A 72,089-nucleotide genomic window follows, 5' to 3' on the forward strand; every position below is an offset into this window, starting at 1 on the left:
GAATCCACAATAAATAGAGAAGTAGTCAACCACCTCAGCAGAAACAACCTTGCAAGTGACATGCAATATGGTTTCCGCTCTGCTAGATCTACAGCAGATGTGCTAACGGTTATATCTCATAGGATTAGCGAATCTCTCGACAAAGCCTTCATTTCTAGGGCAATTGCTCTCGACATATCAAAGGCCTTCGACAAGGTTTGGCATAAAGGCCTTCTTCACATGATTTCCAGCTACGGTATAACTGGAAATGTTTTCTCTATCATTTCTCTCAGATAGGGTCATAAGAGTAGTTGTTGATGGGCAGAAATCAGAGGCCCACAGTATTAATGCTGGAGTCCCTCAGGGGTCCATACTGGGCCCAACTCTCTTCCTGATCTACATCAATGATCTCCCAAAACACATACTAAAATCTTTCGTTGACATCTATGCTGATGACACGACCATCTATGGCAACACATCAAAGGCTGTAAATGATGATGTTCTCTCTGATTCTCTCTCCTCTGATCTTGAGCGCGTGGTACAGTGGGGAAAGAGGTGGCTGGTTACCTTTAATGCATCTAAGACCAAGCTCCTATCTTTACATTATAAACGCTCTGATCCCCATCTGGCATCAATTTAAATGGGTGGCTCTCGTCTAAGGGAGACCCCAGGATTTGATAAGCTTCTGGGTTTGACCTTTACACCTGATCTTAAATGGAACACATAAATCAAGTCTGTGGCCAAGGTCACTGGGAAAATGGTGGGATCCTTCTGCCGCTCCAGAAGATATCTCACTACTGATGCAATTCTCTATCTATATAGGAGCCAAGTACGTCCAAAGATGGAGTACTGCTGCCACATCTGGGCGGGGGCTGCAAAAAACAGCCTATCCTGCCTTGACGGAGTACAAAATAGACTCCATGGGTTGGTGGGGGTGCCCTTTACTCTACCCTGCAACCTCATTCCCACAGAAGTGACGTAGCGAGCCTGTCATTGTTCTATCGTTATTTCCATGGCAGGTGCTCGTCTGAGCTCCATCCTAAAAAAACACCCGACTAGCTGAAACCATCGTCAATAATTTTCCCCACTCCCTATCTGTGCCTAAATCAAAATGTTGATTCCATGAACAAAGCTTCTTTCTTAGAACTGCACGCCTGTGGAAATCTGGTCCGCTTTCCTGTTTCCCTCCCGACTTCAACCTGCATGTCTTCAAGTCCAACACAAACAAATTCCTGATGAACCGCCCCCCCCTAAGTAATGACACCTTACCAATTCTCCAATTATATTGCTACACTATCTATTTGATTACGGTACACACAATAACCCTTATCCCTGAGTGGCCATTGGGCCTTGATAAGTGGTGAACTCCATGTAAAAAAAAATCTAGGGAATCATATCTAGAGATTGCGTTACTTAAGTACACAAACATGTCCATAAAATCTTGCCTTTTTTACTTCACATAGATATTTTGTTCGATGTATAGAGACCTACGTAGGTGCAAGGTAAACATTACTTTTGTCTTCTTAATGCTTATAGTTAAGCCATAGGCGTTAAATACTGCTGAAAATAATATCGTTGTGAATGGGGACAAAATCGGCATCAGTATAAAGTAGCTGTAAAATGTTTTTGATTTCTAATGGGGGTATATATTTAATTGCCGCCCACATCGGCAAAATGTGGCACAAGGCCTGGAAAGTGGGATACCCGCAGGCTCCCCTAAAGGAGGGGAACTCCTGCAATTTTAAAAATTGCCTGAGTAACCGCGTCGGCATTCCCCGGTCGGGGCGCCTCAGGCAGCAAGCAATAAACTTGCCCCACCGGAAAGCCCGGTGGCAAGGCCTGGAAGGGTGGACCTCCTAGGTATTACCCAGGCGGTGTACCTCAGTCCAACAGGTGCTGGTCGGGTTCCCGGCCCCTCACCTGTTGGGCTGAGTATCAAGTGACGAATCCTTGACTTGTACTAACCTGTTTCCCTGCAGCCGAAGCCGCTAGGAGATTCGCCAATCATTTTTATAACCAACGGCTGTGCTAAACAACCAATGAAAACGTCCCAAAATTATTATAAAAATTGTTGAATTTTGGATTCCATCAGTTCGCTGTTTACTGCGTCACGGGCCGCATTTATTTCTTGGCCGCCATCTTGGTTACTGATCTGAACTACGCCGCCATCTTTGTTCAACACAATATCTCAGAACTTCACAGGTTAACTACACCACGGACCGCATTTGATTCTTGGCCGCCATCTTGGTTACTGATCTGAACTACGCCGCCATCTTTGTTCAACACAATATCTCAGAACTTAACAGGTTAACTACACCACGGACCGCATTTGATTCTTGGCCGCCATCTTGGTTACTGATCTGAACTACGCCGCCATCTTTGTTCAACACAATATCTCAGAACTTAACAGGTACACTACGCCACTGACCGCATTTAATTCTTGGCTGCCATCTTGGTTACTGATCTGAACTACGCCGCCATCTTTGTTCAACACAATATCTCAGAACTTAACAGGTTAACTACGCCACGGACTGCATTTGATTCTTGGCCGCATTTTTGGTTACTGATCTGAACTACGCCGCCATCTTTGTTCAACACAATATCTCAGAACTTAACAGGTTAACTACGCCACGGACCGCATTTGATTCTTGGCCGCCATCTTGGTTACTGATCTGAACTACGCCGCCATCTTTGTTCAACACAATATCTCAGAACTTAACAGGTTAACTACGCCATGGACCGCATTTGATTCTTGGCCGCCATCTTGGTTACTGATCTGCACTACGCCGCCATCTTTGTTCAACACAATATCTCAGAACTTAACAGGTTAACTACGCTACGGACCACATTTGATTCTTGGTCACCATCTTGCTTACTGATCTGAACTACGCCGCCATCTTTGTTCAACACAATATCTCAGAACTTAACAGGTTAACTACGCTACGGACCGCATTTGATTCTTGGTCGCCATCTTGCTTACTGATCTGAACTACGCCGCCATCTTTGTTCAACACAATATCTCAGAACTTAACAGGTTAACTACGCTACGGACCGCATTTGATTCTTGGTCGCCATCTTGCTTACTGATCTGAACTACGCCGCCATCTTTGTTCAACACAATATCTCAGAACTTAACAGGTTAACTACGCTACGGACCGCATTTGATTCTTGGTCACCATCTTGCTTACTGATTTGAACTACGCCGCCATCTTTGTTCAACACAATGTCTCAGAACTTAAATGTATGTCATAAACATTTGCGACTTAAATTTAAATCCTTTTTGATCAACATGTGGAATGCATTGGTTACATTCCTGCATCTGTGTTTGAGCAACCCAAAGGGAATAAAGACTGGTGCCCTTCTTGCGTTCTAATTTTTCAATGGCTTGGAATACCTGATCACCTGAAGGTAACTCATCCATGTGATGAAGAATATAGAGTTAAGATAGACTGCTGATGACGGTTTTATCAACAACTGATGAGTTTAAAACAAATCCTCCTATTGTTGCCTCCAGGATTCTCTGATTATATCCGAATCTTTGATGAGAGTTAACTTTTCTTCTGAAGAGCTTAAGTACAAAAAGAGCAGAGTTTGGTTCAAACACCCAAGAAAGCTACTAAGGCTTTTGTGTCTTTAACTTCTGCAAATACACTGTCATTCTTTATTCCCCGAAGCCCCCATCTGTAGAACCCTATTCTGTTACATACAGTTTCTTTCAGCGACTCTGTGGTTTTTGAGCTTGTCAATCGAAAGTGTTTCATTGAGAACCTGTCTAGTCTCCCAGAGAGTCTTTATATCTAAATTATTGCGATCTAACCGGTTCCTGTGTACATACTTCTCCAGAGGATCTCTACTCCAGAACTGTATGCGTTATCTTGAAACGTTTCCAAAATATCATCAAACTCAATCGTGCTTTATTCTTCATTCAAAGCCATGAAAATTGCAACATCTTTCAGTTTCGCGACATTATTACATTGATACTTTACCTTTGCCATTCAAACTTTGGCGGACTGATGTCCATGTGACTTTATGCTTACACTTTTGACGCAAGAACCTATTAAAGAAAAGAAAATTAAATTCTGAACAGATATACAACAGGTGTAAACACGTACTGTTAACCTTGTCGATGTCATGCGTTGAAATCACTAGAAACAATGATACTTTGAATAGTCTCATAGAAAGAAAATGATGCGGATTCCGTGGTTGGTGCAGGTAGAAAAAAAAACAAGCATCGGCCACATGCTAGAGGAACTCTGAGCTTCATAGATGTGTTACATACATAGTTGTTATATCAATTAATACTCCTTGTAACTCCTTCATAAGCAGCGCCATTCATCGTTCTGGCGCGAAACTTTTTTCAAAATCACAAAGAATTCTGACATTCCAACAGCATTTGTTCAGTTTCATACTACTCTCGCTAAATGTCCTGCTATAGTGAATAGCCGTTTGTTGCAGAAAACTAAGGAGGCAATGTTTTCAAGCACCTCTCCATATGTAACCCCAAACGTGTGGCTCCCTCGTCAGATCGCCGACTCCCAACATCGTGTACTGTGGATTTTTCGTTCATGGCCGGATCGTTATTTTCTCGCTGGCGACTGTCGGTCGGGGACACACGTGTGGTTTCACAAAAGTACAAATATGAACAAAGAAAGGAAAAACACAAACGCCAATGTTCACATATAAATTGACTGTTGGACTTGTAAGTGAGTGTGTGTCTTCTCTACGTCCTATTGATGTTACATTCGTCTATCTCTGTTTCACAGTATACTCTAAAATTGTCCACGACTCTATTTCAGTCAACTCTATAACTGTTCAACTGTAGTCGTTATCAACTCCCATCCGTCATCTAACGCATCTAGATGTCAACTGACTGTCTCCTCTGTCTTGGTCTCCCAGGTCGCCCACCCCACCCTGGATACCGGAAGCTGCCCTTCCCTGTTTTATCAGTAGGTTTATATTGTTAGTGTTTGCTACTTCCTATCTATTGTTGATTGTAGGATATTTCCGATTTCTTTGTTTATTCAAAGCAATTCCCTCTTCCTTTGTCTATTTCCCCCTCTCAGCTCAAATCCACCTCAGGGCCACTTTATAGTATTACACATAGATTGTTGCAGAGGAATTAATAGAATGGTTAGAATTCAAAATGTTGGATGTTATTTCATATACATATACAGCACATTGAATTCGATGACTATCAATCTTTCCGTGGAAGTCTTAAAATAATGATAAAAATTTGATGAATACATGATTTTGTTTTGTCTGTCTGTCTCTCTCTCTCTCTCTTTCTATCTCTCTTTCTCTCTATATATACATATAAAGAGAGAGAGAGAGCGCGAGAGTGATAGAGAGAGAGAGAAACCTCCCCGACGTAACTACCCCCGACAAACCCGACAAGCTACTAAGTCTCATCCCTTTACAGTAGATATCCCTAGGTGCAAGAAAGCCTTTTACTCCAATAGTTTCTTCCCCAGAACTGCGGATCTTTGGAACTCCCTTCCGGGATTCTGCTTTCCCAACTGTACTAACATGCAGAGGTTCAAGTGTAATATGAATAGACATTTTGCTACTCATCTCCCTTCATTATACCCCTGCAATCCATGTTCCCGATAGTAGCCCCCTACTTCAAAGTGGCACTGTGCCTTATTTGGGGTGAAAATTAAATTTAAAAAAAATATAATTCTATTGTTTTAAAAGATTCGAAGCTTGGATTTTTGCACGGTGTAGCCGACGACATATCGACCCGTTGCGTTAATGTTTCCATGTGCCTATCGTTTGATATCTTTTATTCCCCTGGGGAGCTGGTTGCGTTCCCAGGACGTTCTCCAACCAAACAACTCTCCCCGGGAAACAGTCTCATAATGTCTTTCCCAACGATTCTTGAACTAAGAACCAAGCGTAGTCTCCCCTTATATTTTTGCGTATTATTTCCTTAATTTCAGCTTCTTTTATTTTATCTAATTCCACAATTTTATCCTTCTTTTACCATGTCATCATTCAAAGGTTTTATTCATTAACTTTTCCACAATTTCTTCATGCCAAATTCCATATCTTTGTCATTAGTTAACATTTGAAGAGCCCTCTCAAGTTTATTTAGCTGGTCTTTGTTATTTCTATACAAATTAAAGTTAAGAAAAGAATTATTTACTTGCTACTTGTTTCCCCTGCTATCAGATTGGCGACTCTCTTTTGAACCTTGTCTAGGAGCGGGAGGCTAGTGGCAGATGCATCAGCCCAAATATGATAACAATACTCCTTACATGGGCGAATGGTGGCCTTATAGAGGTATAGGATACTTTTGGGCGTTAGTAACTTTCTAGCACGGTAGAGAGAACCCACCTTCTTCGCAGCGGTTCTGGCAATACTCTCAATGTAATTGTTCCAACTCATGTTTCCTGTGAACATTAGTCCGAAGAGTTTAAAGATGTACTTTCAGATAAAGAGTCACTGGCCATTGCTATTGGTGGTAGGGAAGGTTTCTTGAAGGAAACAAGTTTAGTCTTTGCAGCATTGAAGGTGACCATCCATTTTTGTCCTCATTCCACTATTGATCGGAGGTCATCCTCTAGTGTTTCTCTCATTTCTTTAGATAGGTTTTCATTTGTTTTCCTGTCGTGTCTGTTATAGAGCGTGGTGTCGTCAGCATATATACCCATCTCACAGACAATTTTATCAAGGAGGTCATTTATGAATATTAGGATAGACTCCTGGGGCACTCCCGCATTTATATCATATTATTTAAAACACTGCTCACCCATGCTATATTCAAATAAACTAGCGATAAAAAACCTGGCAAAGTAAATTCCAGAATATACCACAAACCGGGAATTATTTTCTCCTACATTAGAAGCTAGGACTTTATCTACACAAAAAAGTAAATAAAATTAACATATTTACACACATGAACGTAACGACTATTCTTCTATAAATACAGATAGGCACATGTGGACAAAATAACCCGAAATAGAAACTTTCTTCCACCTCTAAAAATACATGGCCAAATTCTCATTCGGCCAAGCAAAACGGACGCCGAATCACTGTGCCTAAAATGAACGTTAAGTACTAATCTTTTAAAAATTCATTTTAACTCCTAACAAACGTATTTCATGTTGCTTCGTTATAATTTTTTCTATTGTTTTATTCATGTATATTTATTTGTGTGTTTATTTTTCTTGTCTTGCAAACTTCCTTAGATAAAATTTGTCACCACACCCCCCACCACTCGAAAGGGCAAAACACTGCTCAGCCATGCTATATTCAAGTAAACTAGTGATAAAAAAGCATGGCAAATGAATTCCGGAATATACCATATGGAACCAAGAACCTTAAAGCTGTACGTCTATAAATTTTCTAGCTGCTTCCCCACCCCCTCCCTTTGCCCAATCACTGCGCCCCCCACAAAGAGTAGTGCTAAATAGTCGAGAAGGGTTAAGGAGGATGGAAAGAGAGAACGCTGATCAGACCTCCGTTTGAAAAGTGGGAAGAGAACTGGGACCTAGGGAGGCTTATATCCACTCAAATTCCAGTTGAGACAAATGGCCGTTGCTAGCAAGAAATCAATGGTAAAGAGTTGTTGCGATAACGCAAATTCATTTGAACATATTATCGAAAAAGGTGGAGAGTCCTGGAAATCTGGAGAGACTTGTTGTCATTCAGCGCCCAGGGAACACCACAGTTTTCTCTCAAGGAGAGATCGCCTGTGTTAAAGTGACTTGTGAGCCGATAATAACAATAAGCATATTTGATAAAAAATGCAATGAGAACATGGAGACTTGAACTGAAAGCTGACAGACAATACACAACTTAAAGCATAATACAAAGAGGTATCTTCCAAGGTGATTCACTATCACCATTAGTGTTAATTATACCCATGATTCACCTGTACAATGTACTGAGAAAATGCCAAGCTGGATACAAGATCACTAACACAAAAGAAAGACGAACCACCTAATGTACATGAATGGCCTAACACTGTTTGCAAAAACAAAGAAAGAACTAGAAACGTTAATAAACACGATCATAATCTTTAGCCAGGATATCCGAATGCAATTCCGTACGGAAAATGCGCACTGCTGATTATGAGGAGGAAAAAACTAGAAGCAACAGAAAATATAGTACTGCAGAAATGAGGATATTAGGTGAACATGATAGCTACAAATACCTGGGAGTGCGGAAACAGACGCCATCAAAGCAAATGAAGGAGAACATTTGAAAAAATACCCAGGTAGAACAAGGAAATTCATCGAAACAAAACTATGTAGTAGAAATCTAATTAAAAGAAATAAACACTTGGGCAGTGTCACTAATAAGATACTCTGGACCATTTATAAGCTGGACCAAAGAAGAACTAAGGAATCTCGATCAGAAGATCAGGAAACTAATGCCGATAAATAATACACTACACTCGAAAAATGATACTGACCGACTATATGTGAAAAGGAAAGACGGAGGAAGAGGGTTGGTCTGTAGAGAAGACTGTAAATAACACACACACACACACACTAACACACACACACACGCACACAAAGGAATTAGAAAAATACATAATGCAGAACACCGAAAGAATAATTACTGCAGAAAGAGACACGGAAACAACAAAGAAAATAAAAAAAGAAACGAGGAATAAAACGAGGAAGAGAAACAGGTACTTGGACGATTCATAAGGATTACAAAAGAAGAGACTAACGCTAAGAAATGGCTACAAAAAGGAAAACTAAACATGGAAACTGAATCATTAATAACAGTTGAACAAGATACGCAATTAGAACCAACTAGATCAAAGCAAGGATCGACAAGACACGGGAAAACAGCAAATGCAGACTCTGGGGTCAAAGAGACGAAACAATTAACTATATAATAAGTTGGCACATTAAACTAGCCCGACAAGAATATAAAAATAGACACTATCAAGTGGGGAAGGCAGTACATTGGCAGTTATGTAAACAATTGCATCTTGAACACGCAGACAAATGGTAAAAGCACAAACCAGCGGTTGTACTTGCATATGAAAGTTACAGAATCCGATGTGACATGGATATGCAAATGGATAAACCTGTCTAAGCAAGAAAACCAGATGTTATATTCGTAAAAAAGAAAAGAAAAGTCCTGCCATATTGCAGATTTTACCGTTCTTGTATGGCACAGAGTGAAGATCAAGAGACTGAGCAAATACAGGGAACTGGCTAGAGAGATCAAAGGGATCTGGAAAGTCGCGATAATACCATTAATAGTAAGAGCGCTAAGAACAATACCGAAAACCTTTGAAAAAAGAATGGGAGAGATTGGAATTAGAGGGATGGTATAGAGAATCCAACGAATTTCAATAATGAAAACTGCAGAAATATTAAGGAAAGCCCTTGAATGTAGAAACTAACACCACACATAAACTACACACAAACTGGACACAGAAACGACTACAAATGCAAAAGACAAAGTAACATCACATGGAATCATGAAAACTAAAACTGTATAATAAGATACCGCCCCCTCCTTTTTGCGTGCGTGAGTTTCAGCATAAACAAGCACCACATAATGAGGGTCGAGGATGATGGAAAGATCGAAGATAAAAAGTACTGGCTAGGCCTCCGGTGGCTGAGTGCAAAGAGGACTGGGACTTTGGGAAGGCTGATTGCCACCCAAATTCCGGTGAAAACTAATGATCGCCGCCAACAAGAAATCAATGGTAAGCTGTTATTGCAATAGCGCAAATTCGTTTGCAAAGGTTTTCGAAAGAGGTGGAGAGTACTAAAAGTCTAAGCGGACTTATTGTCACTCAGACTCCAAGGAACACGACAAGTTGTTCTCAAAGAGCAATCTTTGATTATGGCATTTGTGACTAGTCATAGTGAGTAAATAATAATAATAATAATAATAATAATAATAATAATAATAATAAAAAATAATAATAATAATAATAATAATAATAATAATAATAATAATAATAATGTTGTTGTTGTTGTTGATAATGATGATGGTGATAAAAATCCTCGAATAAATCCTTCAAGTATTACGATTTTCAGGCGATGGTGTGTGAACATCCTTAAAATTAATTCTTTTAGAATTTCGAAATGAATTTGTTTCACATGTAAAATGAATGCGTAATGAACTACATTTTTTTATCCATCCGATCGTTTTGGGTCAATTAATAAAATAAATATTCTATCTGAGATTTTTATTGAGATTAGTTTTTCAAACAATTATTTTAAATCTTTTCCTCCTTTCTTTCTTTATTTTTCTGCTGTTCGCATGTAATTGCTTAGAAAGAAGAATCATATTTTAGAAAGAGAGATTTAGGGAAGGGTGTTATTAATTACATGCAATTCTATCTCTAGTTTTCCAATAGAGGTTGAGTTATATACAAGACGTGTTTTTAGCGTAGAATCGCATTCTGAGATTGGAAGAATAATTAAAATTGCTTAATGATTTGACCGTAACCGACCAAGGACAAAACGATAGAGATTCCTGTCAAAACTAATACTACGCTTGAACCTCTATTATTCCTAATATTCATAAATGACCTCCCTGATATATATATATATATATATATATGTATATATATATATATATATATATATATATATATATATATATCCACATATATTTAATTTTTCAACAGGTTGGCGATTGTTTAAATAAGATGAATGCCTAGAGTAAATGTGATATTGTGATGACTGAAATTATTCCAGTATATATTAAGATAATTTAAGGTAAAGAATGACCTCACCTATCTCACAATTTGAGAACCCTATGCCGCCTCATATATTTCGTTAGCAAGTTAATATTCCGCATTTCATCCGCTTTAGGATTCCTCAGGCTTATGCGCGAATTCTGTGGTTGTTTGTCGTTTTTATATGGTCCTCTTCTATTGAGGATTTAGTTAGCCAATCAGCTTTCTAGTATCCACCGCGCCCCTTCCTATCAGCCAATGGGCATGCATTTTATCGGACAAAGGATCCTTATATATTTTATAAAGTACTATATATATATATATATATATATATATATATACCCGACAGGCTGCTAAATCCCACCCCCACACTGTAGAGATCCCTTGATGTAAAAGATCTTTTTACTCCAATAGTTTCTTCCCCAGAACCGCTAGACTCTGGAATTCCATTCCAGGTCCCTGCTTCCCCAACAGAACTGACGTGCAGAAGTTCAAATGTAACGTGAACCGACATCTTGCTGCCCAAATCCCTACATAGTACCCCAGTAGTGTTGCCCGTGATAGTAGCCCCCTACATCAAAGTGGCAATTTGCCTTGTTTGGGGTGAAAATGTAATAAAAAAATATATATATAGTGCAAAACTTTGTTGAAATTCAAATACTTCTTTTTTATAACTTTTGTTTATTTTCTCCTGGATTTTTTCATTACAGCTGTTTCGTTAGTGAGAAGGCACTTTTACGATTTATATGTCCATAAACATATCCTGTCGCAATAAAAATATCTTGTCGCCAGATGATTTTTCCAGTGTATGTTAACAACAAAAAGTTGATTTTTTGCATGATAAACATGGTATTTGGGGAAAAGAAAGTCCTACGCCACACTGCCACGTGTCAGCCATCTTGGATGTTATTCTAAGATAATTTTCTGTTTTAAACCATAATTTCGCATTTTTTTATTTTTTGTTTTAATTTCCCTTTTTTCCTTATTTATTTTTTCCTATTACTTATACTTTTATTTCTAAATTTATGCGTGTTTATTATTATATTCCTTTTTGTTTGGTTTTCGAACTCTTGTTTATTATTTAATTTCTTTGTCTGAATAAGAGGTTACTCTCATGGTATATATTTTTATTTCTAGGGTTACTTCCCTTGCATCATTTTCTTTCCTTATATTATACGTTTAGTTTTTCCCTGACTTTATTTAATTGTTTCTTTCTTTTCCTTTTATTCATTTTTAGTTATATTTATCCATTTTTGATGTTAACATTTTTTGTTAATCGGGTCTAATACGTGAAATTAAGTATAGATTTCTGTGCAACATTCGTGAATTACGTCGTCGTCTGTTAAATAATCTTTCTTTTGATATTAGTATATGATATGATTCTAATATACATATGTTGCATCTTTTTTGATTTGCTTGGGTTATAGCTTTCCGTTTTATCAATTATTGACCACCTTAATTCATATTCAATTTTATTTTTCTTTAATTCCTTAGTCCATACTGCTAAAGTGGTTGAGTTTTTCTCTTTTTTTTGTTATTTTCGTTATTACTATAGGTTCTGTTTCTAGTTTCGTTATTGTAATTGTAATTGTCATTATTGTTATGATCCTCTTTACCGTTATTTTCATTTTTATCCACATTGTTGTTGTTTTCGTTATTTGTGGTGTTATTTTCTTTCTCAGTTTCATTTGTAAACGATGCTAGGTGATTACAATAGCTGTCCTTAAAGCAAGTATCATCATTTGTTACAACTTCACATTTGTATACTATTGGGCATTCAGTAGGGTACCGGCAATTACATTCTTTTAATTTTCATTTTCTGTCCTATCTCTATTTTTTTAAATTCGTTTAATTTTGTGTTGTTGGAGCCAGTTATGGTATTTGTTAATTTAGCCTTCCCACTACCGAAACAGCAGTAATGAAAAAAATCGAGGAGAAAATAAACAAAAGTTATTAAAAAGAAAAAGTATGTCTTTGAATTTCAACAAAGTTTTGCATTATATATGCTCTGTCCCCATTAAATAGATATATTGAGCTTAACTCGAAATTAACGGTGATTAGGTTTTTAACATAACAATCTAGACCCGTTAAACGGAAACGGTATACATTTAAATTAACGATATTTCAAAAATAAACATTTAATATATATATATATATATATATATATATATATATATATATATATATATATATATATAGTAGTTATTTAAATCTAAACATTTTCCATTACACTGTAACTTCTACATGTCAAAGCATTCAGAGAAGAAGGGAATTTCAGAGTGTAACAGTTCGAAGGAATAAACTATATCAGTGAAAGGTTTTCCGGTATCTAGGAATCTTTACTGTGCAGGGTGGGATTTTGCTGCTTATCGGGTTAGTGTGGAGTATGTACGTCGAAGGGGTATAAGTAATGTAAGTTCACCGGAGCACACTCCATTAAAGTATTTGTAACATAGTGTAGGGTGGTGTGGTCGCAGGTATTTACGTCGATTATTATTATTATTATTATTATTATTATTATTATTATTATTATTATTATTATTATTATTGGCACACAAGGGGCTTTCACACATGTTATCAAAGATCTCATTGAGTACAGCCTGTGGTGTTCCCTGGAAGCTGAGTTACAACACGTCTTCCCAGATATAGCAGTATTCTTCACCTCTTTTCGATACCATTTGCAAATAATTGGAATTATCGCAACAGCTGCTTGCTATTGATTTCTCGTTGGCAGTGGTCATTGGTCTTTACTGGAATTTGAGTGGCAGTAAGCTTCCCAAAGTTTTTTTTATTATTACATTTACACCCCAAACAAGGCAAATCGGCACTTTGGTGTAGGGGGCTACTTTCAGGGGCAACAACTACTGGAGTACTATGTAGGGATTTGGGCAGCAAGATGTCGGTTCAAGTTACACTTGAACTTCTACATGTCAGTACTGTTGGGGAAGCAGGGGCGTGAAATAGAATTCCAGAGTCTACTGTTTCTGGGGAAGAAACTACTGGAGTAAAAAGATCTTTTACATCTAGGGATCTCTACAGTGTGAGGTGGGATTTAGTAGCCTGTCGGGTTTGTCAAGGGTGCTCACGTCGTGGGGGCTCAAGTGATTGCAGTTCATCAGAGCATTCACCACTAAAATACTTGTAGAAAAGGCAGAGGGATGCAACATTTCGTCGATGGGACAGAGGCTGAAGCTTAGATGCCAGTTCAGGGCCTATTAGGTTTGCGACTCTCTTTTGAACCTTGTCAAGGAGCGAGAGACTAGTAGCGGATGCACCAGCCCAGATGTGACAGCAATACTCCATAGATGGGCGAATGGATACTTTCGAGTCTTAGAAGTTTTCTAGCAAGGTAGAGAGAGCCCACGTTTCTTGCAGCGGCCCTGGCAATGCCTTCAATGTAATTGTTCCAACTCATGTTTCCTGTGAACGTTAGGCCAAGGAGTTTGAAAGATGTACTCGCAGATAAAGAGTCGTTGGCCATTGCTATAGGTGGTAGAGAGGGTTTCTTGTAATTATTGAATGAAACTAGTTTAGTCTTGGCAGCATTGAACAGGAACTACCACTTTTGCCTCCATTCCACTACATATTGGAGGTTATCCTCTAGTGTTTCTGCCATTTCTTTAGAAATGTGTTCATTCGTCTTCCTGTTGTGCCTGCCATAGAGTGTAGTGTCATCAGCATATATACCCATCTCAGAGGCAATTTTGTCGGGGAGGTCATTTATGAATATCAGGAAAATAGAGGTCCAAGGATAGACCTCTGGGGCACTCCCGCATTTATATCATATTGTTTAGATGTACGACCGTCGAGGACAACCTGGATTTTTCTCTTATCTAAGAAGGATTTTATTATGTTAAGTATTCTACCAGTGATACCGTATGATCTAATTTTCCTGAGGAAACCCTAATGCCATACCCTGTCAAAAGCCTTAGATATATCTAGAGCTATCGCTCTGCCCTCCCCCGCTTTCTCCAGTGAATGGTATATACGTTCAGAGATTACAGTAAGGATGTCTGCTGTGGAACGGGCTTGTCTAAATCCATATTGTTGGTCAGTCAGAAGTTTAGCATCTGTAAGGTGATGGACTAGAGCATGGTTAATTAAGGTCTCAAATATTTTGGCGAAAAGTGGGAGTAGGCTAATGGGGCGATAATTTAATGGGTCAGTTCTTTCGCCAGAATTCTTGAATATTGGTACTACAAAAGCAGTTTTCCAACAGCCCGGAAAGCAAGATTCGTTAAGGCATTTGTTGTAGAGTTTGGAGAGAACTGGAGCTACTTCGGCTGAGCACTTTTTTAATAGCACAGCTGGGATGAGATCGCGTCCACATGCTTTTGAAGTGTCAAGGTTTTTTATGATAGCATGCACCAGAGCAGGGGTGATTTTCAGATCTTCTAGCGTAGCATCTGTCCGCATAGGAAAGTCAGGGTGGTTGAAAGGGTCCAGTGTGGAGTTGGAGGCAAACTGACTGGCAAGCATGTTAGCCTTCTCGGTTGCTGAGGAAACAACCTCGTGACTGTTGGTTAGTGGGGGAATTGTTGATTGCCCATTATTTACTACACTGTTGTAGATTTTCCAGAAGTTTCGAGTTCCTAGTTTTTGTGCTCCGATGCGCTTTTTAGTGATTTCCGAAAATTCTCTCTTAGTTGTCGCTATTTCTTTCTTAACGTTATTTCTAGCTTCTATATACTTCAGTCTGTTTGAACTGGACTTATGTCGGGAATATGCGCTTCGATTGCAGTTTTGAACCAGTCAGTGGTCTCGACACTGATTAGTTCCCTGATGGCTTCCCAGTCAGCCTTTTTATAATATCTCGTTGTTTTAAGCACTGGCTTTTCAGTTTTGGCTCTAGAGTTTAGGGCGATTTCAACCATTATCACTGCATGATCAGCGTTCCCGAGTGGGCTGTGGGCCTTCGTTATGCAGTCATCGGGAGCTGTGGTCAAAAACAGATCTAGAAGTCCCAGTTCTCTTCGCACATACAGTGAAGGTCTGGTCAGTGCTCACTCCTCGGTCTTTCCTTTCTCCTTGACTACTTTGCTATTTGGTCTAATTCATTTTGGGGGGTTAGCGGGACACTAATGTGGTAATGAGAGATGGGGGTGGGGTTAGAGAACTTATAGGTATGCAGCTTCAATGTTCTCGGTTTTATGTTGCGCTTCATGTTTTGTCTCTGTAGCAGTTTGTCTGGTCTACGCCTTTGGTTCGTCTGTGTTAGCCTCCACATTCAAGAGTTTTCCTTAATATTTCAGCTGTTTTCATTATTGTTGTTCGTTATATTTTTTCAATCATTCCTCTGATTTCAATTTCTCCCATTCTTTATTTTGGGGGGATTGTTTCTAGTGCTCCTACTATTACAGGTATTATTTGATTTACTTCATGGCTAGCTCTATGAATTTGCTTCGTTTCTCCTTTTCTTTGATATTCACCCTGTGGTAAGCTGGAACAGAAAAAGTCTACGATTTGACAGGATTTTTCTTTCTTATTTCTTCTTGCTTGGATTTATCAGTTTGTATGTCTATTTCCCATAAGATTTTGTGATTCTCGTTTTCAAGTACTGTTGCCGGCTTATGTGTGTATCACTTGTCTGTGCGTTCAAGATGTAGTTGTTTGTATAATTCCTGGTGTACTGCCCTTCCAACTTGGTCATGTCTGTTCTTATGTTCTTTTGGGGCAGTTTGCTACAATCACTTACTATATGGTTTATTGTTTCGTATATTTGTCCACAAAGTCTGCATTTACTGTTTTCTTATGTTTTATTGATATTTGCTTTGATGTGGTTGGTTCTTATCGTGTTATCTTGTGCTGCGGCTATTAGGAATTCAGTTTCTCTGTTTATGTGTCCTTTTCGCATCCATGTCCAAGTGTTTTCGTTAATCTCACATTTTGTCATCCTTATGAATATTCCGTGTAGTTGTTTTTCTTCCCATTTTTCTTTTCTCGTCTCATCCTTTATCTCTGTTTTCAGTTTTGTCGATTTTTTCAGTGTTCCTCGCTGTCAATACTATTAAATAAAAAGTGATTCTTAAATTAATAAAAATATTTCTCATAAGATAGCCAAAAACTCTTTCTCAATAATCGATCCATTCAGTATCTCATCGATAAATTAAAAGTTCATAGAAAAATATTTGTCCACAAAGGTTTCCAGCAACATAAAAAATCGAATGGGTCAAATTCCTTGAGTAGGAATATTTGGATCAAATTCTCAGGAGGTAGACGCATCAGAAAGACTTTAATAAAATCCTATTGCACAAACCTACTACTGTGCGTTTTTTTTTTAAATATTTTTGGTGATATCAAAGTAAATGAACATATCCGTTTTCTTTAGAATTTGTTCAAACGCAAAATTATACAAAAAATGCTGAAGTAAACAAATTGTTAATAATATCCTTACATGACTTTGGGATATTTACATTTAAACCTGATTGATTATTTTAGGAATAATTGAAGAATAATAAGTTTGCGATAAGAAACGCCCCCAAAAAGCGAAAACTTCATATAAACAAATCAGCGCATTTAAAAATGACTCTTTCAATAATGTATCGCAGTGGACTACTTTTATGATGTTGATGTAACATTACTTATTGAAGGAATAATCGGAATCGGTAATTGCATTGGAATCGAGAATTCCAAAGAGAATCTGAAATTGTAAAGCCAATATGGCAATCATTCAATCACTAATAAAGCTGATTTATAACAACAAATTACATGCAAGAAAAAATCAAGTGCATTGTCAGTTTTTAACCAGATTTATATTTAAAAGATATATGCAAACATAGCATTAGTCCAAAGTTGTTTTCTTCGAAGGGTTTCAATAATCCAAAAAACATAGTCTATATTTTTTCTTGATTTATATATATAATTTAGCGAAAAAATAATTCTATTTAAAATATGAATTATTTTTTGAGGGGTCTATCTACTTCTACATGATTGCTTAAATATTTATAGAATTACATCATTTTTTTTTACATGGAGGTCACAACTTATCAAGGCCCGGAAGCCACTAGGGGATAAGGATTATTGCGTGTACAGTAATCAATATGATAATATCGTAGAAATCGTTAGTATTGGAGATTTGATAAAGTGTCTTACTTAAGGAGGCGGTTCATCAGGAATTTGTTTATGTTGGACTTGAAGGCATCCAAGTTGTAGTCATGTGGAAAACAGGCAAACGGAACAGAGTTCCACAGTCGTGCACTTCTAAGAAAGAAGCTTTGCTCATGGAATCTACGATTTAGACACAGATAAAGCGTGGGGGAAATTAATGACAGTGGTTTCAGCTAGACGGGTGTTTTTCGTGAAAGATTGGCGACGGGGGACCAGAGATTGGAGCTCAGACGAACACTTGCCATGGAAATGACGATAAGACAAAGACAACTCGCAACGTCTTTTCTGTGGGAGAGAGGTTGTAGGGAAGTGAAACGGGCATCCCCCACTATGCCACGAAGTATATTTTGTACTCTGTCAAGGCAAGATAGGCTGTTTTTAGTTTTTACCTGGGTTAATTCGGGATAAATACTTTGCAATTTAAATGATTTTATATTCCGATATATTGGAAACGTATTATTTATTTCAAATTGAATATAAAATCATAATCAGCAATATGCATACTCAAAATTTAAACCTCAAAAATAAGTATATTAATTCGTGTGATTAAATTAAGTAATCACACACACACACACACACACACACACACACACATATATATATATATATATATATATATATATATCATCTGACGTGTGGCGCATGTGTGCACCTGTACAGACCATGTTAATCCGATGGAGAGAGTGTGTTTTGTTCAGCACAAGCAATGGCCATTTAAAACAAATCAACGTGCCGGTTGTTCAGTGAACAATTTTCACTCATTTAAGCCTAAGGTTTGGTACATCGATCTGTGCTTTTTTTAACTAATAATAAATCAATAAAACCCTGTGGCGATGATGGGATTGTAACGGGAACAGGTGAAGGATGTCACTGGTAGTTCCTAGCATGAACATTACACATAGGTGGTGAAAGGTAGATGGCCGTTTTTCGCAACACCCGCAAGTAATTGTGTGACTCGTGTCTTACTTTCATAATAAAGCAGTCCTTTATAGGATGGCACTGCTTTCCTCTTCATGGGGAGGGATCTATAAAAGGTGACCTAAAAATTGTTTACTTGCTCATGTCCTCGTCATCAGGTGCAGATGTCTGGGCATCCAATATTTGCACCCAAATCAATAATAGAAACAAAATACATGGAACGAATATGTTCATTGCGACTTGGAATGTAAGAACACTCCAGGATAACAAAAAGAACCCTGAACGAAAAACCGCTATCATAGTATGTGTGTTAAGGCATCATAGAATTTCTGTTGCAGCTCTTTCTGAAACTAGGTTTGCTGATACAGGACAGCTAGAAGAAGTTGAAGGTGGATACACTTTTTATTGGATTGGAAAACCAAGTTCTGTGAAACGTGAATCTGGTGTTGGTTTTGCCATCAGGACTGATATTGCCAAAAATCTTGAGTCCCTGCCCGTTGGTATAAATGACAGACTTATGTCCTTGCGCATTGCAGTAGGAAAGGACAAATATGCCACATTTTTGAGTTGCTATGCACCTACACTTAATTCATCTGATGAGCTAAAGGAGAGGTTTTACTCCTCTTTGCGCGAATAAATCAACAAGATCTGCATACAGGGTAAGCTGTTTGTCTTGGGTGACTTCAATGCTCGTGTGGGTAGTGATACATAAGTTTGGAGAAATGTCATTGGTTCACATGGAATTGGTAAAGTCAACTCAAATGGTGTTCTCTTATTGTCTCTTTTCAGTGAATTCGATCTTTTGCTCACCAATACAGTGTTTCAGCTGCCTAATTGCAAGAAATACAGTTGGAAACATCCCCGGTCTATTCATTATCATCTCATTGATTATTTCATTGTACGTCGTTCTGATAGACAAGATATAAATGTTACGCGCTCTTGCAGCATCGGGAAATGTTGGTCAGACCATAAATTGATCTGCTCCACAGTCAGGATGAAAACCAAGCGCCCTGTTCGAAACCAACGTAATTCTTCCATCAAGAGAATTGATGTAAGCAAGTTGAAAGTTAAGGAGATAATGCACTCATTTCAAAAGGCTACTGATGAAAAGATGTCCTCCGTTGTATGTAGGAATGACATTGAAGCATCTTGGAGAGAGTTTAAAACTGCAGTGTATGACTCTGCTAAAGAGTCATTAGGATATGTTCGAAGGAAAAACCAAGATTGGTTTGATGAAAATGATCCAACTATCGTTCCACTACTCAATAACATGCATCAAACTCATCACGTATGGATTACTGACAAAAATTCTTCAGTGAAACACAAGGCTTTCAGAATGGCCAAACGGTTGGCACAATCTCGGCTCCGGAAAATGAAACAAAACTGGTGGGAGCAGAAAGCTGAGGCCTTACAAGATACGGCGGATGTGATTTTAAATCATTCTACCAAAACCTCAAGGGGATGTTTGGTCCCATTTTTAGGAGGGCATCTCCAATATTTTTTGTCGGATGGCAGTCTCCTCACTGATAAGAAAGAAATTACTAAGCGCTGGACTGAACACTTTTCAAATATTTTAAACAGAGAATCGACAGTGGATCGAGGAGTGATTGATGATATTCCTCAGAGGCCAACCATCGAGGCGCTTTCTGATACTCCATCCATGTCGGAGATTGAATGGGATGTGAAGCAACTTTCAAATGGTAAGGCTCCAGGTGATGGCGGCATACCTGCAGAAATATACAAATGTGGAAGCCAACTGTTAATCAGGAAACTAAGTGCTTGCTGATACTCTTACAATTAGCATAAAAAAGAATGAAATTGTTCACTAGCCAAAACCAAACGCTACGTCCTCTTCACAACCAGTGGTATATGTTGATGGTGAAGCTTTGAAAACAGTATTTTCTTTTACATACCTCGGTTCTGTTGTGTCTGATGATGCTAAATTTGAAAAGGACATCCAATTTAGAATTAGTGAGACATTTAGTAGGTTGCGACACAGACTCTGGAACAGCAACAATGTGTCTCTAAAAGTAAAGGTGGCAGTCTACAAATCTGTTGTTCTTCCTATTCTTCTGTATGGTGCCGAAACATGGACCTTGTACCGCAAGCATATAAATCAGCTTGACACCTTCCATATGAGATGCCTGCGTTTTATTTGCAATGTTGGATGGCGAATAGTGAATTACTGGAGAGATGTGAAATCACTGGTATTGAATCATTTTTGATCAGGATAAAAATGCGGTGGTCGGGTCATCTTGTGAGAATGGATGACTCAAGAGTTCCTAAGCAACTTTTTTATGGGCAAATGACAAATTCTTGCCGTCCAATAGGGCGTCCTCTGCTTCGTTACAAAGATAAACTAAAATACAACCTGAAACGTTGTGGAATTTCTCTGAGTTCCTGGGAGACTGCAGCAGGGGACTGCAGAGAATGGAGGAAGATGTGTTTCCTGGGGACCAAAGAATTTGAACATAACCGCCTTTGTCATAGGGACGCCGTTCGTGCAAATATGAAGGCAAACCACAAGAAAAATCCACCTAAAATGAATATGTATGCCATTGTGGTTTCAGAGCACGCAGCAAAGCAGGGTTCTGTTCACTCGAGATGGCATCTTTGACCGATGAACATATAAAAGTTCACTATCTGCGGAGGAGTGTGCCGGACGTCTACAGGATTGCAATTACGCATGTGGTGTCACAGATCTTAGGCGCTGTTAAAGATTGCATAATAAACCCTCATTCATCGTCTTCGATGAGAGAATCCACCATATATATATATATATATATATATATATATATATATATATATATATATATATACATGTGTGTGTTTAGAAGTGTGTGAGACAATAGAATAAAAAGTGCTCGATACGTTGGTAGAGCTGAATATGTTTTTTAACTTTCACCATCTGAGAGAACAGGCAAGATCTCTCGTCTGCAGAAACAATTGTTATGGACGAAGTCAAGTTTGTGAAGTTATATATATATATATATATATAACTATACATATATATATATATATATATACATATATATATATATATATATATATATATTAGCGAGATAAGACACTGATAGAATTCAGATGAAAAATCCTGATAGATATTACATAAAGTAATATTTTAAAGGAGATCCTAGCAAAAAAGGAGATCCTAAATTGAACCACAAAACTTATATATATATACATATGGATATATATATATAAAATACAATTTAAAATAAGTGTAACTTATGTGTTAGTTAAAAGATCATATATATATATATATATATATATATATATATATATATATATATATATATATATGGATATATATTAAATATATAAAATGAAAGATGAAGAATAAAGTTATATAACATTTGTATATCATCAGTACAATATGAAAAATAAAGAGAAATTTAAGAAAAAATAAACCTCTTCATGCCATGGCATTTCGAAGCTAAATGCCTCTCATCAGAAGCAGATAATGACTATAATTTTATAAGATACAAGTATAGATACAAAAGGCATAATAACATCTTAAATAAGAATGAAGGAATAGGATATGTTCAAAAGTAATTAACAAATAATACAAGTGGGTACAATACAAGTAAATCGTAAAGCTCTATACATATGTAGGTAAGAGTAAAAACTAAAAAACTACAATTAAATTATGACGAAATAATAAAAGATGAAAGCAAAAGATAAGGAAGATAAATCAATGCAAAGTTAATAGAATTAAAAAAAAACATTTCAAATCCGAATTAAAAAAACATTAAGGTGCTCAAAAATGTTAAAAAAAAATATAAAAATAAAATTTTAAATATATGTTTATATACAAATTTAAGCGAAATCTTAAGGTTTAGGAAAACGAAAAATATGGCAACTCTTTACAATTCTAAGTTCAGGAAAAATCAAAATGGAACTTAATATAAGATATACTATATGAGATAGTTAGCAATAGAACTGGAAATCAAATTAAAAAGCAGATTATTTTTTCGTAATTACCCCCTTTTACTTTTCCTCATTGTTCGGATTATATAATACAGTTATTGTTATACTGGCCTTCCTTGAACGGAGGAATTTTTTTTCACACAGTGATCACCACTTATCAAGGCCCGAGAGCCACTCAGGGATAAGGGTTATTGCAAGTACATTACGTTAGTGTGGAGATTTGATGTAGTGTTTACTTAAGGGGGCGGTTCATTAGGAATTTGTTAACGTTGGACTTGAAGACATCCAAGTTGTAGTCCGGTGGGAAGCAGGCAGACGAAACAGAGCTCCACAGGCGTGCAGTTATAAGAAAGAAGCTTTGTTCATGGAATCCACGTTTTGATTTAGGCACAGATATAGAGTGGGGGAAATTTTTCACAGTGGATTCAGCTAGACGGGTGTTTTTCGTGAAAGATTGGCGAGGGGGGACTATAGATCGGAGTTCAGACGAGCACCTTCCATGGAAATAACGATAAAAGAAGGATAGGCTCGCAATGTCTCTTCTGTGGGAGAGAGGTTGCAGGGTAGGGAAAAGGGCATCCCCCACTAAGCCATGAAGTCTATTTTGTACTCTGTAAAGGCAGGATAGGCTGTTTTTAGCAGCTCCTGCCCAGATATGTCAACAGTATTCTCTCCTTGGACATACTTGGCTTTTATATAGATAGAGAATTGCATCAGTAGTGAGATATCTTCTGGAGCGGTAGAAGGATCCCACCATCTTTCCAGCGACCTTGGCAGCAGACTTGATGTACATGTTCCATTTCAGATCACGAGTAAAGGTCAAACCCAGAAGCTTGTCAAAACACGGGGACTCACCCAGACGAGACCCATCCATCACAATTGATGCCAGATGGGGATGAGAGCGTTGATGATGTAAGGATAGGAGTTTGGTTTTGGATGCATTAAAGGTAACCAGCCACATCTTCCCCCACTGAACCACGCGCTCGAGATCAGAGGAGAGAGAATCAGAGAGAACCTTGTCATTTACAGCCTTTGATGTGTTGCCGTAGATGGTCGTGTCATCAGCATAGATGCCAACGAATGATTTAAGTATGTATTTAGCGAGGTCATTGATGTAGATCAGGAAGAGAGTTGGACCCATGATGTACCCCTTAGCGACTCCAGCATTTATATTGCAGGCCTCCGATTTTTGTCCATCTACCACTACTCTTATGAGCCTATCGGAGAGAAATGATTTAGACCGATTAACACTATAAATAGCGCTAGTACTTTCAACACCGGTGAGAGAGATGCGACTGCACTTCAACTGCTAGGTGAGTGCCCAGCAGATATACATGCTTTCCTATCTTTGTACGTTATTGTTAATACACTTGTTCCTTAACCGAAACTCGACTTGATTGTTCTTATCTTCACTGTTGTTCCACGACGCAACAGATTGGCGGCAAGGAATCGAAACGACCGTCACTGCAGTGAATCACCAAAAGTGATTGAAATAAAGATTCGTAAAATCTTTATGGCAGAACACCTTCGTCATTTCAACAGATATTTGGATACGCAAGGATTAACAGCGAATTAATTGCTATAATAGTAATTTGGGGACGGGCTAAAATACTTGCTACGAAAATCTACTGCAAAAAACGCGAATGTTGTCAATTATTTAATAATTGAACACACTTACCAAGTGTTTTATAAAGGGAAAAGGTTCATTTTTTTTCTTCGCCAGAAGCTATTTTTCCTACGGTAAGAGTTTTCTTCTGCAAAGTTAAATGTCCAAAACCAACTAGCAAATACCGTGTAAGCTTATCGTTATTTCGATAGCATCAGGGATTTGAAAAAAGAAACACACTTGACTTTGTCAAGAGAAAAAGAGACAGACCGTGAAAAATAATTATTCGCGTACGTCATTTGTGCTTAGCAAACATGTAAAGAATCCAGTCATTTTTTTACAAAAGGCAAAGAGGGTAAAAAAAACACTAAAAGTTTCCCATACGAATTCGTCGGATATTTAAAGCGACTGATTTTATTTTTGCTACGTAAAAACGCGTGCAAATAAAAAAATGTTAAACAAATGTTATTTCGCTGGGTTGTTTATAGTATGACTAGAAATATAGCGTTCAACTAATTAAGTTACAAAATAACTGCTAAACTATTGTTCTTCAAACAAAAGAATTGGGAAAGAAAACTTGGTTGATTTTTTTTCTAAGGAATATTTTTTAATACAAGCGAAAATTGTAAACTGAATTCGTATGATGGATGCGAAATTCAAAGATTCACTGTTGGAATATTTCCAGTTCCAGGCAGAGCAAAATCTCGCGTTGCAAAAGCAGCAAATTTAACAAGTAGAAAGAGAAGAGAGATTTAAACAAGCATTTGAAGAAAAAATGCATCAACAACAGAAACACTTCGAGGAAATTTTGATGAAAACACAAGAGGAACAAAGAAAAATTCTGGAGGCGACGCAATTACTAAAGCGGACGATAATCATAACGCATTTTCTCAAATAACGGTAGGCCGCTATTAAAAATTTCAATTATAATCCAAAAGGCGATGTCACTTTCGTCCAGTACTATAGACGATATGAGAATATTTTTATATCGGATTGTAGTAGCTGGTCAGACGCGAAAAAAGTTAAGCTTTTGCTAAGGAAATTGGGAACAGCCGAGCATACAAATTTCGTGAATTTTATTATCCCAAAAAAGACCAGTAAGTTGAGCTTCCAAGAAACAGTTACGCTACTTACAGAACTGTTTTCTGCAAAAATGTCTCTTTTCCAAAGGCGATATAAATGTACGAATGTTACTAGAAGAGAGGAAGATGGCTACACTACTTATGCAAGTATAGTGAACATGCATTGCGACGATTTTAAACTGGAGGAATTATCATCAAATAACTTTAAATGTTTAATATTTATGCAAGGGCTGGTCTTAAATAAAGGCACTGAAATCAGGCGTCGTGTTTTAAATAAACTCGAAAACGAACTGAATTTAAAACTCCAACTCAGCGGAAGACTGTGAACGGTTTATAGCGTTGAAACAAGACAGTCGTGACATAGTGAAAAGCGGAGTGTCGCATATTAAAAAGATCCATCAAAAGAAAAATTCGACTTCAAAAAATAACCAGAGAAAGTAACAGGGAAAAGATCCACCTGGACCTTGTTGGAGGTTTGGAAATAAACATTGCTACAATGAGTGTCCCTACACATTCAAACAATGTGACAACTACCACCAGAAAAGGCATAAATCATTGTAGAAAAAATCTGGTAGAAAGACATCCATTAAACTTATGAAAAGTGAACCTGAGAAACAAAATATTCGGAAATATGTACAGGATGTTTAAAACGAAAATAAGGCCACAGCTTGATAGTGGGTCTGACATTTCTATTATTAATGTACACATATGGAAGAGGTTTGGGAGACCCATTATGAGTAGATTACATGAAACGGCGAAAAGCGTCAGTGGCGAAATAATTACCTTCGAAGGAGAATTATTGACGAATATCTTTTTCCAGAACAGGGCCAAAAAGCAAGAATTTTTGTCATATGAAAATACAAACAACCTCTTTGGAACTGATCTGTCCGAAAAGTTTAGACTACGGGATCTGCCTTTAAGCTAATTTTGCCAAAAGGTTGAGGATTCGGATGTGGAGGCAGAACAACTTTAGAGGGAGTTAAAAGAGAATTTCCCAGACGTATTTTCAGGCGGTTTTGGAAGGTGTACAAAAGCGGTAGCAAAATTTGACGTAAAAGTAAATGAACAGCCAGTGTTCAGAAAGAAAAGAAATGTTCCATACGCCGCTATAGAACAGATAGACGATGAATTAGAAAGACTCGAAAACATGGGTGTCATCGGAAAAATTGATCACAGTGAGTGGGCTGCACCAACGGTTTACATAAAAAAGAAGAGTAAGGAGATTCGGGTTGCGCCGACTTCGCGACAGGCTTAAACAGAGCATTACAAGATCACCATTATTCTCTTCCGAGCCCTGAAGAGATATTTGCGAAACTGAATGGAAGGAAATATTTTTCTAAAATCGACCTCAGTGACGCATACTTACAAGTTCCAGTCGATGAGGAGTGTACAAAGCTGCTATGTATTAATATCCATAAGGGATTGTACAAGTTTACCAGACTTCCTTTTGGGGTCAAAATTGCCACTGCGATTTTTCAGCAAATTATGAACATTATGTTAAATGAGTTGCATTTCGCAGTAGGGTACCTGGAATATGTGTTCATGAAAAGCCTTAGCAAAGAACGACACAAAGCTCATGTAAACCAAGTATTCAAAAGGATCCAGGTTATTGATTTAAAGTAAAACAGGAAAAATGTACATTTTTCATGGAGAAAATATTGGGGCAAATCATCGATAAACATGGAAGAAGGCCAGATCCAGATAGATTGAGTGCAATAAAGAATATGCCTGCTCCAGAAAATATTGCGTCTTTACAAAGTTTCTTAGGCAAATTACTACAATGTATTTGTGCCAAATATGCATAAACTAAGGTCGCCTTTAAATGAACTGTTACGGAAAGACCAAAAATAGGGCTGGACGCAAGAGTGTGAAGAAGCATTTCGGGAAATTAAAGAGACTTTAACGTCTGACTTGTTTCTGGCACATTATAATCCCAAGCGTGAAATTATAGTTGCAAGCGATGCCAGCTCCTATGCATAGGAGCATGCATTTTACAAAATGGATGATGGAAAAGTGAAACCCATAGCACATTCATCCCGATCACTTTTGCCAGCCGAAAAGAACTACTCACAAATTGAAAAAGAGGCGCTAAGCATTATATCCGCGGTAAAGAAATTTCATCGTTTCCTGCACGGTAGGCAATTTCTGTTATAAACAAACCACAAACCATTATTAACGATTTTCGGATCGAAAAAGGGATTACCACAAAGATGGGGTACCATACTTCTGAATTACAATTTTCAAATGGAGTATGTTCTATCTAAAAGAGTTGGTAATACAGACGGGTTATCGAGGTGAATACCTAAGAAGACAACCATTGGAGGATATGGTAATAGCAGCTATTCAAGCGGAAGTTGAAGTAAAAAAAAATGCGTTATATGACATAATAAGAGAACTTCGAGTAACGCTTGATGAGATTAAGAGTAAGGCAGAGGTGGACGACTTTATTATACGCACGAAAGAAAGGATCAACAATAACGAACTGGATCAAGAAATTTATTCAATTTGCGATAACGTCCTGTTATATAGCGACATTACAGAAAAAAATGCTCAAGGACTTCCATGTAGGACATCCAGGTATATCAAGAATGAAAAGCCTTATGCGCTCTTCCATTTATTGGCCAAACATGGATAAGAATATAGAAGCAAAAATCAGGGAGTGTAGAGGATGCGCATTATTTTTTTTTAAATTACATTTTCACCCCAAACAAGGCACATTGTCACTTTGGGGTAGGGGGCTACTATCAGGGGAAACAACTACTGGGGTACTATGTAAGGATTTGGGCAGCAAGATGTCGGTTCACGTTGCACTTGAACTTATGCATGTAAGTACAGTTGGGGAATAAGGAACCTGGAATCGAATTCCAAAGTTTAGCGGTTCTGGGGAAGAAACTACTGGAGTAGAAAGATCTTTTACATCTAGGGATCTCTACAGTGTGGAGTGGGATTTTGCAGCCTGTCAGGTTTGTCGAGGGTGTTCACGTCGTGGGGGCACAAGTGCTTGCAGTTCGTTAGAGCATTCACCATTAAAATACTTGTAGAACAGGCAGAGGGGTGCAAGGTTTCGTCGATGGGACAGAGGCTGAAGTCCAGGGCCTATCAGGTTTGCGACTCTCTTTTGAACCTTGTCAAGGAGCGAGATATTAGTAGCCGATACACCCGCCCAAATATGACAGCAATACTCCATACATGGGCGACTGGTGTCCTTATAAAGGTACAGGATACTTTCGGGTGCTAGTAGTTTTCTAATAAGATTCGTTAACGCATTTGTTGTAGAGTTTGCAGAGAACTAGAGCTACTTCGGCTGAGCACTTTTTTAATAGCACAGCTGGGATGAGATCGGGTCCACATGCTTTTGAAGTGTCAAGGTTTTTTATGATAGCATGCACCAGAGCAGGGGTGATTTTCAGATCGTCTAGTGTGGCGTCTGTCCGCATAGGAAATTCAGGTTGGGGGTGATTGGAAGGGTCCAGTGTGGAGTTTGAGGCAAACCAACTGGCAAGCATAATAGCCTTTTCGCTTGCTGAGCAAACAACCTCGTGATTGTTGGTAAGTGGGGGAATTGTTGATTGCCCATTAGCTATGAAAGCTCCTCCGACTCAATTCGGATCGTGGGCAAAACCGGACCGACCTTGGTCTAGGATTCATTTAGATTTTGTAGGGCCGCTACATGGGTTCTACTATCTCATTGTTGTAGATATCCTATCTAAATGGCAGGAAGTATTAAAATGTAAAAATCCTACATCGGACGTAACTATCAACTTCCTGTATGAACTATTCGCTAGGTTTGGAGTAGTAGACTGCATGGTTACAGACAATGAAACGCAATTTACGTCTACCGAATTTAAACATTTTTGCGAGGATCATCTAATCGAGCATATAACCATTCCGCCATACCACCCAAGAATTGAATGTGACCATCCATTTTTGTTCCCATTCCACTACAGATTGGATGTCATTCTCTAGTGTTTCTACCATTTCTTTAGATATGTGTTCATTTGTTTTCCTGTCGTGTCTGTTATAGAGCGTGGTGTCATCAGCATATATACCCATCTCAGAGGCAATTTTGTCGGGGAGGTCATTTATGAATATCAGGAACAGTAGAGGTCCAAGGACAGACCCTTGAGGCCCTCCCGCATTTATATCATATTGTTTAGATGAACGGCCATTGCGTACAACCTGGAATTTTCTCTTATCGAATAAGAAGGATTTAATTATGTTAAGTATTCTTCCAGTGATACCGTATGATCTGAGTTTCCTGCGAAGGCTTTCGTGCCATACTCTGTCAAAAGCCTTAGATATATCTGAAACTACCGCTCTACCCTCCCCTGCTTTGTCAAGTGAATGGTATATACGCTCAGAGATTACAGTTTGAATGTCTGCTATGGAACGGGCTTACCTAAATCCATATTGTTGGTTGGTAAGAAGTTTAGCATCTGTAAGGTGATGGACTAGAGCGTGGTTATCCTAATCAATCCACATAGCAACAGCAAGTCACTTTCCTGAATCACACCTGCATCGTTTAATATTTAGATTTAAGAGAAAGATTTTATCAGCTTATCTGCTAGATATCATGGAACGTAGTATTTATTGTAACCCTTCACCTTTAGATAGTATTTTCCACCTTTCTGATTTACCTAACTTAATGTGAAATATACCGCTTTAAGCATTATTTTAACGTATCAACATTCACTTTTGGTATATAATATTTATAAAACATATCTTTCTCTTTTTTATATCAATTCAGATAATAATATTGTTTTGTTCCAATCTTTCTAAAGGTTTTCATTCTCTCTTGAAAATAACCCATCAACTTTTTCCAGTTTCGACCAATCAAGAGTCTTTTGTGTGCCTGGGTAAATTATCTCCTACAATGCAACAGACGTGTGCAAAGTGCACAATAAGCCCCGAGAGGCTTTTATGAATAAAGGCTCCTCGTGAGAGATTTTAAATAAACAGCGTCGACCTCTTTTCAGTGTGTCACTCCCTCTGTGGAGAGTTCTCCCTCGTGTTCACAAGATTGACGTTTTTATTCAAGTGTCACGGACGTCCACACAAATACGAATGCAATGATTAACACACAAAAGAGGCTGCGGTGTACTTTCATAGAAATAGGCATTTATTTACGGCACGTCAAAAGTGAATAGGATTTCATTTACAAAAAAAAAGACGTGTATCCTTATAATGCTGCGCTCAATATGTGTGTTTAGCGATTAAAATATCATTTCGAATGTATGGGTCGTGTACAATCGAAAATGTTATTTTAAACGTGTGACATATAATATATTAGAGTACAGACCAAGGAAGATAGTGATTCGATATCATGATTCCGTGCATTTGAAAAAAATTCTGAGTGAAAATAATGGAATGAATTTTGAACCAAATTAGAATAAGAATACTGGACAATATATCATTTTATTTGTCGGATAATGTAGAAAAATATGGGAAAGTTATTTTCCTTAGAGATTATATAAGTCCCAATACGGTTATATATATATATATATATATATATATATATATATATATATATATATATATATATATATATATATTGTGTATTCCGGCAGCAAGTTTTCATTCAGAAAAGTATTGTTAAATAGCACGGAGTGTTCTTGCTTAATAAGCTTTCTATGTCGTTTTTCAATTTTTCTAATTGTCTTTCCTGTTTCTCGGTTGAATCTGTATAAGAAAGTTCTATAGTCATCTTGTCCATTTTCTTTCTTTGAAAGTACTTTCGACTGAGTTTTTCAACAGTCGCCTTCAGGCAGTTTTGATTATTGTTCGTTTAAAATCTGGATGTTTTTATATGCTTCACTTAAAATTATATTTAAGTTTTTTGAACCGAAGCATGTAGTGTGCAAACCTTTCTTTCTAATGTGTTAGGACGTGACTAAAATAAACGTACAATGTTTTTAAAAGTGTGATTTACAATATGCTTTAGAATTTACATTTTTTAAAAATTAACTTTACATCACAATATATATATATATATATATATATATATATTATTCAATATTTTTTATCCAAATTTTTAATATATAGAAATATACAGGCCAATGGAAATGTACATATCCCAATAAAATAAAAAAATTATGCCAAGTAAATAAACTCAAATATAAGCTTCTGGATTATCATTTCTGTAATCAAGCGTTCATATAAAATTTCAAAATCAAAATGCCAAGAGAAAAAAATTGCATAATACACTGCCGATCAAACATTTAAGACCACTTAAAATCTTTCAAAAGAAAGATTTTTTTAAGGATAGATTTTAAACTCTTCCGAATTAAGGTTACCAATACTACAATCTAAAAGTTATGGAAACAAAAAGCTACATTCCAAAGATTTATTTTTAAATTTACATTTTGATTCAAAAAAATTATAAGACCAGAGACAAAAATTCTATTAAATTGTACAAAAAGTGTATGAAAACTGTATGAAAACATTCAACAATTAAACTTAATAATGAGTTTTACCTCAACTGCTTTTGATGACTTCAAATTTTTTTTCGGACATGCTAGAAATAACGGTTTCCATTAAGGTGCGGAGTATCCTGCTCTTGTTTCTGAAGATGGCTTCACAAAGTTTATTTTTTTATTGAATAGTGTTTGCCATTTTGTTAAACCTCTCTTGTTATCCATCCTTACACATTTTCAATTCCGTTCAAGTTCGGTTAGCATGCAGAATGTCCCAAGAGATGGACTCAATTTTCTTGTAGAAAGTTTTACAGTGTGGATAGCATCATTATCCTGTTGGAATAACCATCCATCCCCACACAAACGATGACCCGCCATCATCAAAGATGCTTTTTGTAGCATACTAACATAACCTGCTTCTGCCACCTGGAGCTCCATCGTCCTTCTGTAAGAAAAGGCACCTCATACCATTACGGACCCTCCACCACTATGACGTGTGGAAAAAAAATTAAGGGGCATGTTTTTGTCATGCCAATATCGCTGGAAGCCACCAGGACCATCTAAATTGAATTTTTTCTCATCAGAAAACAGGACTTCTTCCACTTCTCAACGTTTCAGGTTTGGTATTCACGACCAAATCTTAAGCAGTTCACTTTGTAACGTGGAAGCAATCGAGGAATTTTTTTACGCTTTTTATTTACCATGCTTTTTGTGTAAGTGTTGTGTGATGGTTATTGGACTGCAATCAGCATCGGTAACCGCCTTAGTTTTACTAGAAGAAACTCCTCTGTCATTCATAACCACCCGTATGATTCTCCTACTCCATGCAGGAGAATTAAGGGCGGGGGCGTTGGGGGCTACCAAAGGATTTTCCTTTTCCAAAATTACCAGTGTTCTTTAAAAAGTTGCAGATAATATTTTTACTGCGATTTACCTTAGCTGCTATCGCTCGCTGTGACAAACCTTGTTTATGGAATCCTAGAGTTCGAGAACGCTCAACTTCGGTTAGTTTTTTTCTTACTTTAGACATGGTAACACCTTTACACAATGATTGCTAATCTCTAACTGAACTAAAAGCATTAGAATTACCATAAATCTAACAATTTATACCGTTGGTCTTATGATTTTGATCATGTGTAAAAATCCTAATTTAATAAAGATGCAAATTTTATAAATAAAATTTTGTGAATGTACCTTTTTGTTTCCATAACCTTTTACATTGTAGTATTAGTAACCTTAAGTTGGAAGAGTTTAAAATCTATCCTTAAAAAAGGTTTCTTTTTAAAGATTTTTAAGTGGTCTTTAATTCTTGATCAGCATGTATTGTGTGTGTCTATATATATATATATATATATATAGCCTCATGAAAATTGAGAAACCATCTGTAGAATCAGAGAGGAATCAAATTAAAGCCCAAGATGAAAGTGTACAGAGAGCTATTGTCCTACCACCACTCCTGTACAACTCAGAAACCTGGACTCTCTACAGACGCCACTTCAAGAGATTAAACCTGATACAACAACGGCACCTCCGACATCTAATGGGCATCTCTTGGAATGACCATATATCGAATTTTGAAATACTAGAAAGGCTAATATGCCGAGTGCTGAAGAAATAATCGTAATAAACCAACTGAGATGGACAGGACATGTCACGCGCATGTCAAACAACAGACTAACAAAAGCAGTTTTCTTTGGTGAGCTCAAAGAAGGTACACAACCCCTAGGCGCATCGAAACTGCGCTATAAAGACGTTTTCAAGAGACATTTGAAAAACACAAACCAACTTAACGACTGGAGATGAAAAGCTGAAGAACGGATAGTTTGGGGATGTGTGGTATCAGGCGCATCCGATGCCATTAGAGATCAAAGCATTGCTGCTTGGGAAGCAAAACGAGCGTGACTACGGGTGCCACTACCCTGATTTCCTGCCACCAGTTGTCAAATCTGTGGCCGGGGTTTCAGAGCTCCGATCGGACTCACATCACACCTTTCACACGAACACTTACCTCCGCATCATCATCGAAATCGACGGACTGCCCGAGTGATATATATATATATATATATATATATATATATATATATATATACAGTATATATATATATATATATATATACACATATATATATATATATATATATATATATATATATATATATATATATATATATATAGTGGCACCAAAAGGAAAGTCCTCACTTGTCATTTTTTCAAAAACCGCAAATTTAATCTTAATTGTTTAAAAAAAAAATCTTTAATTCAATTTTCACCCCAAACAAGGCACATTGCCACTTTGAAGCAGGGGGCTACTATTAGGGACTTAATTAGCGGGGTCATTATGAAGAGAGATGAGTAGAAAGATGTTTGTTAATATTACACTTGAACTTCTGCATATCAGTGCAGTTGGGAAAGAAGAATCCCGAAAGGGAGTTCCAAAGACCCGCAGTTATGGGGAAGAAACTATTGGAGTAAAACGCTTTCTTGCACCTAGGGATCTCTACTGTAAAAGGATGACTTAGTAGCTTGTCGGGTTTGTCGGGGGTAGTTACGTCGGGGAGGTAAAAGTGTTTGCAGTTCGTCAGAGCATTCACCATTAAAGTATTTGTAGAACAGGCAGAGGGATGGAACATCTCGTCGATGGGACAGAGGCTGAAGCCTAGATGACAGTTCAGGACCTATCAGGTTGGCGACTCTTTTTTGAACCCTGTCCAGGAGCGAGAGACAAGCAGCAGATGCACCAGCCCAGATGTGACAACAGTACTCCATACATGGGCGAATGGTGGCCTTATAGAGGTATAGGATACTGTCAGGCGTAAGTAGTTTTCTAGCACGGTAGAGGGAGTCAACCTTCCTTGCAGCAGCCCTGGCAATGCTGTCAATGTATCTATTTCAGTTCATATTCCCTGTAAACGTTAGGCCGAGGAGTTTAAAAGAAGTACTTTCAGGTAATGTGTTCTTGACCATTGCTATTGGTGGTAGAGAAGGTTTCTTGTAGTTATTGAAGGAAACAACCATATATCTCATTTGATTCGTTTTTTTCTTCTATAATTTTACCTGTTCATATTTGATATTTACTTGAAGTATCCGAGTGTTCACGTCAATTTAAATATTAACTTCAAATAGAGAAGCCAAAAAGAAACTCATCAGCAATAAATAAGCTTAAAACCAGCTTAGAATATCCACCTTTTAGGCAACAAAGCATCTCTAATCGTAATTGTTGTTGTTCCAACTTATACAACGTAACATCCCTCGACCTTCTCTTAGTAGTCATCAGAAGCTCATTAATCTCCACCTTTCTTGTTTTGTCCAATTCAAGTTTAAATGTAATAAGAAAACGGTACGAACGACTGTGAAAAGCACAAAGACACCGCCAGTATTCGTGATGCCCTTAAATCTCCTCGTCCTAGAATTACTTCGTACAGTGAAGACAATACTACCAAGATCCAAAACCTCAGAAACAGTGTTGAAACGGCTCGCCAAATCAAACCCCAATGTAATCTTGTTAAAAAGTGCTTTCTTGTAATCTTGTTAAAAAGTGCTTTCTACAGTAAAGCACAGATTGAATGGATTTTAATTTGTGAGGCTGCGTTGAAAGATGCAAGCCAATGATTTCTGTAAAAAAACGAAAGTGCCGTCTAGACTTCGTCAGATACAATGAAGACTATGATTCTCATATTAGTCGAAAGTGATTTTTAGCGACGAACGCAAGTTCAATATGTTAGGTAATGATAGTAGGCAGTATGTCCGTCGAAAAATGGACGAAGAATTTAATCCTAGATGCACAGTTTCAACGCTGCAAAGTGGTGGATGGTCCAGTTTTGGAGTGGAGCGTTATTAGTGCCAATGGTGCAGGGGTCTATAGTTCGCTTGCAACGTCGAATTAATGCGACCATATACATTAATACGTTGACTGAGCATTTTCTACCCTATTTGGCCGGAAGGTGGACGATAATCCTCTTTTAACGCAGAATTATGTTCCCATTTTCCACAGCTGGCAATGTCAAGAAGTTCCTTGAAGAGCATGCTATTCCGTATTTGGATTGGAATGCGCAATCTTCAGCCATAAATCCTATCGAAAAATTACGGTATTACATCAAGCAATGATAAGATGTTAAATTTGAATTGGAATGCACTTTCACCAGAGTATTGTCGCCGACTAATTCAAGGAATGACACATGAATGATGAAAAATTGTGGAATGCTATGCTAGTTCATTGTGTTCTTATCGTATCTGTGTCGCATAAATATTTTAAAGTTACATTTAAATAACAATTTTCCACTGTGCAGAGCTTTTCCTGCCTTATCGATTTGAAGTTATTTTTTTTAAATTGACACGAACATATACTTTAATTCGACAGATAATCCAATTAAAACTCAGATATAAACATGTAAAATTATAAAGGTATAAAAGGCGAATCAAATGAAGTATAGGTTGTGTAAGAAAAAAATGTAAGGAAAAATTCAAGATGGCGCCCGACTCTCTCTTTAACACGGTAAGATATCCTCAACACGGCACAAGAAGCAACAGCCACACGATTCCCCAGCCAACTCAATCGTCACTCTCCCACGTCTTTCCCCTCACCCGCTTTTATCGTCGTTCTAGGCCGGCTAAATTTGCATATTCCGAGAATTCGTGTGACTTTGCGAGACATCATACTTTACAAAAGACGGCGGTCGCCATCTTGGTCCTTCTTTTCCATTTTTGGTCGGTAACGCTGAGCTGGTCTCGAGGTAAGTCTTTTTCCCCTCATCCGTCTCTCCCACGTACCCACACAACACGCAAACACGCGGGCGCTTATCTCCTGGATGCACGTTACACTCCCCCCTGATCTGATGATCACATAGAGAGCACTGGGGGGGGCTTTTAGTGCGTGTGCTTCTGCGAAGAGGTACATTCACTGTTTCAGATTCGGGCTCTGGATCTGGTTCCGCCTCATCAGATGAAGTATCGCTATCAGTCTCTGGAAGGGGCTCACTGAATCCGTGCATCGGCAGCTCATCGCTAGACGCTTCACTGCTTTCTTCTGTAGTTGTATGACGCACCTCGGTAGCTGGGCGAAGATCTCGCACATGTCGTGGGGTTCCATCGACCAAAACAGACTGCTGGCTAATCACTCCAGATATGTGTCCTCGCTTAAACTTGTCGGTGCACCGATTTCCTGGAGGCCGCACCCACACTGGATCTCCCACTTCATATCTGTTATATGTTCCCTTGTCGGTTGGCTGCGTAGTGCTGATTCCCTTCACTCCGACTCGGTACGTAAATAGCATTCGCAGGTGCGGTTGAAGGGGACGTCCCGTCCTTTGGCGTAATGTTGTACCAATATGTTGCTTCCGCAATAGTACATCGCTTCCTGGCAGCAATTCTCTTGATGCTGCGATGGCTTCTTTCAGCAATGCCATTTCCTGATGGCACATGCGCACATCGCAACCGTAGACGGACGCCCCACTCATCTAACAACTGCCGGACTTGCTGGCTACAAAACGCTGCATCATTGTCAGTCAGGAGTTCTTCCGGCGCACCTCGCTAAAAAAAAAATGGATGATAGGTGGCGAACAACATTTGCTGAATCCTGTCTGGTCATCTGCCGCCACACCGCAAATCTCGTAGGCCCGCAATCAATGAGAGTTAGAAAGGGCTTGCCACTGTAATGGGTAATATCCATGGCCAGCCGCTGCCACACACTCTCAACTTCCAAGCGACCCTTCTGCCATCGCTCTGGTGCAGGATCAATAGACTGGCAAGCCTCACAATTTCTGACGATCTGTCTGACATCCATCTTGGTCACTGCTAGGTATGCACGCCTCACAAAATAAAGGGTCCTCTTGATACCCGGATGTCCGCTCTGTGCATGAATTTTTTGCATTTGACATGGGTCGATTGCAACTGCACAAGATCGAGCAGTAATCTCCATTCCCATCTTCGCGGCTTCATACCATTTGTGAGGTACACGGGTCAGTTGGTCAGCACGATTACAATGTGATGGCACCAGAGTGACGCTCAGTGATAGCCCATACTCAGATACCAGGTTTTTTAGCGTGTCTAGCCTTCTCCGTATTATCATTTCGCTTGCTGCCTTGGTACGGATTCGTGTCCGTCCTGAACGTGTGTCAGACACCCAGTGGTAGACACAGAGAGAATCTGTGTACAAGGTCAACTTCTTAGACTGCCACTGCAGGGCCAGATTTACCCCCTTTACAACAGCGTCCAGCTCTGCCAGGTTGATATGCTGAGAATCTGTTACGGGCCGCAGCCAACACGCATCCTCGAACACGTTTCCTCCTTGCTCCAACGATACTCCCAACGCCAAAGAACTGGCATCAACCCACACACCTACGTTGTCTCCGTTAACACACCACCGCCCACAGGCAGGGTCCTTCTTGTTCACTCTCTCCAGTGTCTCTTTAATCATCAGAGTTAGTAGGACATCATCGGATATGTCATCCCAACCCGTGGTTGTTAAATTTGCTCTGCGTTTAATCACACCAACAGCTGCGCGGAGCCAGCCACAGACCGGTAAGTGACCAACAAGTTTTCCACACCAAGAAAAAACGGTCCGCCTTGTAACGAGGTTGGGGATGCTTGGAATTTCACTGCCACGCCTCCATTGTAGGGTGCCATCCTCTTCATAAACATTCAATCCCAATACACGTGCTCCTTCCCTTAAACGTTCGGGATTCTTGCATTCCAGACCAAACTGAGCCAACTTTTCTTTGACACACGACGCAGACTGTACATCTTCATTGACTTATACGTCATCAATGTAAGCTGACGTTGAGTTCCTCATGGGCTTTTCTTGGGACAATACTGTGTTGACAATAGTCTTCATGATCTGTGGTGCCACATTTAGGCCAAAGCCAAGGCGTGTAAGGCAGTACCTCTGCCCCTGGAACCAAACTGTCTGGAACGGCCACAACGTCTCATCAACTCGCACCTGTAAATAGGCTTTTCGTAAATCCAATATTGAGACATTAGTGCCTTTCTGACGCCATTCCCTCAACTTACTGGCGCATACGTCAGCATCGGCAGTGTAGGCTTCAATATGCTTGTTAAGCTCCCTATAGTCCAGCACGGGCCGTACTTTCGACTTGTTATGCTGGACTACTGCCATCAAGGGTATTAGACCCTTCGGAGGCCCAAGCTTGTCCTCAGGGTAGGGGATTAACCAGCCATCTTGGATCCACGCCTTTAGTTCCCTTTCGTATTCTGCTCGGGCCTCACTGGGTATAGGGTACTCTGCAACCCCATTCTTGAGTTTAGTCGGTGCCATTCCCTCGGTCCACTTCCAAGATGCAATCCAGGCCCTCTTGCGCGAGTCGTAGTCCACTGTAAAATCCGGCCGATCGATATGGAGCGCTGCACACACTGGGGCCTCTAAGAATCACACCTTTCCATCCCGATGAATTGCGACTCCCCCCAGCGCCTTGATGGCATCGTATCCGAGCAACAGGTCAAACCCCAGGAGATTTCCTTGGGTCACGAGCACATTGATCTTAGTGGCTGCACCGGTGTCCGTGTAGATCTTGACAGTTCCAGCTCCACAGCATGTCTGGGTCTCGCCTCCTATCGTGGTGACTTTGATCTTCCTCTTAGTCCAACTTGGACACAGCCTGGTGCTCACTATAGTATGCGAACAGCCTGAGTCGAGAAGTGCTGAGCAGGGTATCCTGTTTACGTAGACGGTTATTACTGGTTGCGCCTTGTTCAAATTTTGCTCGGGGAGCAGGGCGGCGCTGACGTCCTCTCCCCTGATACGTTTCCCGCACAGTTTTGGGCTAGATGCCCCAAACCGCCACACTTAAAACAGCGCACACGCCCCCTGTTAGTGCAATTCCTTGCAAAATGTCCGCGTCGGCCGCAGCGAAAACATTTCCGATTGCTTGCAGGGTTCTGATTCGGAATCTCCCGAGCGCCAATCTGGCCTGTCTGTGTCGCCATCACAACTGGTTCCCCCAGGTCCTCCTCATCTTTGATGCTGGCTCGAGCACGTTCCATCAAGTGTTCCATGGTCGTTGTTGAAACGCTGGTTGAGGCTCTCAGTAGCTGCTTCACCCGAGTGGGAAGGCCCGCCACAAACACGTACGCGAGCGTCCGCTCCGACACCCCTCCACCGAACAGAACTGCGAGTTTCTTTAACTCAGCGAAGAAAACGTCCACGCTTTCCTCCGGTAGAAGTTTTCGGGAAGCAAATTTTTCATAGGCCGTACAAGGATCCATGGCAAATGCCTTGTACAGCGCAGCTTTAATTGCGGTGACATCTCCCTTTTCGGCAGCACTGAGTTGTTGATATACACTCAAGGCACCCCCAGCCAATCTCAGGGGAATTACAGTGTGTACCCTTTTCACCTCACAAAGGTCGCACGTCAGCTCGACCCTTTCAACCCAGTCGACGATGGACGTGGACCCGTCAAACTCGGGTATGAGCTTTAAGTCAAATTTCGACTCGGTCATAGTCCTAGAGGCCAAATGGCCGGAATAGCTTGTAAGAAAAAAATGTAAGGAAAAATTCAAGATGGCGCCCGACTCTCTCTTTAACACGGTAAGATATCCTCAACACGGCACAAGAAGCAACAGCCACACGATTCCCCAGCCAACTCAATCGTCACTCTCCCACGTCTTTCCCCTCACCCGCTTTTATCGTCGTTCTAGGCCGGCTAAATTTGCATATTCCGAGAATTCGTGTGACTTTGCGAGACATCATACTTTACAAAAGACGGCGGTCGCCATCTTGGTCCTTCTTTTCCATTTTTGGTCGGTAACGCTGAGCTGGTCTCGAGGTAAGTCTTTTTCCCCTCATCCGTCTCTCCCACGTACCCACACAACACGCAAACACGCGGGCGCTTATCTCCTGGATGCACGTTACAGGTTGTTTGAACAGTTACATTCAATTTAGCTTAAATTTTCGTTTATTTAATCACAAACGCGGACTTTAATTTGGGGCCACTACATATATACGCACACATATTCGTCCTTTCCCGACATGGGTTGGATTTAAAAACTGTCTTTTTTCGCACGATCTATGACTCTTTCTTTTCTCACATTTTTATTGTCAATTATCCTGAAGATGTCGTCTGAAACAAGGACGAAACGTTGATTTTTTTAATAATTTCATTCTTTTTTTTTTTCTATTTTTTAAACATAACGTCAACCACCGCTGGTATATTTTTTCATTCCTTATACATATATATATATATATATATATATATATATATATATATATATATATATATATATATATATATATATATATATATATGCGAGGCTGTTAGATCATAAACACGGTTTGGTTACATATGTTTCGGATGCTGGACCGTGTTTACGATCTAACAGCCTCGGATATATATATATATATATATATATATATATATATATATATATATATGCTTGTTGATTAAATATGCTTTTTAAATTTTATTTAATTTTTTCTGCATACCAATCCGTTTTGTTTAGAACTCAATGATTGTGAAATATTACAACAGAGCACAGATAAATGAATAGCAGTATCGCAAGATTCCAAATTTCAAACATTTATTTTTCTCACCAAACTATTCTTTCAGCATATCCAAATCCTGGTACATGTTTTATAGATCTGTTTCGTTACGCATAAATAACCGATTATTATTATGTCAATATCGAATGTTTCTGTGTATACACATATCAGAAAAATAATATATTTTGATTAGAAACAAGTTTACAAAACAATATAATGTCTACAAAAGATATTTTAATGAAACTAAAAAAAGAATTCTAATAACTCTCCAGATTTAATAGTGAAATTAAGTAAATTAAACCTAATGAGAAAAATTAAAAAATAAGGATATAAAAACGACATATAGGAAATTCTAGACATAAAAAATTTGAAAACATTTAAATAGGTATTAATAGCTCTGATTCGGCCAGAATAAGAATCCCAAACAAACATCACAGAAATAATTATCCCAAACAAACATCACAGAAATAAGTATCCCAAACAAACATTACAGAAATAATTATCACGGAAATAAGTATATTAAGATACCAAATGTAGAAACTGTATATGGTTTAATCATCCTTATTGCGCGCACATCAAAAATAACTTACCAAAATAATTTATGAGATTCTTGAAAAAACTTCGATAAACATAGACAATTAAGCCCATGAACAAAGCTGCAGTAAAAGCATAGTTTCAACATCTAGTAACCTATGGTTCTAGGAAGTGCTGGTTCAATTAAGCATGATCAAATAAAAACTGAGGAAACAAATAAGAAATCAACAGTATAAGCGCAATGTATAAACACCTACATAGAAATAGCATAGAATACACATTGAAATCGTCAATATAAGGATATACAAGAGAATATAAACCAAATAATATCATACATGAGTGCCTGAGTGAAATTAATAAAAGGCAAGAACTGATACAAAGTTGTTTGCATAGACACAAATATTTACTATCCTGGTTAAAACCTAATTAGTTAACTCGAAGTATTACTAAAACCTGTATTAAATAGTTTCATTGCAAAATTATAAGTGTGGAGCTTAAGTGACCATAACATCCCATAGATTTGTGCAAATATAAGATAAAGAATGTAAGTCTTCTATCTTTAAGCACCCCATTAGATATTCATATCATATTATTAAACAAGTATATTATAGATACTCAAATAGCTTAATACATACCGCATCAACTAACAAATATAAATTTAGTTATTTGAAAACACAATATTATAAGTAAAATCATAAAGACATAAGTTATAAACATGAAAAACACTTAAATTTAGAAAGAAAAATATAATAAACATAAAATATGTTTTGCTTAATAAATTCAATTATCTCTAAAGTGCAAGGAGGATAACTTAGTAAATCTCTAATTGAGTTGTGTCAATTAGATTGGGCGGATAAATAAATAAGTTATGTCAGTAAAGCAATTATCTCCTATAATACGGAATAATTTCTAATCGAGCAAATTTACGAACTAAAATTAGACAACATGAAACGGAATGTGGTTACTTTGGACCTGTAGCTACTAAGCGGGAAAAATAAAAACTATAAGAAATTCAATGCGTTTGGTCCTTTGCGATGCAATTTCGTTTTGAAAAATTGTAAAATAATGCAAACAAACGCAGAATAATATTTAGATTAAAAAAAATAGATACACGAAAAAAATGTAAAGGGAGCTGAACAAAAACTTGTTTTAAAACAATGGCATTGTATTTTAAATTAGTTACGTTGTAGATTGCGAAACGTGTGTAAGACTTTAAAGAAAAATGTAAGCATTTGCTATAAAATATTACCGTTTACTGATTAATTCTTGTCTCATCGGAAAACAATCAATCACGCACACACAAATATATACACATATATACATACACGTGTGTATATTATTACATTTGTTATAAATCAATAAGTGATGCGTGTATATTAATGTTTATAAGTTAGTGCAAATATATTGCAATGTGCTTCTCGGCGTATTCATGTCTGTGTTTCTTAGCATACCTATTCATACATATATATATATAATATAATATATATATGTATATGTATCTATATATATATACATATATGCTGATAATACGTTCGAATATATTTGCATTAACTTATATATTCATAAACATTAAAACACACGCATCAAATGAATTATGACGAATGTAAATTTCTATCGATCCCACAAGCACTTCCTTCGACTACATCAAGGATTATCATTTTATTTCTTCGCTCCTCTCCACCAACCCCCGATAAAAAAGAACTATGTCGACCTGTCAGAATGTCAAACTTCATTTTTTCGTATTGATGAATTCGATTTCATTTTTTAGTTTCACACACACACACGCGCGCGCACACATATATATATAGTTTCCTTTTATGAATTCAAATGCTTTATCTTTCGAATTCGTTATTTTGTGGCGACTTTTGTCGCAGTATCTATTCCACGATATATGCAAGCGTGTCTGTAAAAATAGTGTAAATAACAGTATTTTTACCATAGGGTTAAATTAAACATCTGCATGGAAAATTCAATAAGAAATGAAAACTAAAACCATCTGCCAGAATATGACGTCACGGGTTGTGGACTGCTTTCTCGCCCCTAAGGAAAGTAAATCTCTCTCTTAACAAACATCACGTAAACATCTTGTATCAACATCACGGCGAGGACTGCAGCATAACAGACTGAAGGCACTTTTTCACTAAACAACTTACGAATACTCAGCAGGAATTCAAAGAAAAAAATCAGGAATAGTTTTGCAATTACAATTTTTGAAATCTCTAAAAACACGCTTTCTTTGCCTGAATAAAAAGCTTTGTATCACAAAAATAAAAAATAGGGATAGGCTCTTAAATAAAAACAAGAGACATCAATTAATTGTAGGCACTATGACCTGCACCTCTTAAACCTCTTACTTACTCTACAACCCTTAATTCATCACATTAACAGTTCCTATACTACATACACTTATATTTTATATTACTTCCTAGAGCTGGTGACTCAAACAAATTACCGGTTTGCAATACCTAAATTGCTTAAGGAGTAGATAGGTCCTGCCTATCGCCCGGCTTCCATACTCCTTCTTTGCCTATTAGTCAGGCGCAGAGATACTATCACAGTGATTCGACAGAAACGCCCATTGGTAGATCTTGTTTCTTGTCTAGGGCAATGAACGCCGTTTCCCCACTCCCGACACACCCCACCCCTAAAGCTGGGCACTTGAGAAGGCTTGAGTACCACATATGCCTGAGCAATTAGATTGGGTTGACCTTCCTCTGATGGGTTGAGGGTACCGGATTGACAGTTACTGGCTGCTGTTTCCGACTGGTAGTACAGGAGCCCTAACTCTTTGGTAGCGCTTACAGCGGCTGCTCCATCAACAGTTGAATAATATCGGGATGTTTGCAGTGCCATGGCGCGCATGGAAAGGGACCCTGCACTCATCCCCGGTGGGCTTTCCTGAGGCCACAGTCCTAGTTGATGGAGGGTCAGCTGATGGTCTACTTGTGATGCATGTGTGATATTCTGCATAACCTCCTGTTCGGCTTCCCCTAACCCAACTGAAACTCGTTAAAAACATGATGACAGAACAATCTAAAAATAAGCTTAAACCAGGCTTAGGGACAAACAAATTCAACTTGCCTCCTCCCTTGAGGCTTGCATTCACAAATATCCGTGAGCTTAGAACTAACTTAGCTGATGTTGAAGCATTTCTCTTAACAAATACCCCGGATATCTTAGCACTAAGTGAGACTAACCTACACTCCTCCATTCCCTCTAACTACTTTAACATGCCTGGATATCTCCCACTCTGCCGTAAGGACTCTGACAGACATATGCACGGACTTGGAGTTTACATTCGTAATACCCTTCCCTTGACTAGAGAAACAAACCTAGAAACGGATGATCAAGCCTTTATGTGCTTTAGACTAATCATACAATACAACATAAGCTACTTTTACTTTCTCTACCTCTCTCCCTCGACCCAAGACTGCACCATAATAAACAAAGTATCTGACAGCATAGACACAGCACTCTCCTTCGACACTAGCACCCAAGTACATGTATTTGGTGACTTTAATGTCCATCACAAAAACTGGCTTGGATTCTCTACTTACACAGATGCAGCAGGCAGCGCAACTCATAGCTTCTCTGTATCTCACTCCCTATCGCAAATTGTTACTTTTCCAACCCGCTTCCCTGATCAGGAAGAACAACACGCATCACTATTAGATCTGTTTTTGACCACAATTCCTGATGATTGTGTAACGAAAGCCGACAGCCCACTTGGGAACGCTGATCATGCGGTAATAATGGTTGAAATCGCCCTAAACTCTAGACCCAAAACTGAAGAGCCAGTGCTCAAAACAACGAGATATTATAAAAAGGCTGACTGGGAAGCTATCAGAGATCTTATCAGAGACGCCCCATGGGGAAATATTTTGTCTCTTCCTGCTGAACAGTGTGCAACTGAGACCACTGAATGGTTCAAAACTGCAATCGAAGCGCATGTTCCCATGCGGAAATTCTATAGCAATCCCCACTCTCCCCAATGGTTTACTTCGACTTGCGCAACTGCCATTGCTCAAAGGCAGCATGCATTCCGCAGGTTTAACCGACATAAGTCCAGTTCAAACAGACAAAAGTACATAGAAGCTAGAAATAACGTTAAGAAAGAAATAGCGACAGCTAAGAGGGAATTTAAGGAAACCACTAAAGAACGCATCGAAGCACAAAAACTAGGAACTCGTGACTTCTGGAAAATCTACTTCAGTGTAGTAAATAATGGGCAATCAACAATTCCCCCACTAACCAACAATCACGAGGTTGTTGGCTCAGCAACCGAGAAGGCTAACATGCTTGCCAGTCGGTTTGCCTCCAACTCTACACTGGACCCTCTAAACCACCCCCTACTTGACTTTCCTATGCGGACAGACGCCAAGCTAGACGATCTGGAAATCACCCCTGCTCAGGTGCATGCTATCATAAAAAACCTTGACACTTCCAAAGCATGTGGACCCGACCTCATCCCAGCTGTGCTATTAAAAAAGTGCTCAGCCGAAGTAGCTCCAGTTCTCTCCAAACTCTACAACAAATGCCTTAATGAATCTTGCTTTCCGAGCTGTTGGAAAACTACTTCTGCGGTACCAGTATTAAAGAATTCTGGCGAAAGAACTGACCCATTAAATTATCGCCCTATTAGCCTCCTCCCACTTTTTGCCAAAATATTTCAGACCTTAATTAACCATGCTCTAGTCCAGCACCTTGCAGATGCTAAACTTCTGACCGACCATCAATATGGATTTAGACAAGCCCGTTCCACGGCAGACATCCTCACTGTAATCTCTGAACGCATATACCATTCACTAGACAAAGCGGGAGAGGGCAGAGCGGTAGCTCTAGATATATCTAAGGCTTTTGACAGGGTATGGCATGAGGGTCTCCTCAGGAAGATTAGATCTTACGGTATCACTGGTAGAATACTTAACATAATTAAATCCTTCTTAGATAAGAGAAAAATCCAGGTTGTCCTCGACGGTCGTACGTTTAAACAATATAATATAAATGCCGGAGTGCCCCAGGGATCTATCCTTGGTCCTCTTCTGTTCCTGATATTCATAAATGACAAAATTGCCTCTGAGATGGGTATATATGCTGATGACATCACACTCTATAGCAGGCACGACAGGAAAACAAATGAACATATATCTAAAGTAATGGCAGAAACACTAGAGGATGACCTCAAATCAGTAGTGGAATGGGGACAAAAATGGATGGTAACGTTCAATGCCACCAAGACAAAACTGGTTTCATTCAATAATTACAAGAAACCTTCTCTACCACCTATAGCAATGGCCAACAACTCTTTAGCTGAGAGTACGTCTCTCAAGCTCCTTGGCCTAACGTTCACAGGAAACATGAGCTGGAACAATTACATCGAGGGCATTGCCAGGGCCGCTGCGAGGAAGCTGGGCTCTCTCTACCGTGCTAGAAAACTTCTAACACCCGAAAGTATCCTGTACCTCTATAAGGCCACTATTCGCCCATGCATGGAGTATTGCTGTCATATTTGGGCCGGTGCATCGGCTACTAGTCTCTCGCTCCTTGACAGGGTTCAAAAGAGAGTCGCAAATCTGATAGGCCCTAAACTGGCATCTAAACTTCAGCCTCTGTCCCATCGTCGAAACGTTGCATCTCCCTGCCTGTTCTACAAGTATTATAATGGTGAATGCTCTGAAGAACTGCAAGCACTTGTGCCCCCACGACGTGAACACCCTCGACAAACCCGACAAGCTGCAAAATCCCACCCCCACACTGTAGAGATCCCTAGATGTAAAAGATCTTTCTACTCCAGTAGTTTCTTCCCCAGAACTGCTAGACTTTGGAATTCCATTCCAGGTCACTGCTTCCCCAACTGTACTGACATGCATAAGTTCAAGTGCAACGTGAACCAACATCTGGCTGCCCTAATCCCTACATAGTACCCCAGTAGATGTTTCCCCTGATAGTAGCCCCCTACACCAAAGTGGCAATGTGCCTTGTTTGGGGTGAAAATGCAATTAAAAATAAAACTACTCCTAATTAACGACATTTTCACACTAGTAAATTCACTAAATTTCTAACTACATTGTTGTATTCGTATACCATTTATTTCTAGTCTGCAGTTGTGAGTCAGATTTTTATTATTGATTTAATTTTTTCTCCACTTTTATAAAATTGTTTTATTTTTTTGTAAGATATTTATTCCCCACTTTTTAATGTCACTTGTGTATATTCTAATATATTACTATTTAATATCTTATAGATTATTATGATTCACATTATCTAACCTATATCATATAGCTTGTCTACATTATATATCTGAATCTGTCTCAATTTATGTGGGTGGTGTTTTATAGTTCTAGGAGAAGAAGTTGCTGCAGAATGCCAGATCTGTGGTAAGACCTCAGAGTCAATTTTGCAGCAAGGTGTAGCGGATTGACCCAGAGAGAGAGAGAGAGAGAGAGAGAGAGAGAGAGAGAGAGAGAGAGAGAGAGAGAGAGAGAGTGTACCGCAAAAGACACGATTGCATGGGACTTCGGATATATTGGGAGGTCTGTAAGAAGATTGGGCTGGAAAGTGGTTTGAGGAGGTGTCTGATGAAGAGAGAACCAGTGAGGATGGAAATATAGTGGTATGGTGGGATAAAAGTGTCATAACGACCAAGCAATTGGAACATAATCGTCCGGATTTTGTCGTCATTGGCGCTGGTGTTTCGTTATTTAAAATATTATTACTACTATTACATTTTCATTTGTGTGTGTGTGTGTACTTACACTCATCTATGTGTGTGTGTGTGTATGTGTGTGTGTTTGGGAGAAAATTGATGCGTTCCTCTAGTTTTCTTTTTTGTAATCATATCTACAGCAGTTATTTTTTTTTCATTGTTTAATTTGTTTACATTTTTTATTGTTTCTGTGTGTGTGAGAGAGAGAGAGAGAGAGACCGACCGATCGATCGATGCTGATATTTTCGTTCATCTATCAATTAATATGATAGCGTGTGTGTTACTTTGTGTGTCACGCTTACATCTTTTTCTTTCGAGTGGCTGTCATTTAATAATTGTTCATTCCTTCCATTTCTTGTAATAAATAATTTTGCCAAGACATCTTCATGTTTTGGTTTCGTTTCCGATGGCACTCAACTCATCTATTTTTGTTATTTTTGAAATCACTACTTTATATTGTTTGTTTTTAACGGTCATGCTTACCTCTTTTTTTTTTCTATGACTTTTTATTGTTTTTACACGCTACTGTATTAATATATAGACTTGCTTAGATAAATATTTTTACAATTTTAACAAAGAATAATATGATGGTGTCTTCATTTTTGCTGCACACTCACAGAATGCCCAGCAGCAATATATTATATATGAAAGATGCCACGATGGAATTTTCACAGGTTCTAATATTACTACTACTTCTACCACCACTACTACTACTACTACTACTACTACTACTACTACTACAGCGTAGTAAATAATGGGTAGGCAACGATTCACCCACTATCAAACAATCATGAGGTTGTTTGCACGGCAACCGAGAAGGCTAACCTGCTTGCCAGTCGGTTTGCCTCATACTCCACATTAGACCCGGCACACCACTTCCTCCCTGAATTTTCTTTTGCAGAAAAACGCCCCACTAGATAATTTATGTTCCCGATAGTAGCCCCCTTATTCAAAGTGGCACTGTGCCTTGTTAAGGGTGAAAATTGAATAAAATTTACAACACAAAAAAAAACTACTATTTTATCCGTTGTTATTATTATTATTATTTTTGTAGTGGGTGTAATTATTATTATCGTATTTATTATTCTTTACGATTTTTTATAATTTTTTTGTATTTTGTTTTTTTATTTAATTTTTATTATTATTAAATTTTTATTTTATTATTGAGTTCTAAATTATTATTATTATTATTATTATTATTATTATTATTATTATTATTATTATTATTATTATTATTATCATTATAACCGTTGTTGACTATGATTAGTCGCACAGGCCATCATAAAAGATTTCTCTTTGAGAAAAACTTGTGGCATTCTCTGGAGTCTGAGCGACAACAAGCCTCTCCTTCTTTCGATAATCTTTTCAGTTGAATCACGTTATCGCAAAGCCGTTCACTATTGATTTCTTGTTGGCAGCGAATATTCGTCTTTGTTAGAAGTTGAGTAACAATAAGCCTCTTTGAACTCCTCCAGTGGAGGTCTGGCTAGTGCTTGACTCCTCGACCATTCCATCCTTCATGATTCTCCTCACCTATTTGTGTGGTGTCAGTTAATGGTGATTCACAAAAAGCAGGGAGAGGCAGGGCAGGTGGCACGGTGGGAAGCAAGGACGCAGAGGGGGGATAACTTACAGTTTCAGTTTTCATGATTCTTTGTGCTGTTCCTTTGCGTTTTACATCTGTAGCAGTTTTTGTATGTCTGTAGTTCATGTGTGTTAGTCTTCCCATTCAAGTTTTACATCTGTAGCAGTTTTTGTATATCTGTAGTTCATGTGTGTTAGTCTCCCCATTCAAGTTTTACATCTGTAGCAGTTTTTGTATGTCTGTAGTTCATGTGTGTTAGTCTCCCCATTCAAGTTTTACATCTGTAGCAGTTTTTGTATGTCTGTAGTTCATGTGTGTTTGTCTCCCCATTCAAGTTTTACATCTGTAGCAGTTTTTGTATGTCTGTAGTTCATGTGTGTTAGTTTCCCCATTCAAGTTTTACATCTGTAGCAGTTTTCGTATGTCTGTAGTTCATGTGTTTTAGTCTTCCCATTCAGGTTTTACATCTGTAACAGTTTTTGTATGTCTGTAGTTCAAGTGTGTTAGTCTCCCCATTCAAGTTTTACATCTGTAGCAGTTTTTGTATGTCTGTAGTTCATGTGTGTTAGTCTCCCCATTCAAGTTTTACATCTGTAGCAGTTTTGTATGTCTGTAGTTCATGTATGTTTGTGTCCCTATTCAAGTTTTACATCTGTAGCAGTTTTTGTATGTCTGTAGTTCATGTGTGTAGTCTCCCCATTCAGGTTTTACATCTGTAACAGTTTTTGTATGTCTGTAGTTCATGTGTGTTAGTCTCCCCATTCAGGTTTTACATCTGGAACAGTTTTTGTATGTCTGTAGTTCATGTGTGTTAGTCTCCCCATTCAGGTTTTACATCTGTAGCAGTTTTTGTATGTCTGTAGTTCATGTGTGTTAGTCTCCCCATTCAGGTTTTACATCTGTAGCAGTTTTTGTATGTCTGTAGTTCATGTGTGTTAGTCTCCCCATTCAGGTTTTACATCTGTAACAGTTTTTGTATGTCTGTAGATCATGTGTGTTAGTCTCCCCATTCATGTTTTACATCTGGAACAGTTTTTGTATGTCTGTAGTTCATGTGTGTTAGTGTCCCCATTCAGGTTTTATATCTGTAACAGTTTTTGTATGTCTGTAGTTCATGTGTGTTAGTGTCCCACATTCAGGTTTTACATCTGTAACAGTTTTCGTATGTCTGTAGTTCATGTTTGTTTGTCTCCCCATTCAGGTTTTACATCTGCAACAGTTTTTGTATGTCTGTAGTTCATGTGTGTTAGTCTCCCCATTCAGGTTTTACATCTGTAGCAGTTTTTGTATGTCTGTAGTTCATGTGTTTTAGTCTTCCCATTCAGGTTTTACATCTGTAACAGTTTTTGTATGTCTGTAGTTCATGTGTGTTAGTCTCCCCATTCAAGTTTTACATCTGTAGCAGTTTTTGTATGTCTGTAGTTCATGTGTGTTAGTCTCCCCATTCAAGTTTTACATCTGTAGCAGTTTTGTATGTCTGTAGTTCATGTATGTTTGTCTCCCTATTCAAGTTTTACATCTGTAGCAGTTTTTGTATGTCTGTAGTTCATGTGTGTTAGTCTCCCCATTCAAGTATTATTTCCTTAATATTTCTGTAGTTTTCATTATTGTGACTCGTTTTATCTTCTCGGCCATCCCTCTGATTTCAATCTATCTCATATTTTTAAAAGTTTTTTGATATCATTCCCTGCGGTTCTACTATTTGTGATGTAATCTTGCCTTTCATCATCTTCCATATTCTTTGAGCTCACTGGCCTGTTTCGTGTATTTGCTCCGGTTTTCTGACTTTTTGATCTTCAATCTGTGGTGTGCTGGAACGGAAAAATCTACAACCTGGCAGGACTTTTCCTTCTTGTAAACTATTATGATATCCGGTCTTCTTACTTGAATGGGTTAATATCTATGACCCATAGAATTTTGTGACTTTCATTTCCCAGTATTGTTGCCGGTTTGTGCTTGTAATATTTGTCTCGGGATTCAAGATGCAGTTGTTAGCATAATTCCCAGTGTACTGCCTATTCTTTTTTGAACTTGGTTACTACATTAGCTTATTATGTGGTTTATTGTGTCGTCTCTTTGTCAACAAAGTTTGCAAATACTTTTTTCATATGTCTTGTCGATCCTCACTTTGATGTGGTTAATTCTAATTGCGTCTTGTGCGCTTGTTATTAGGGATCCAGTTTCTCTGTTTACGTTTCCTTTTTGTCGACATTTCCAAGTGTTTTCGTTAGTTTCATCTTTTTATCATTCTCATGAATCGTCTCTCCAGCTGTTTCCTTTCCATTTTTTTCTTTCTTATCCCTTATCTCTTCTTTTTCTGCTATGTTTGTTTCTTCAGCGTCTCTTCTTTTGGTAATTATTGTTTCGTAGTTTTGCATCATCTATTTTTCTAATTCTATTCGTTATTGATGGTCATAGTAAATTTCATTTATATCTTACTATTTTGTAATTCGTTTTTAACACCAGCGAATTAAAATGAAATTTAAATCTTCAACCAAAATAATTTTTTTTCGATTGGGCCATTTAAATTAAATTTAACTTGCAGAAGTGTTAATTTTATCATTAACATTTTCTTAATTGGACGCGTGTATCTAAAACTGTTTCAAATCCGGCCTGTCTACATGACCATTTCTGCCGCTTACATCCACGCATATTTTTAGATATGTTTGTGCTTTTGCATTTTTTAATTGATGTACACATTTAAATTGTTTTATTGAAATACAAATTTATACAATTTTTGTCGACATATTATTTTACGCGTTATTCATCCACACAAAGATTTTATTCGCTATTAACCATCCTTGGTGTATGATTACGATTTCCTGTTAATTTCATAGTTATGTGACCAGTAATTTAAGAGTTTATTTGTTAAATATGTACACGCATACATTTAATGTTTTATTTATGTAGATTGATATACAAATTTAAATCGTTTCAAGCAGTTTTGATCGAGGTAAATGTAAATCTTATAGTTTTGTCATCTTCTAATTTTCAATTATACATCATATACGGTCAGTACTATCGGATCCAGTATTTATCAGCGTTAGTAACAACACAATAACTCTATCTTATGCGCCTTTTATTATCGCTTTTCAGCGTCAATTTTAGATCTTGCTTTTCTCTTTAACTAACAAAAATCACTCTAAAGCGATATAAACCCTCACTGCATAATCAATGCCAACACCGGCTAATTTATCGCTATTATATGTGTTCGTTTTTTTTTTTTTTTCATTTCAGGTATCGCCTTAACCTATGCCCTGGATATTCACAAACCGCAACGCACCAAACGCCGTTTCCCGTCCTCAAATATTGTTAGGGTATTTGTTTTTTTAAACTTTGTTTAATTTCCTATGGAAACCTGCACGGAATTTCAAAGGGAACTCTTTATTTAATCCATAGAGATAGCATGGTCTCGTTTCGTCAACCATGACCGTTGTCAGGTGGCAGTGTTACGTAATTCGCAAGTGATCGCTTAGTATCACACGTACTTAGGATTGAACCTTCAATGACTAAAGGATTATTGCTTAGTTTTACTTATTACTTTATTCGTAAGGTTTCAGTTCTTTGAGGATATACTTTTATCTTTTCAGATTTTAAAATTTAAACCCAAATAGCATATAGGCTGACAAATAAAATATTGCGTCTTACTTGTCAATTTTTATCGTTTTATTGACAATATAATAATCTACCTATTTAGAATTTATTTTACAAATACTTACTTCGTTGTAAGTTGAGGAATATATTTGTAGTTTTCTAACTTAAGTTAAAAATGTGCGAGCAAATACAATCCCAAAATAAAATTCACTGAGGATAACATCGCGTGTCAGTGGAAGAAATTCTTAATAAGTATATATTGACGAGTCGCTTAAATATATTTTTTTGCTAATCACCAATTATTGAGACCAGAATAATTGCCGATGAGATAGATTGTCAGTTTGAATGATGATGAGTGCTATGAGATGAGCGAAAATGATAGAATAGGATGAATATGATTGACTACATATTTTACCTCGAAAAGATTTTCAGTTATTGTTTGCTCCTATTGTGAAAGAATTGTTCATTATTCATATTCTACGGCCAAACGATAATAATACTTATTATTTGAATGTATTATATTTCTCCAGAGGAATGAAAACAAATCACTCTTATTTTGATCATAGAATAAGACAAATGATTGGAAATCGTTTTGACTTATTCAATTAAAATGGCTATTTTCTATCTATGATTTTAAGAAAGGTGTCACGTTGTCTTGAAGGAGCGAATTAGTGAGCGATTACACTAACTAGTATATATATATATAAATATATATATATACATATATATATATATATATATATATATACATATATATATATATATATATATATATACATATATATATATATATATATATATATATATATATATATATATATATATGAAGAATATGTTTATTCAATTACTAGCTGAAGTACCCGGCGTTGCTAGGTTGTATTTGATATATTTAAAGATTCCGTCCTCATAATTCATAATGTCTTCTTTTTACACTCCTCCACGATGTAGAAGTTCGTTATATTTTATGGAGGTCTCTTGAGTAGCCCTAATCTTTTTTTCTAGTTTAATCTTTTATCTTTTAATCATTCTTCTTTCAAAATATGATGTAAGAATTGCAATCATTATTTATACTATAGTAAATATCTGAAAACTTTAAAATCTCTTTTTGTTTTAATTATTTTATGTACAATATGTATGTATAAAGACTACCCTGGCTGCCCGGCGTTGGGTGAGTGTTTGTAGGTGTGTTTAGCAAAAAAAAAAAAAATGTAGTAGGCAGGCAGACTCGAACCCGTGACGCAAAGGCGGAAAAGAAAGTGGAGGTGTGTTTAAGGGGGTTAGTTGAGCAAAGGAAAAAAATTGCGAGCGCAAAAAAAAAAAAAGAGTATTAAGCAGGCTCGAACCCGTAACGCGCGAGGTGAAAAAAAATCGATATGCCGACCGTGGTTTTGACGTCACGGGCGGTTGAAATAACGCCTTTTATGCGACGTTGTAGGCGCAGGGTTTTTATTACTTGAAAAAATGTCAGCGAAAAAAAAAAAACGGCCATCGCTGTAGAAAACTGCCCAGTTGAGGGTGAAATAATCAATGTTTTTGACCAATACTTCGATATTTGTCGTCTGAATGGCCAAGCTTAAAAATGATGTTAATCTCGTGAAAATCCGTCGCCTGTGTCGACAGTTTTCACGAGACATGATGATTGCAACGTCTTGTCAGACGAGTGCCACTCCCTCAGGTACTGAAAGTCCATGAGCCGAAAATGACTTTAGTCCTGCCGGCAAAATTCACACGCACAAGCAGACATGACACTGAAGATGATCACTGGTGTATATACATATATATACATGCACGCATGCATACATATATACACATGCATACACATACATACATACAAATAACCCACCTATATGCATGCATACATATACATTACATATATCCATACATAAACATACTTATACATACATAGACATACACAAGACGGTCATTGGCATACATATATATATATATATATATATATATAAACGCAAATATACATATCTACACATACACATACATATCTTTAAACATACACACATATATACATACACCATGAATAATACACATACATACGTATACAGACACACATGCATACATACAGATATACATGCATACACACATACACATATACAAATACATACACACATATACATACATATACCCATACGTACACATATGCACATACATATATACATACACTTACCTACATATACATACACGTACATAAATATGCACTCATACACATATACATACATGCTCATACATGCATACACATATATATGCATGCATACACATACATACATCTACATACATACATACATACATACATATACACATAGATATACACACATATACATACACATGTACATAAAAATACATACACCTATACATAGATACATGTAATGATGGCAGATCAATTATTACATGCTTCCAGCATTTCAGACCTACACCCGTCACAATTTTCCATAGCAATAGGACCATTTTTTATAGACAAATGCCTGAGGGAGTATCTATATCTTATGGTGTTACAGAGTTTTAGCTTTGTACGACAGCTAAATCTCTCTCTCGGTTCAAAATGTTGACCTCCAGCAACAAGCAAGAGCAAGATAGCCAGCAACAAGTCTAACTGCAGACCAGCTTAATACGGGTACTGGTCTCCCGCTTTATGTTTTTTAACTCAGAGATTTGCTTCTCCTAGAGGGGTTGCCTTCACCACAGCTTACGGGAGCCCCATCCACCCCGCATACACATGTAAATAAACACATGGGTACATACAAATGTACGCCAACATACGTATGCTTGTGCACACACATACAAACATTATCACGTAGAGGCACACATATACGCATATACACACATGCACACACATACGTACACACACATCCACATGCAAAATACATATGAATAAATAGTCCAAAAGTCATAAATAGTAAGTGATCATCACATAATTTTCCAAACAAATCAACGTACAAACCGACGAGACATACATACATACATACATACATTCATAAATATATCTAAACAGACAGGTGAGAGTTATATTATAGATGACATTAGTAATCTATTCTGTTAATGAAATAATTAAAATTTAGTTTTCAGCAGTGCACATTTGAACACTGGTAAATGCACCTTTAGCGTTAATTTTACAATGGGTGTGACTACTAACAGGTGTGTAAATATAGAGTTTTTCATGACTTTCAATGAGTAAAAAACCAACATAAAAGTGGCCATGAGAAAATGGAAGGTGTCTGAAGATTAAGTCCAACAACTTTGAGGTTTTAGCATTGAGCTTTATTTATAGACATAACAAAGCTAATTTTTATTGGGACTTTTAAATGCTTGAACTGAAATGGCATGTCAGAAGGAATAAGGGGAATTCGAGGAATTAACACAGTTCCACTTTTAAAATTTCTAGTTAATATAATGGTTTCCAGAACATTAGTTTTCGAAGATTTTATTGCTAACCGTGTGCCATTACAGTGTAGGTGAATAAAGACTTCTTAATAGTGTAATTGGAGCTATTTTCTTTTAATATCAGGTTACGATATGGCATTCCAGGTGGTTGTAGTTAATTCTACAGGAAATTCTATTGCTTGGTCTATATTAATAACCCAATGAATGGATTGATAACTATTGCAAAAGATTATAATTGATCATATCAACAGCATCATTTCAAGGGGCCAATATTGCTCTTTTACAAAGCCATCCAACATTGCGGAAATTTGGAACAATATTTGGAAAACCCTTACTCATGGTCGCATGGTAATTTGTGCAATTGAAGATCTCTATTCAGTGTTATTGAACGAGTGTCAATGAGAAGGTTGATTTGAGAAGAGTGCTGCAGACTGATCATCAAATAAATGTATCCTTATAATAATAGTCTCCAAAGTGAAAGCAAAAAAAAAAAACGTGGTTACCACGCAGTATTGCAGAAGTGGCAGATTTTCAGATCACATTTAAAATGGAAAGAAAGAACTCGGGACCGAATAAAAGGTTCGGTTTCCATAGACAGCGGCATTTTGTTTGTTAGATAAATAACTTAGTGTTTATTTTGTTAAACTTATATTTCTTTTTTAACATTCTAAGGGTCACTTATATAAATATCATAATTAAGTATTAATGATGTAAAGTTCTGGTGTAAGGTGATTTCGGAATACGATATCAAAATAATAGAATTATACTTACAATGTTGTAAAGAGTTGGTACTACCGCTTGGCACTTCTACCGGTGCGGGATGAATGAACATAGATTTATAAAATTTATTGCTTTTGAGCAAATTTAAATTTTATTGAATTTCGTTTAAAACTTATGGCAAGAAAACTTCTCTTTTGTGTTTGATTGATTGCTTTCCTGACAACATTTCATTGGTTTATTTCAGTTGCAGTTTTTCGATTGTAAATGTCGACCTTTATTGGTTTTCGGGTATGCTGACAAGGAATATCCCAGTAAAATTTGGGGTTGATAGGTCATTTTCCAGATATGAAACCATATATCAAACGTAGAAGCTAATGTAATCCCTCGCAGCCAACTTTTTTTTTCAAAACCGAGGAGTTAGTAATGCGCATGCGTGTAACCGAAGCAGATGACAAAGCAAATATTTTTTCCCCTCTTCCCTGGTGGAAAAAAATGGCATGTTTATTTCGAAAGCTGTTCCTTACATAGGGAGGGTAAGAGTGTTTATTCCGAAAGCCGTTCTTAACGTGGGGAGATTTGGGGGTGTTTTTCCGAAAACTGGTCTTAACATGAGGAGGTTGGGGATGTTTATTCTAGAAGCCATTCTTAACATGAGGAGGAAGGGGTATTTATTCCAAAAGCCGTTTTTAACATGGAGAGGTTTATTCCGAAAGCCGTTTTTAACATGGGGTTGTTTATTATAAAAACTGTTCTTAACATGAGAAAGTTGGAAGTTTATTCTTAAAGCCGTTACGCATGCGCAATACTAATTCCTCTGTTGTGAACAAATGGCTGCCAGGGATTGCATTAGCTTCTTAAATATCATATTTTTTCATATTTGGTAAACTACTTATCATCTCCAAAGTTACCTGTGGTACTCTAAAATCTATAAAAGTCAACATTTCAAATGTGAACGGTGAGTAGTTAATGCATAAAATACCGAAAATTTTGTGTTTTAGTCGGAGAGACCAATTATTAAAGATTTTCATTGAAATTAATATTTGTTTTCTCAAAATTTGATGATTGTTTATATTTTATTAGTTCCCAAAATGTCCATTTTGTATTAAAATAAACCTCTATTTTGTGTTGTCATAATTTTCTTAACAGATTTGAATTCAGTAAATGTGAGCGGAAAATTTTCTTTTGAAAAACAACACGTGCATTCGAAAACTTTAGAATTTTGGTTTGAAATTAATATTTGTTATCTAATAAATGAATAGAAAATATATATTAAAAAATGAAGAATTATTCATAGAAAGAAGAGTTTTATAAAATATAGGGAAAGCTATTTACAAAAAAGAAAATTATCTCAAGGGAACAGGAGTAATAATGTAATTGAAATAAGAATAACATTATAAAAGCTAGACTATAAATGTTTCCAATTTCAGAATCTCGAGCAATATTTCTATATTACTAAGAAAAAATTAAGAAAGAATAAAAGAAACGCAGAAATCTGACATTGTAATCAAGTAAGCTTTTCTATCAAAACTGTACTTAGAATTTGCCCCCCCCCACCCCCGTTGTGGAAGTATATCTTTTTTTCATTGAATTTTGTCTACGTTTGTAAGGGATTTCCGGCAAAAAATAATTCTCAAAACGTCTTAAAAGACTAAGAAATTAAAAAAAAGTTTCATCTTCCAATACTGTAAATAAATATTTTGATTCCGCCTTTCCCAAAATATGTTTAAATATATTTAAAATAATGCAGATATTCGCATTGATTTATACATGATGGCAAATCTATACTGCTATAAATCTGATTATTTTTTGTATTGATATTCATATTAAAAAAACGTTTTTCCTATTTATTTAAAAAGAAAATACTTTTTTAAATATTAGTCGTGGAATTGCATTCGTTTGCAAAAAGATCTAGCTAATTTGCATATTCTTTTAAACACCCATTTAAATTGATTCCCTATTATTTTTTTTCCGTTTTTATGGGATTGTTATATTTAACTAACTATTACGTCATGGTAAAAAACACTGCTAATATTAATTAGTAATACGTTCCTTGGTATTAAACCCAATCGCATGTGTTGATGAAGCTAATATTGCGGAGGCTTAGAGAGTATTGAGTTACCTTGCTAAATGCTGAAGTAAATTCTTACCTCGAGTGTTTATACGTGTTGATAAATCAAATATGGCGTTTAATATTATATTGCAAATAATACGAATGAAAATAAGTATTTTATAAATCATTTGTATAAATTTGGTTTCGATTTGAAAAAAAAAAACTAACTAGAGTTAACTAAACCAAATATCGAAATCAATGAATGAACTACTACGAAATAATAATCAGGTGTAAAAGATTAGCTTTCAATGTCGAATAGTAATAAGTAAGAAAATACTGCTACTATTTGTACTACAATTAATACTACTACTACTGATAATAATAATACCATACTTCTATAAATTACAATAAAAACTTATAGAAAAGTAAATAAATTTAAACAAAAATTAATGGCCATGATTTCAGGAGAATCCTTAAATGTATTCAACAGAAATAAAACCAAACTACATTCTAAAACTTAATCCTATTGATTTTTTTTTGATTTGTAAACAAACGAATTTGTTATATATATAAATCTGTTAAATGCATTAATTTGTTAAATATATAAAATTGATAAAATTGCTCTTTACTAGACTTTAGAATTCCCTCTCGGGATTCTGCTTTCCTAACTGTACTGACATGCAGAAGTTCAAGTGTAATGTGAACAGGCATCTTGCTACTCATCTCCCTTCATAATATCCCTGCAACTTATGTCCTCGATAGTAGCCCACTACTTCAAAGTGGCACTGTGCCTTGTTTGAGGTGAAAATGGAATAAAAAAAATCTATTTGTTCAACATTTATATAATTCAAGTCGGCGTTAACTACACTGTAAAACAACCAACAAATATACAACATTTCCATTTAGTCTGACTAGATGTAAAATGGTAATATGGTTGCATAGGTGACCGACAACGTTGAAATATTGGAGCCGGGTAAAACCAGACGTAAATCGAATTGTTGTCAATTACTTCAACCCTACATTCCCTCGACACTAGCGCACAAGTACATGTATTTGGTGACTTTAATGTCCATCACAAAAACTGGCTTGGATTCTCTACTTACACAGATGCAGCGGGCAGCACAACTCATACCTTCTCTATATCTCACTCCCTATCACAAATTGTTACTTTTCCAACCCGTTTCCCTGATCAGGAAGAACAACACGCATCACTTTTAGATCTGTTTTTGACCACAGTTCCTGATGATTATATAACGAATACCGACAGCCCACTTGGGAACGCTGATCATGCAGTGATAATGGTTGAAATCGCCCTAAACTAGAGCCAAAACTGAAGAGCCAGTGCTCAGAACAACGAGATATTATAAAAAGGCTGACAGGAAAGCCATCAGAAATCTTATCAGAGATGACCCATGGGGAAATATTTTTTCTCTTCCTGCTGAACAGTGCGCAAACAAGACCACTAAATGGTTTAAAACTGCAATCGAAGCGCATGTTCCCATGCGGAAATTTTATAGCAAACCCCACTCTCCCCAATGGTTTTACTTCGACTTGCGCAACTTCAATTGCTCAAAGGCAGCTTACATAACGCAGATAATACCGACATAAGTCCAGTTCAAACAGACAGAAGTACATAGTAGCTAGGAATAACGTTAAGAAAGAAATAGCGACAGCTAGGAGAGAATTTTCGGAAACCACTAAAAAAGGCACCGAAGCACAAAAACTAGGAACTCGTGACTTCTGGAAAATCTACAACAGTGTAGTAAATAATGGGCAATCAACAATTCCCCCACTAACCAACAATCACGAGGTTGTTGGCTCAGCAACCGACGAGGCTAACATGCTTGCCAGTTGGTTTGCCTCAAACTCCAAACTGGGCCCTTCCAATCACTCCCTTCCTGAATTTCTATGCGGACAGATGCTACGCTAGACGAGAAGGCTAACATGCTTGCCAGTCGGTTTGCCTCTGGACCCTCTAAACCACCCCCTACCTGACTTTCCTATGCGGACAGACGCCACGCTAGACGATCTGAAAATCACCCCTGCTCAGGTGCATGCTATCATAATAAACCTTGACACTTCCAAAGCATGTGGACCCGACCTCATCCCAGTTGTGCTATTAAAAAAGTGCTCAGCCGAAGTAGCTCCCGTTCTCTCCAAACTCTACAGCAAATGCCTTTATGAATCTTGCTTTCCGGTCTGTTGGAAAACTGCTTCTGTGGTACAAGTATTCAAGAATTCTGGCGAAAGGACTGACCCATCAAATTATCGCCCCATTAGCCTCCTCCCACTTTTTGCCAAAATATTTGAGACCTTAATTAACCATGCTCTAGTCCATCACCTTACAGATGCTAAACTTCTGACTGGATTTAGACAAGCCCGTTCCAAGCAGACATCCTAACTGTAATCTCTGAACGTATATACCATTCACTGGACAAAGCGACGGGGGCAGAGCGGTAGCTCTAGATATATCTAAGGCTTTTGACCGGGTATGACATGAGGGTCTCCTCAGGAAAATTAGACCATACGGTATCACTGGTAGAATACTTAACATAATTAAATCCTTCTTAGATAAGAGAAAAATCCAGAGTGTCCTCGACGGTCGTACATCTAAACAATATGATATACATGCGGGAGTGCCCCAGCGGTCTATCCTTGGACCTCTACCGTTCCTGATATTCATAAATGACCTCCCTGACAAAATTTCCGCTGAGATGGGTATATATGCTGATGACACCACACTCTATAACAGGTACGACAGGAAGACGAATGAACACATATCTAAAGAAATGGAAGAAACACTAGAGGATGACCTCCAATCTGTAGTGGAATGGGGACAAAAATGGATGGTCATGTTCAATACCACCAAGACTAAACTAGTTTCATTCAATAATTACAAGAAATCCCTATAGCAGTGGCCAACGACTCTTTATCTGAGAGTAGGTCTTTCAAGCTCCTTGGCCTAACGTTCACAGGAAACATGAGTTGGAACAATTACATCGAGGGCATTGCTAGGGCCGCTGCAAGAAAAGTAGGCTCTCTCTACCGTGCTAGAAAACTACTAACACCCGAAAGTATCCTGTACCTCTATAAGGCAACTATTCGCCCATGTATGGAGTATTGCTGTCATATTTGGGCCGGTGCATCGGCTACTCGTCTCTCGCTCCTTGACAGGGTTCAAAAGAGAGTCGCAAATCTGATAGGCCCTGAACTGGCATCTAAACTTCAGCCTCTGTCCCATCGACGAAACGTTGCATCCCTCTCTCTGTTCTACAAGTATTTTAATGGGGAATGCTCTAACGAACTGCAAGCACTTGTGCCCCCACAACGTGCACACGCTCGACAGACACGACAGGCTGCACAATCCCACACCCACACTGTAGAGATCCCTAGATGTAAAAGATCTTTCTACTCCAGTAGTTTCTTCCCCAGAACCGCTAGACTTTGGAATTCCATTCCAGGTCCCTGCTTTCCCAACTGTACTGACGTGCAGAAGTTCAAGTGCAACGTGAACAGACATCTTGCCGCCTAAATCCCCACATAGTGCCTAGTAGTTGTTGCCCCCTACACCAAAGTGTCAATATGCCTTGTTTGGGGTGAAAATGTAATAAAAAAAATCGAAAATGAAAATAAGCGAACAATAAGATTCCGATCAAGGAATATGGGGTAATGTAAATATAAGTCAAAACAAAGACAGAGTCAGACAGAAGAGAGAGAAGAGCCACCCCCTTTGTAATATTATTATTGTAATATAAAGAAAACTTTGTTGATTTAATAATTTGTTGCTTCATATACAAAAACCATGGTCATCAAACGCATTTTTGTAAAAGTGCGAATCACAAAATATATAGACGACAATATTACACTATTATATAAATATTAGCAATAGCAATAATACTATAATCACTATTACCACCACCACCACCATTAACAACAACAACAATAATAATAATAATAATAATAATAATAATAATAATAATAACTAGCGGGACCTGTGGAAATTCCACAGCAGCATTTTTCATATGTAATATATTGTTGCTGGGCATGCTGTGAGCGTTCTGTTCAGCATGAATGTAGGCACAATCATATTATTCTACTTTTTTATTAAAACTGTATCGCCCTCTTACTAAAATAATAACTTTGATATATTTCCTGGGCTTATTATTTCATTACAAACACACCGGTTTATTAACTCACATTTTATCATGTTTTATAATTATTGAATATGTTAATATGTTCGACCATATATAATTTCAAACCACATTATCGCCTCTCCCTTTACTAAAATTAAATTTGATATATTGTATCGGCTGATTATTTTATAAAAAAACACAACTATAAATTACCTCGCATTTCATCATTTTTAATCATTTTTGGATATGGTACTAATTTTGACAATAATGTTTCATCATTTAAACTCACCATATCGACAATCCTAACTAAAATAATAACTTTGATATTGTTGTGGTTGCAAGGTTGAACAATAATTAGTAGGGAAATACAATGAAGACGCAAACAACAAGATAACGCAATAATAAGTGTATTAAAGAAAAGGTATATTTACAATATGTACAAATGACGGTGTCGATACAGAGAGTCTTGGTGGGAGGACATGTACGCTCTTCGGCGTCACTTCCGGTGGTATTTGAGTAAGACACACCAAGGCCAACCTAGGCTTGCCATTTATAGTGTTATGTTATTCGCATATGCAAATAAGTGGTTGCCACCACAACATCCCCTCCCAAGATTTGAAGTCACACAGATTTCAATATCTTTTTCTTTTGGGGGTTACCATTAATGGTTCATTCACTTTTCTTTTCCTACCTGATCTTCGGGGTTCAGGTGCATTTTGAGGCGGTTCCAAATTAAAAGATTCGTATATGATATCTATGGTGTCCTCCTCTTCGACTGTTGTCGTATCATCATCATCTTGGATATGACGTTTTTTTATCTGATTTAGGTGCCTTTTATATATATTCTGTGGACCTTTAATCATGTATGTACAATCACCAATGCGTTTATCCACTACTCCACATTCCCAGTAAGATGTGTTATTTCTGTAGCACTTAAAATATACTCGATCTCCCGAGTTATATTTCTTTCTTCTCGTGTGTGTAGTGTTTCGGATAATTGCCTGCCTTGGCAATAATTTGTTAAACGCTGATTTTACCTTTCTGGCAAACATTAGATCAGCTGGTGATATGTTTGATGGTGTACTAGGATGGTGTGTAATCCTATATACTTGCAAGAATAGTTGCAAAGCTTTTTCTGTTGGTGTTCCAATGGATTTCTTTAACGCTCGTTTTAGCGTGTCCACGAACCTTTCCGCGAGGCCGTTCGACCTTGGATGATACGGCGGAGTCGTGATGTGCTTCACTCGGAACGTGTCGCAAAATTCCTTAAACTCTGCGGATGTGAACTGCGTTCCGTTGTCAGTGACCAGTGTGTCTGGTACACCGAATCTTGCAAACAACTCGTGTAGGAACCCAATTGAGTTGTTCGTTGTTGGATTCCTGCAACGCATTACCTCCGGCCATTTTGTGAAACTATCCACTACAATTAAATAATAGTTTTCACCTACTGGACCAGCGAAGTCCATGTGGATTCTCGACCATGGTTGGTCGGTTTTCGGCCAAGGTTTGTGTACTATAGGTGGAGATTTTGCCGCTAACTGGCATCCTTTACATTTATCAATTATTGTCGCTATGTCAGTGTCCATGTTACGCCAGTACACGTAGCTTCTCATTAACGACTTCATTCGATTTATCCCCGGATGTCCTGTGTGGAAATCTCTTAACATCATATTCTGCAATGTTTTGGGTATTACCACTCTCTCGCTGTACAGTAACACATCGTCACATATGGAGAAAACTTCCTGCACCTTTGTGTCCGTTATAATTTTCTCTTTTATGTCCTTTATATATTCGTCTTTCTCGGCTTCCCTTTTAATGTCCGACAAAGTTACGGGTAGTTCCTTAATGATGTTTGCTACCATATTTTTTACTTCAACATTTGTCCGAATTGCTGCAATGACTGATTCTTCCAGATTGTGTTTCTGTGGTATCAGTCTTGACAGTCCATCCGCATGGCAAATCTTTTTTGATGCTAGATGTTGTAGCTGGAAATCGTAATTACGTAGTATTGTACCCCAGCGCAGCAATCTATTTGCGGTGTATACCGGCAATCCTTTTTTTGATCCATAGATCGTGACTAACGGTTTATGGTCGGTTTCAAGTATGAATTGTCTACCATATAAATATCGGTGAAATTTAGTCACGGCAACGATTATGCTCAACGCTTCTTTTTCGATTTGTGAATATGCCCTTTCGGCTGGTATCAGCGTTCTCGAAGCGTGCGCTATTGGTTTTCTAGACCAATCCGGCATAATATGTTGAATGCATGCTCCTAAGCCGTAGGAGCTAGCGTCACTAGCGACGACTATTTTTAAGTTTGTGTCAAAGTGCGTTAAGAATAATTCGGATGTTAGTGCGCTCTTTATTTTGTCAAAAGCGGTTTGACATTCTTGCGTCCAGTTCCACGGTGTATCCTTTTTAAGCAGATTATTTAAGGGGGCTCGCAAGTTATGCATTCCTTCAATAAAAGATTGGTAATAATTTGCGAATCCTAAGAAACTCTGCAAGGTTGTTACATTATCGGGTGCTGGCATATTTTTTATTGCCGCAGATCTGTCTGGGTCTGGACGTCGTCCATGTTTGTTTATTATGTGTCCAAGATACTTAATCTCGCTCATACAAAAGTCACATTTACTTTCTTTTACTTTAAAGCCGAATTCTTGTATTCGAGTAAATACTTGTTTCAAATGTTCCTTATGTTCTTCTAGGGATTTGCTCGTGACAACAATGCCGTCCAGGTATGCACATGCGCACTCAATACCACTTAGCATGGTGTCCATCGCTTGCTGAAAGATGGCAGGCGCTACTTTGATGCCAAAAGGCAATCGGTTGTATTTGTATAATCCCTTATGCGTATTGATGCATAGTAATTTTGAGCAATTCTCCTCGACCGGTATTTGCAAATACGCGTCGCTCAAGTCTATCTTGGAGAAGATATTACCCCCATTCAACTTCGTGAATATTTCCTCTGGGCTTGGTAGGGGGTAATGGTGATCTTTTAATAGGGAGTTGACCCCGGTCGAAAAGTCTGCGCACACTCTAACTTCGTCATTCTTTTTCTTTACGTATACGGTGGGGGCTTCCCACTCGCTGTGTTCTATTTTTGATAGAATTCCCGTCTGTTCCAATCTATTTAATTCTTTATCAATCTTTTCCAACCCAGCGAACGGAACATTTCGCTTTTTTCTAAAAATTGGGCTGGCGTTTTCTTTAAGTTCAAACGAGGCCTTGAATTTATTGCAGCAACCTAAGTTAGTCGTGAATGCCTCAGGAAATAATTCTTTTAAATCGTCTTTTATATTTACTGTTGTTGGAGAAGAACATTCCAATGTTTTACAGAATGTATTGATTGGCTTATCCCATAGTCCGAATTTCTCAATTAAATCTATTCCAAACAGATTTTCACTATTTTTTAGTACGAATATTTTTAATTTCTTCGAAATCCCTTTCAATTTTATCGGGAGGACAACTTCTCCTTCAAATTTTATACCACCACCAGTTACCGTCCGGGCTGCTTTACTAGTTTTCCTCATGGCCGGTTTTCCCAACTTTTTCCACGTATTCAGGTTTATTATAGAAACATCGGAGCCGGAGTCGAGTTGTAACTTTATTGATGTTTTAAATATTTCCACTTTTACGTATTTTCGCCGATCTTTGTCTAATTTTGTATTTGATTTTGTTTGCTGTACTCTCTTTCTGGTGTAATCTTTATATCTGCAGCAATCGCTTTTATGTCACACCTTCTTACAAATGTAGCATTTTTTCTTCTTATAAGGACAATCTGATTCCCAATGCTTTTCTGCACATCTCTTACAGTTATATCTAGGAAGAGGCTTGTAATATTCTGTACTATATTTATGGTTATTATCTTTGGAATATCCCGTTCCATTGCTTTTCTTTGTAAAGTCCTTGGTTGGTGCGTATGGTTTTCTAACTTTTCTTACATATGCCACTCCGGATTCTTCTATATTTTTTGAATCCTTTTTTAGTGTAATGGCCCTTTCACAGTCCTCTGCTAGTTTCTGGAAGGTTAAATCTTGCTCAGATTCCAGCTTAGACAACACTCGTCTGCGTATTTCTGCATTTTTCGTGGAAACTAACCCTTGAGCGAAGATTAGACATTTAAAATCTTCTACCGTTAGTTCTGCAAGCTTAAAATTATCGCAGTTTTTATTGACAACTGATGCGTATGTCAAATAATCTTGGTTGTCCATCTTTCTTAGATTCATGCACAGACATTTTTTATGAAAAAGAGATATATTTGGATTAAATAATTCTTTTAGTAATTTTACAGCTTCCATGAACTCTAATTCCGTAGTTTTTTAGGTAATATGTAATCTACGAATTTGCTGTGTTCTGATGTACCCAATTTTCTGAGTAAGAGGCTCACTTTCTGACTATTTGGCCAATTGTTACAGTCCAGTTGAAAAACATCCTCGTATCTTGTGTAGTATGCTTCAAAATTCTTCTCTTCCTCAGGCACATAATGAAATGTGTCCATGCTATTAAAAATAGTTGTATGGGAGAAATTAACACTATCGACATTTTCTCGATTACTCTTTAGTAGTTCCAGTGTTTTAGCAAAACGTTCATCTTGTCTTTCTTCATATTCCAATTGTAGTTTCTTATGCCTTTCTTCCTGTTCCAATTGCAGTTTTTTCTGCTTTAATTGTGCCATTTTCTGCTTTTCTTCTTGTTCCTGCTGCCATTTCAATAATCTGTCCTCTCTCTTTTCCTCGCGGTCAGCCTGTGCCTGTATTTGTGTTTGCAAAAGCTCGTTTTGTGTAGCTTGTCTGCGTTCATCCCGCTCAGCCTGTGCTTGTAAAAATTGCATGAACATTTTTGATAAGTCTTCCATGTCTTCTTTTTTTTTTTTTAGTGTGTAGTTAAAAAAATATTGTACCATGTACAATATACACCGGTTTGGGTTACAACAAAAAAGCAAATTGATGTAAGCTCCTGTTTTCAATAATAATATCGCTGCTTGCAATAATATATTCTTTTTGCGAGTCACGCTGCAAAAAAAAAAAGAAAAACAGGTTTATCTGGAATCACGAAATGGAATTGACTTTCCGTTTTTAGGCACTTACTAATAAGTAACTCTTTCCACAAAATAAAAGTTTTTTTTTTAATCGAGTCACAATTGAATAAATGTATGCAGTACATTTAGTTCGTTGAGGGGTTTTTTTCTCTAGTATTTTAGTAATTAAAATACCTCTTAAATTGAGATTACCTTTTTTCCGTGACGTTTTACTGTATTATCCGTTATTCAGTGACAACTTCAAGAAAAAAAATCCTTTCCTTGAATTTTAGTTTTAGCTGTGGTATTTCCTTTTAGTACCGACGTCAACCAAAACATTAATTAAAAAGTCCTTTAGTTGTTGTTTTGTTTACGGAGAACAGTAATTAGAATCCACTGGTGAACTTTTTTCGTAGGTTACTTCCTTGCTTTTCGTAATATGGGTCTGGCCTGTCGTTTTTGCGACAGAACAAGTTCGCTTTTCGTTTGCAAGTTGGTCCTTTAGTAAGATTTGTCGTGTAGCGACAAAACAAAAATTCACTTTTACATTCGTTTGCAAGTCGGATTCCCAGAAAACGGCGTAAATTGTTGCTTTTGCCACGTTAGAGTTTTTTTCACTTGAGTTGAAACTTCTCTTTAGCGTAAAATCCGTTTGCTCGTCAACACTTTGCATTCCTTAAAAAAATGGTCAACCTTTGCGTTGTACTTTTTTTTTTAAATAGTTCTTCGTCAAACTGTTATATTTGACGCTTCGTATCTCGTCGCCAACTGTTGTGGTTGCAAGGTTGAACAATAATTAGTAAGGAAATACAATGAAGACGCAAACAACAAGAAAACGCAATAATAAGTGTATTAAAGAAAAGGTATATTTACAATATGTACAAATGACGGTGTCGAGTCAGAGAGTCTTGGTGGGAGGACATGTACGCTCTTCGGCGTCACTTCCGGTGGCATTTGAGTAAGACACACCAAGGCCAACCTAGGCTTGCCATTTATAGTGTTATGTTATTCGCATATGCAAATTAGTGGTTGCCACCACAACAGATATATTGTCTAGTCTGATTATTTCATTACAAACACGCACATCAATCAACTCACATTTCAACATTTTTCGTAATTCTTGGATATGTTACTAATTTCGACAATATTTTTTTAAAATTTAAACCAACGTTCTCGCCCAGCCTTACTAAAATAATAACTTTGATAACTTTGCTGGACTGATTATTTCATTACAAACACACTAATCAATTAACCTCCATTTCATCATTTTTCATAATTCTTGGGTATATTACTAATTTCGACAATCATTTGTATAATTGATACCCATATTATCGCCCCCTTTTTAATAAAATAATAACTTTGAAATATTGTCTGGGCTTCTTATTTTATTACAAGCACACTAATGCATGAAATAAATCACATTTAATCATTTTTCACAATTCTTGGATATGTTACTTATTTCGAAAATCATTTTTCATAATTTTAACCCACACTTTTGCCCCTCACTCTTAACTAAATAATAACTGATATATTGTCTAGGCTGATTATTTCCTTAAAAACACACCAATCAATTAACTAATATTTCATAATTTTTCGTAATTCTTGGATATGTTACTAATTTAAACAATAATTTTTACTAATTTAAGCCCTCCTTATATCCTTCCCCTTTACTTATATAATAACTTTGATATATTGTCTAGGCTGATTATTTTATTATAAACACACCAATCAATTAAATCACATTTTGTAATTTTTCGTAATTCTTGGATATGTTACTAATTTCGACAATTATTTGTATAATTTACACCATCCTCGACGCCCTTTCTTACTAAAAAATTACTTTGATATATTGTATGGCCTGATTATTTCATAAAAAACACAACTATCAATTAACTCACACTTCATCATTTTTCTTAATTCTTGGATATGTTACTCAGTTCGACAATTATTTTTAATATTTTTTAACCCACATTATCAAACCCCACTACTACAATAATACCTTTGATATACTATCTGGGATGATTATTTCATTTCAACACACCAATCAATTAACTACGATTTCGTCATTTTTCATAATTCTTAAATATGTTACTAATGTCGGCAATTATTTTTCATCATTTTAACCCACATCATCGCCTCACTTACTAAAATGATAGCTTTGATATATTGTCTTGTCTGATTATTTCATTGCAAACACACTAATGCATTAAATAACATATTATCATTTTTCATTATTCTTGGATATGTTACTAATTTCGACAATTATTTTTCATAATTTAAACCATCCTTATCGCCCTCTCTTACTAACATAATTACTTTGATATATTTCCTCGGCTGATTATTTTATTATAAACACACAATCGATTAACTCACATTGAATCTTTGTTCATAATCCTGGATACGTTACTAATTTCGACAATACTTTTTATAATTAAAAACCCGCATGATGCCCCCCCTCATACTTATATAATATATTTGATATATTGTCTGGGCGTATTATATCATTACAAACACACCAATCAAGTAACTGACATTTCATCATTTTTCATAATTCTTGGATATGTTACTAATTTCGACAATAATTTTCATAACTTTAACCCACTATGAGCTCCCCCTTACTTAAATAATAACTTTTATATATTGCCTGAGCTGATTATTTCATTACAAGCAAATCAATCAATTCTGGGTATTCTCATAGTATATATGTTTCACCTATCTTATCCAATCCCGGGTGACGCCGCATATTCTGCTAATATATATCGTTTACCTATTTTATTCGATCCTGGGCGACGCTGGGTATTTTGCTACTATATGTTTTCCACCTATCATATTCAATACTGGGCGACGCTTTCTGATATTTGCACATCTCATTCAATCCCGGGACTGACTTCATGTCCGCCATCCCACTGTTGAAAATATACATTAAATAAAGTAATGTTTTAATCGTAAACTGTTTCAGCTATTTTCGGGACCGACTTTATATCCCAAATAATGTAATTTTAAATAGTAAACTGTTTCAGGAACTGACTTATAATCCCCGCCCCACTGTTGAAAATATACATGAAAAAAAGTAATGTATAAATCGTAAACTTTTCAGCCATTTCCGGGACCGATTTCTTATCTCCCATCCTTATCACTCTTGTTTTATAATATGAAAATCTCTTATAGA

This window comes from Euprymna scolopes, chromosome 1 (genome assembly GCF_053919585.1).
Source record: "Euprymna scolopes isolate OS-2025 chromosome 1, ASM5391958v1, whole genome shotgun sequence".
NCBI lineage: Eukaryota > Metazoa > Mollusca > Cephalopoda > Sepiida > Sepiolidae > Euprymna > Euprymna scolopes.